Below are 64,682 nucleotides of genomic sequence, written 5' to 3' on the forward strand. Positions count from 1 at the left end.
ACCATAAGAACAAGGAAGAACCACCACTGCACACTCCCATTTCTGCTGATCCTCTCCTGTCTGTATCCTTCAGGCTACCCACTTGTTCCAAACAGGTCTCAATTGTACCAGTGTACTAACAGTGATGAAGTGTTTTGAAAGGCTGGTGTTGAAGCATATCAGCTCCTGTCTGATTGGTGACATGTATCCATTCCAATTTGTCCACTGTAGCAACAATTTGCCCATCAATTCCAAATACAAGGCAAAAAAAAAAAGATTAATGAATGCTTTCAAGTAATTGACTCTATTCCTTTGACAACATCGGCGGACTCCGCCATTCACATGCCCACTCAATTTGGCAGACTGGGACCCCACGCTCCAGGAAGGATTGTTTCAGCCAGAGAGGAGAAGGCGATGAATGCACATTATTTTTTTAAAAATCACAAAATGCTGGAGAAGCTCATGCAGCAAAGATAGAAATACTGGCAGTCTTGAGCCCTTTATGAGAGAATGGGTTACCTGCTGGGAGTCTGCGCCTGCGTGTTGGCCGGGGGGGGAAGGAGGTTGCCTGCTGGGAGTTTGCGCCTGCGCGTTGGCCGGGGACGGGGGAGGTTGCCTGCTGGGAGTCTGCGCCTGCGTATTGGCCGGTCTCTGACAAAGCTCCGGCATTCTGCAGAACCTGGCACATCGGAACCTCATCGACTGAACCACAAATGCCCGAGAGGAACATGAGAGAAATAAAACTATCACCAGGAAACCTGACAGCCGGGAGCAACAAACAAAAAAGAAAATCTCCTCCTGGGTAGCCCCCATAAAACGGGAGCAGGTTGCGATTCGGCTCCGGGTTTTGCGAGCGGCTCTCCCTTGCCGGCGGAGGAGTCGGAGACGAGCGCTGAGTGACGCCCAGCCCTTCCGCCGCGCCGGCCGGGGGGAGGGGCTGCCTCGTTCGCCCCTTCACCATTGCGGGCTGCAGCTGGACCTTCGTTCCATGCGCCATGGCTGTTCGTTCAGGGCTAGCATTTGTGCTCTTAATCAACACCGGAGTCGTCACGTGCCATCTGGAAGGAGAGGCTCCGAAAAAAATAGGTAACGTTTAATTGCAGAAGGTTTTGCATGGCCATCACATTGAATGAAACGCTGATGAGGCGTGTTGCATTTTTATTCTCGTAATTCCAAAGTTGTAAACATTGCCATCTCTATTCTTGGAAACGGGTGCAAGCACATTATTTGGAGGGGGTTGAATGGGTGCCTTGTTTTCCTGGTGTTCGGAAAGCTGCCCTTTGGCGTTGTCCCTCGGAGAATTAAATCTTCGTCCGCGAAGCCAAGCCAAAGAAAGAGCATGTGGTCAGATGATAGTGTCCTTCCAGCCCCCACCCTTCTCTTCAATTGAAGTTGTGCAATATAGTGATATGCTTCCTCCATTGTATCAGGTGGCCAAAATACCCCAATGCGGCTGTCGGGTGGCCACCTGAAAGTGGAGAGCTCGGCCAGGAGGAGCACTGACCTAACCCTCCTCCTGTCCGTATAATCTCCGGCTCGGAGAATCCCCCGTTGCACCTGGAAGCAGCAGCGGGACTCCGGCCGCAGTCCACAGGAGCCGGCGCTCGCTCGGACGTGGCTCTCCTTCGGGTGACGGAAAGGCGTCTTCTCCGCGGCCACCTGAACGTCCCAGCCGCTCTTCCCCCAGCCGCGTCTGCCGGCGCATTATCTGCTGGCCCTCCCACTGATGACTCGTACCCTATGACTCCTCCCCTGTGGTCCCGGGCCATAAAAGGTCGAGCCACCTCTCCCTTCCCGCCATTCCTATACCTGGATCCGAACCAGCAAGGTTCTTCTGGACTTTAAACCCTATCGTCCCCTCTGCTTAGTCTTTGTGGTTATCGGTCGTGCACTACAATAGGCAAAAAAAACTTGCCATTTGGGTCATGTGGACTTCAAGAAAGTTTTGATTTTTTTTTAATGGCGCTTCAGTGATTAAGTAATGTGCAAGATCTTTGGTAACAGCACCTGGTACAAAGGCTGGATTGGCTTGGTTTTGTTATTGTTGTTGCAAGTTTTTTTTTGGTGGGAAAGGGATCACCAAAAGAATAGTAAGTCTGAAAGTCACTGCCTGACGTGGTGGTGATGCAGAAGCCCTCATCTTATTTTTGATACTATGTGTGCACTTGGAGTTGGGAGCTGCAAATGCGATTCTAACAATCGTGAACTGAATTAGTTTTTAATCCAAGGCTACGTTGGAATCAAAGGCCAGCTCTAATTTGTGGCATTAAAGTCGGTAGAAGTTTAAAAGTAATTAAGGTCTTTTCTATCCTCGGATTTTTCCATCCACATGTCATTTATTTTTCAGTACTTGCTGTCAGAAATAAAACTTCTCACACATGAGTCTCTTTAAAACTGATGACACGACAAGCTTTATTTACAAGTCTGCAGAGTTGGACTCAACTGGTTTCTCACCAGTTAAGCCCCGATACATACAGTGCATTGATTTTTATACCTTTATTATTTTGCCCTTCCCCTTCTTATTAATACTGTTTTAATTGGTTAGTATTACAAAAACATTCTAAGTATAACTGCATTATTAATTATCACGTTCGTTACGTACGCTGTGAACTCTACATTCACTGAATTCTGTTTCTCACACTTCTTATCAATCCTTTGTCTCCTGCATGTCTCTCACTATGACCATGAAAAGATAGGTTTAAAAAAACATATTCAGCAGCTCCTTCTGTCCTTGACTGCTAGTAAACTCTCTGTCCGTTCTGGCTTCCCTGTTTCTGATTAATCATCACATTTTAACTTAAGTCTTTTTAACCTAAATTCTCTATATCACAATCCACCCCTTTCTCTCTTTAAAATGTGTTGAATATATGTATAGATATGAATGGGGATTCTAAGCTAGGGAAGAGAAATGTTTTATGATACATTAATCTCACGTTGAAATAAAAGTCTTACAGGGTCTCCCATCCCCCCTGGTTGCATAGCTTGAACCAAGTCTGAGGTTTAGGAAACCAAGTGAAAACACCAGGCGAAATGCGAATCCATACAGCCTTGCAGGGACTTTCTCCTACTGGGTATTTGCCGGCTCGTGAGAGACAATAAAAACCAGAGGGGACATTAGAGAGAGACCAGGTTTCTCTTGATCTCGTTCGGTTAGTTGTCCAAATGCGGGAAATCATGGTCAATGAATTGAGAGGTTCTCCCCACCAAGGCCATTGTTCTGACATCCGTGGACCCCCGCAGACCCAACAATTGGTTACATTAAAAGTTCCTGCAATTTTAGTTGCCAGATCTACAAAAAGGTTTTCTCCCCCAATTGCATTTCCGAAACTTACATGGTTATTTGGATGGACTCGAACTAAGTCTGGCTGTCTTAAAGGGACAGGCAATTTCAAGTGTGGAGTGTAACTTCTCATTGGAACAGTACGTTGGTGTATGCAAAACCAGAGTCCATCAGGGCATGGTGGGCTTGAGTCACCTTTCCAACCGTTAAGAGGGAAAGGAGTGGTATTAGGAATCTGTATATAATGACCCATATTATTTCCTTCTTTTTCCACACAAGGGGTATATGGATGTTGGGTGGTATTTTCTGCCCAACATTTTTCAGGAACTGAGGTATGGGAAATGAAATTACCTTCCTTTCTTCCCCAAATGTGGTCCTGAAACAGGACCACTGTATCTCTGCATTTCTTACATTTCACACCTGATAAAGACATAGGCAAACTAAGAAAAATCAAAGAACATAACAATAACATTGTGAATTAAGTCTTTTTGCAAAATCGTAAGGTAAGAGGTTTTTCTCCAGGAATACAAGTCCAATCTGAGTTCGTATCAGGGTCCTGTGGCGCCTCTACAGGTCCCTTAAATCTGGATGCGTGTGTCCACCCCTTCTCTCTTGTTCGTGCTGCAGCTTCTGTAGTTAAGAGAACTTGGTATGGACCTTCCCACTGGGGCTGGAGTTTTTCAGTCTTCCAGGTCTTGATAAGAATCCAGTCTCCTGGTTCCACTTTGTGTAAAGAAAAGTCTAGAGGCGGTGTTTGTGCCAATAGTCCTCTCTTTCGTAAATCTGTAAGAGAGCGTGACAGTGCCTGTAAATAGTTCCTAACAAATATATCCCCTTCCCCCAAGGTGGGACACCCCTCAACTGTACTCCAGAAGGGAAGCCCAAACATCATTTCATAAGGGGACAGCCCTACATCTTTTCGTGGGGCAGTACGAATTCTCAATAAGGCTAGGGGCAGACACTTTATCCAAGGCATTTTAGTTTCCACCATTAACTTTGTCAATTGGATTTTTAGTGTTCCATTCATACGTTCGACCTTCCCTGAGCTTTGTGGATGCCAAGGGGTATGTAATTTCCAAGAGACCTGTAATGCATCACAAATCAATTGCTGGATTTTTGAAGAAAAATGTGGACCCCTGTCTGAGTCTATAGAATCCATTATACCATATCTGGGGATTATCTGCTCTAGGAGGAGGCGAGCTACTGTAGAGGCTGTAGTATTTATTGTTGGGAAGGCTTCTACCCATCGGGTAAAGTGATCTATTATCACCAACAGATATTTCCATCTTTGAACTTGAGGTAACTCTGTGAAATCGATCTGGATACGTTGAAAAGGGCGTATGGCTAATGGTTGACCTCCCATGGTCCCTGTCCTCATTATCTTCTTATTAATTTTTGTGCATAGGTAACAATTTTGCACCTCTTGTTGGGCCAAGGTGTAGATTCCCTTACACACATAATCTCGAAGCACTGTGTCACATAAGGCTTGGGTGCCCCAGTGGCTCTGTTGATGCAGGTGTTTTAAAATATTGCGAGTTATTTCTTTATTTAGAACAATTCTTCCATCTGGTGTTTTCCATGTTCCATCAGGTAACTGGCTTGCGCCCAGCTGATCCATGTTCTTTTCTTCCTTAGCAGTGAAAATGGGAGCTGTCTTTATGCCTTGCCTTATTGGGATTAAAGTCAGCAAACGGACTTCTTGTTGCATGGCTGCTCTTTTGGCTTCTTCATCAGCCAGTCTGTTTCCAATTGCTGTCGGGTTATCTCCCCTTTGATGGCTTGGTATGTAGACCACTGCTATTTCTTGGGGTAATGTTAAGGCTTCTAGAGTCAGAGTAATCATCTGTTCGTGTGCCAATTCCTTTCCTCTTGATGTAATTAGACCACGCTCCTTCCAGATCTTACCAAAGGTATGCACTACTCCGTATGCGTATTTGGAATCTGTGTAAATCGTTCCAATTTTCTTTGCCAGTATTTTGAGGGCTCTCTGCAAGGCATATAGTTCACAGGATTGTGCTGACCAGCTTCCGGGTAGTCTCGTGGATTCTACTACTTTCCAAGTATTTCCTTCTATTATAGCATACCCATTTCTTCTCATTCCGTCAACACATCTGGCGGAGCCATCAATGTAGAATTCATATCCTTCTCCCAGCGGAGTATCGCAAAGGTCTTCTCGGGTCTTGGTCTGAAGATCTGTCAACTCGACACAGTCATGCTCCACCTCTTTCTCTGTTTCACTGCCGTATAAAAATTGAGCTGGATTGCAGCTATTAATTTTTGCAAACTGTAAATCTTCTCCAACCATTAAAATGGTTTCATACTTTAATATGCGAGAATCAGTCAGCCATCGATGGGCAGTTTGTGTTAATAAAACACTCACAGAATGGGAGGTGTACACAGTCATCTTTCCTCCAAAAGTAAGTTTACGTGCTTCCTCTACCAACAGAGCAGCAGCCGCTACTCCCTGGATACACGTCGGCCATCCGCGAGACACTGGGTCCATCATTTTGGAAAGGAAAGCTACTGGGTGTCGCTGACCGCCTTTTTCTTGTGTTAAAACTCCCACAGCTGTTCCTTGGTTATGAGTGACAAATAGCTGGAAGGGCTGTTTTAAAGAGGGCAGAGTGAGCACTGGGGCTCATGTTAGGCGATGTTTCAAGTCCTCGAACCATCCCTCCTCCTCCTGGGTCCATTTCAATGGATAGTCATTTTCATTTGTCAGTTTATCATACATAAACTTCACCAAAACTGAGTAGTCCTCTATCCATAACCTACAGTATCCTAAGAGTCCCAGGAATTGTCTTATTTCCTTCTTATTACGGGGTAAAGGCATTCTAGTGATTCCCGCAATTCGTTCAGGGGTAATCCGTTTCTGTCCTTTACTTATCTGGTGTCCCAGATATATCACAGTTTTCTCAACAAACTGTAACTTGTTTCTGGACACTCGTAGACCCTTTTTCCCCAGATAATTCAAGAGTCTAATGGTCTCTCTCCTCATTTCTTGTTCCTTGGGTCCTGATAATAGTAAATCATCCACATACTGCATTAGTTGGGAATCATCAGATTGTGGATAGTCCATCAGGATTTGTTCTAGCATTTGTCCAAACAGGTTTGGAGATTCAGTGAACCCTTGGGGCAATACAGTCCACCGAAACTGTCTCCGTCTACCTGTCCATGGATTTTCCCATTCAAATGCAAACATATCTCTACTTTCCTCTTCTAACGGACAAGTCCAGAAGGCATCCTTCAAGTCGATAACACTAAACCACTCATGGTCTGGGGGAATCCGACTCATAATAGTATAGGGATTAGGCACCACTGGGTGGCGGGTCTGAACAATAGCATTCAAACTTCTTAGATCCTGAACTAGGCGATAGGATCCATCTGACTTTTTTACTGGGAGTATAGGGGTGTTATAAGGTGACATGCATTCTTCTAATAGTCCGTCTCGTATTAAAGTCTCAATTACCGGCTGTAGCCCTTTTCTCCCTTCCAAAGAAATAGGATACTGACGTTTCCTTACCGGCTGATGACCTGGTATTAATGTGACATGTAAAGGTGGGATGTCCAGACCTCCTCGATTTCCCTCCTTATACCAGACTCTCTCGTCAATCTGCCGTTCATCCTCTTCCTTTAAAGCGCAGAGGTGGACTCGCACTTCTCCGTCCACAGGGAGAGCACCCAAACCTAGGAGAGCCTGTAAGTCCCTTCCTAGGAGGTTAAATCCAGCCGAAGGTAATAACAAGAGGTCTTGTACCCCTTCTCTTTCTTCCAGTTTCACTGTTACTTGGGGAATTATTGATACCATTCTGGGAGCTCCTTCTATCCCAGAAATTGTCAAATTACTTTTTATAGGCTCAGTTCCGATTGGCACAGTTATTACACTACTTCGTTCCGCTCCTGTGTCCACCATAAACACCACCTCTTCTCCCTTGGGACCAATTTTTAGTTTTACCAGGGGTTCCCTCTTATATTTGGTCCCTAACATTTGGAACCCCTGACACCCCTAATCTTCTTCCATAAGTTCGAGGGCACGCAATTCCCTCTTGTATCGGGGGCATTCCCTCTTAAAGTGTCCTTCCTCATTGCAGTAATAGCACTTAACGAATCTCCGGGGTCTTCCCTCTCTTGGATATTTTGGATTGTTTAGAGGAAGGTTTTGTTTTCTTTCCCCTCTGGATTCAGCATTCATCTGTCGGATAGTCTGTACCATAACCTTTGTCGCCTTCTTTTGATCTTCTTCTTCTCTCTGCACATATACTTTTTGTGCCTTTTTTAACAGTTCACTTAGGGGTTTTTCACTCCAGTCCTCCTCCTTTTCTAGTTTCTTTCTAATGTCTTGCCATGATTTGGAAACAAATTCAATTCGAATAAGCTGTTCACCCATTGGTGTACTAGGGTCCACACCAGCATACTGTTGGACATTCTTTCTCACCCTCTCCAAAAAATCAGTAGGGGACTCGTCTTTCCCCTGGTGGTTCCCAAATGCCTTGGTAAAATTGTGACCCTTTGGCACAGCCTCCCGTATCCCTTTAATTGTCCACTCTCTATATTGTCTCATACTTGCCAATCCCTCGGGTGTTCGTTTGTCCCACCTGGGTTCATTTAAGGGATATTTTTGTTCATGGGGTCTAGGGTCCCCAGGTTGTTCATATTCCCACATGAGGAGGGCAGCCCGTCGAATCATCTGCCTCTCCTGGGGTGAAAATAATGTTCCCATTATTGCCTGCATCTCTTCCCACGTATATGTGTTTGGTCCCAAGAATTGGTCAAGCTGTTCAGCCAGTCCTATAGGATCTTCCAATAACTTTTTCATTTCTTTCTTAAATCCCCGCACCTCTGTACTAGTTAGGGGAACATTCACATATCCCGTTCCCCCTCCCGGTCCTCCCATAGGAACTTCTCTCAGGGGATTTAGGTTTATTGAAAACTTTGATGGTCCTGGACCAGTCTGGGATCTTATCCAGGGTCGGTTTACCGGTGGAAGTTTAGGGTCCGACTCCCTTAATTCATCCTTTTTATCCCGGCCCCCTTGGGGGCAATCAGATTCATCACCTTTCCCCTCCGGTAATAAGCTTTCCTCGGGCGCAGTAGGCACCGGGGGAATATAAGGAGGGGGAAGGTTGTCCAGAGGTTCCCATTTCTTTTCTCCTGCCACTCTCAATTTAAAACATTCTGTTAAGGATCCTGGCCAGGGAACCCAACAAAATGCATATGCTGACTCTTCTTGATTCACCTTTGGTCTCGAATTTACATATATGTTTAATGCTTGTCTAACCCAATCCTCATCAGATCCAAATTTCGGCCACCAGACCGAGGAACCTTTAATAGGTTGTTTTGACCAAAGGAGACAATATTGGACCATCTTTTTCTTGTTTTTGTCCCGATATCTATTACTATCCCAATTTTCAAACATTCTCCCCAAAGGGCTGTCAAGAGGTACTCCCAGGAATTGTCCTGAATTTTCAGACGAGCCCTTAGATTTTGATCCTCCCATTTTCCCACCTAGATCTGTTTATTGTTGCTGAGGACCCTCTCGCTCTGGACCCTACTCCCTTCCTCTCAGACGCCTCGTCGGAGGTGCTGTCCCTCCTTCGGTTACCGCTGAGGTTTTCCTGGGGTTGACCCCTCTCTTCTCGGCACTTCGTCGGAGGTGCTGTCCCTCCTTCGGTTACCGCCGAGGTTTCCCTGGGGTCTATCCTAGAGTCCCGCGACAGGGTCCTCACACAACGACGAAAGATCTATACTTAATCTATTCCGTTAGGTTTTTATCCAAACAGGTGTATCCCGTTACACCTGTTACCCAATCCCCACACCACAATCGTAAGTCGTCACTTACCGGTGTCTTCCCGGGGATTGAACCGTCACCCTTCTCCTCTCCGTCTTGTCGTGTCACCCTGTCCGGATACCACTCGCTCAAGCCGCCCGAAGCGACGAGCAAGGGACTAGGAGCCGCTGAACTCAGCGGGGTGCACCGCCTCCGATGTCCCTCTTCTCGCCTCCCCTCACGGCCGGAGTGTAGATCCCGGACGAGCCCCCATTTGTCAGAAATAAAACTTCTCACACATGAGTCTCTTTAAAACTGATGACACGACAAGCTTTATTTACAAGTCTGCAGAGTTGGACTCAACTGGTTTCTCACCAGTTAAGCCCCGATACATACAGTGCATTGATTTTTATACCTTTATTATTTTGCCCTTCCCCTTCTTATTAATACTGTTTTAATTGGTTAGTATTACAAAAACATTCTAAGTATAACTGCATTATTAATTATCACGTTCGTTACGTACGCTGTGAACTCTACATTCACTGAATTCTGTTTCTCACACTTCTTATCAATCCTTTGTCTCCTGCATGTCTCTCACTATGACCATGAAAAGATAGGTTTAAAAAAACATATTCAGCAGCTCCTTCTGTCCTTGACTGCTAGTAAACTCTTTGTCCGTTCTGGCTTCCCTGTTTCTGATTAATCATCACATTTTAACTTAAGTCTTTTTAACCTAAATTCTCTATATCACACTTGCTTTGGAATCCAAAAATCTTAAACAAAAGATTATGAGTATTATTTTGACATCCTAAAGTTGTTGTAGTCTCTTGTTTGGGGCATTTAAAGAATTCAGTGACTGTCCTTTCTCTTGCTAATGAGAAACTTCCCCTTTCAGTGGAAGACGCCCACATCACTTTGGATTACAAAACTTTTGGTGACTTACATTTGGATACTCTGTTTAGTGTTGCTCAAATGACAATACCAACATTCATTCAACCCTCTCACACCAAAGTTTCTACTTCCAGAGAATTACAAGAAAATTGGCAGGATGCAAACTTAAGAATTTTTCAAGACAGCACAGAAACAGGCCCTTTCAGCCTTTCTATTATTCTGTGCCAAACATTTTTTTTGTTACCTAGCCCTACTGACCTTCACCCAATCCATAGGCATCCATACCTCTCCCATCCATGTACCTGTCCAAATTCTGCTTAAATGTTAAAAATAAGCCCTCATTCACCACTTCAGCGGGCAGCTCGTCCCACACTCCTACCACTCTCTGTGTGAAGAAGTTCCCCGTATGCTCCCTGTCAACTTCCTCCTTTTCACTCTTAACCCATGTCCTCTGGTTTGTATTTCACCTACCCTCAGTGTAAAAAGAGTATCTACATTTACTCTGTCTATTCCCCTCATAACTTTAAATGCCTCTATTAAATCTGTCCTCACTCTTCTACACTCCAGGGAATAAAGTCCTAACCTATTTAACCTTTTCCTCAGTTCCTGAAGTCCTGGCAGCATCCTAGTAAATCTTCTTTGCACTCTTTCTGTCTTACTGATAACTTTCCTGTAGTTAGGTGACCAAAACTACACACAATACTCCATATTTGGCCTCTCCAAAGTCTTGTACAAATTTACCATAACATCCCTTTGATTTATGAATTTTGATCTATGAAGGCCAATGTGCCAAAAGCTCTCATTATAACCCTATCCAGTTGTGATGCCACTTTCAGGGAATTTCCAGATCCCTCTGTTCTACCGCACTCCTCAGTGCCCTACCATTTACTACGTATGTCCTTTCCTGCTTTGTCCTTCCATTTTGCATTAAATTCTATCTGCTATCTTTTGACCCATTTTTTCTGGCTGATCCAAATTGCTCTGCAAGCTTTGAAAACTTTTGTCGCTATCCAAAACACCTTCAATCTTAGTATCATCTGCAAACTTGCTGATCCAAATTACCACATTATCATCCAGATCATTGATCTAGATGACACACAACAATTTTCCAAGCACCAATCCCTGAGGTACACCACCAGTCACAGGCCTCCAGTCTGAGAAGCAATTATCACCACACTCTCTGGCTTTTCCTGTATACTACTTCACCATGAATATCGTATGTCTGAACCTTCCTGACTAACATCCCATGTGGGATCTTGTCAAAGACCTTACTAAAGTCTATGTAGACAACATCCACATCCTTTCCTGGTAACTTGCTCGAAAAACTCTACAAGATTGGTTAAATATGACCTACCACACACAAAGCCATGTTGACTATCCCTAATCAGTTTCAGGCTATCCAGAAAAGTGTATATCTAATCTCTCAGAACACCCTCCAATAATTTACTTACTGCTAACATCAGGCTCACTGGCCAATAATTTCCAGGGTTACTTTTCAAGCCTTTTTTAAAAACAACAGAACAACGTGAGCTACCCTCCAATCCTCTGGCACCACACCCATGGCTGAGGACATTTTAAATATTTTTGCCCCTGGAATTTCTCCACTAGCCTCCCTCAAGGTTTGAGGGAATATCTTGTCAGGCCCTGCAGATTTATCCAACCTTATTTGCTTTGAGACAGCAAGCACGCCCTCCTCTTTAATCTGTATAGGTTCCATGACCTTGATGCTTGTTTTCCTTACTTCCTGAGTGAATACTGATGGAGTGGGGTGGGGGGGGGGGGAAACATTTAAGATCTCTACCATCTCTTTTGGCTCCTTACAAAGCTGATCACTGATCTTCAAATAATTTTTTCCCTTACTATCCTTTTGCTCTTAATATATCTGTAGAAATCCTTTCGGATTTTCCTTCACACTGTCTGCCAAAGCAATCTCGTGTCTTTTAGCCTTCCTGATTTCTTTCCTGAGGTTTTTATACTCCTCAAGTACCTCGTTTGCTCATGTTGCCTATACCTGCTGTACAACTCTCTTCTTCCAAACCAGATCCCCACTATCCCTTGAAAACCAAGGTTCCTTATGCCTGTTAATCTTGCCTTTAAACCTGACAGGAACATTCAAACTCTGCCTCTCAAATTTTCACTTTTGAAGGTCTTCCACTGACCTTGCACACCCTTGCCTGAAAATGATAGCTCCCAATCCACAGATTCTTGATCTTATCTCATTTCCTCAAAATTGACCTTTCTCCAATTTAGAATCTCAATCCGAGGCCCAGACCTATCCTTCTCCATAATTAACGAAAATAATGGCATTATTATCACTGCACCCAAACTGTTCCACAACACATACCTCTGTCACCTCTCCTGTCTCGTTCCCTAAAAGGAGATCCAGTATTGCACTCTCTCTAGTTGGTACCTCTAGATATTGGTTTAGAAAACTTTCTTGAACATATTTGACAAACTCCAAGCCATCCAGCCCTTTTACAGTATGGGAATCCCTGTCAATATGTGGAAAGGTAAAATCTACTATCACAACCTTATGTTTCCAGCAGCTGTCTGCTATCTTTTGTTGTGCTCCTCCAATTGCCATAGACTATTGGGTGGTCTATAATACAACCCCATGAGTGTGGACATGCCTTTCCTGTTCCTCAGCTCTACCCATATTGCCTCAGTAGACAAGCCCTCTGGTCTGTCCTGCCTGAGCACAGCTGTGATATTTTTCCTGACGAGCAATGCCACTCCTCCCCCTTTCATTCCACCCCTCCCCAATTCTATCGTGTCTGAAGCAACGAAAGCCCAGAACATTGAGCTGCCAGTCCTGCCCCTCCTGCAACTAATTTTCACTAATGACCACAATGTCATAATTCCATGTGTCAATTCTCACGCTAAGCTCATCTGCCTTTCCTGCAATACTCCTTGCATTGAAGTAGGCACCGGAGAACGTTTCCACCACAAACAACCTGTTGACTTCTAACAGGCATGCAATTTTCATATCATTTTTTCCCTCCTCCACTCCTCTATCTACACTGGCACTCTTAGAAACATGGAAAAATAGGTGCAGGATTAGGTCATTTGGACCTTCAAGCCTACACTGCCATTTAATATGATCATAGTTTGCGACCAGGTATGGTCTGACCTAGGAGGGGAGGCAGGCCCCTCCAGCCTGGGTAAGAAACCTGCATAGGAGAAGGCCACTCCAATATAAAACCTACGACCCAAGAACCTCGCTGCCACGTCCCAGCTTGCTTGGCCACGGCACACGAACCATGCATGTAAAGGGTGGGACCAGTACTGCACACACTGCACTCCACCAAAAAGCTCCTTTGCACAGGCCCGAGGACAGGTCCATGTCCTCCCCCTCCACGTCCTCCCCCTCAAAAGATGCTCACAAACTCAAGCTAGCATGCTGGAACATCAGAACCATGCTAGACAAGGCTGACAGCCACTGACCTGAACGTCGGTCTGCCCTCATCGCACATGAACTCCTCAGACTTGACATCGACATAGCCGCTCTCAGTGAAGTCTGCCTTGCAGATGTAGGCAGCCTCCAAGAACGCAGCACGGGTTACACACTCTACTGGTCTGGCAAGCCTATGGATGAACGACGCCTATCTGGTGAAGGCTTCATGGTCAAGAACTCCATTGCCTCCAAACTCGAAAACCTCCCGACAGGCCACTCGGACCGGATCATGTCCATGCGACTCCCCCTTCAAAATAAGCATCGCATCACCCTGATCAGTGTCTATGCTCCAACCCTCCAGGCGGAACCAGCAGAAAAGGACAAGTTTTACACTGATCTGCGCAACCTCATTCAACGCACTCCTACAGCCGACAAGGTTGTCATCCTTGGCGACTTCAAAGCTTGCGTCGGCAAAGACTCAGAAACCTGGCCAGGAATCCTGGGCAAGCATGGTGTCGGCAAGTGCAACGACAACGGGCGCTTCCTGTTGGAGCTCTGTGCAGAACAGCGGCTTGTCATTACAAACACCATTTTTCAGCAGAGGGACAGCCTGAAGACTACCTGGATGCATCCCCGATCCAAACACTGGCACCTCCTGGACTACATCCTGGTGCGAGAAAGAGACAAACGAGATGTGCTCCACACCAGGGTCATGCCCAGCGCGGAATGCCACACTGACCACCGGCTGGTTCGCTGCAAGCTCAACCTTCACTTCAAGCCAAAGTCCAGGAACAGTAAAGCCCCCAGAAAGAGGTTCAATGTTGGAAACTTGCAGTCAGACGAAGTGAGAGAAAACTTCCAGGCAAACCTCAAAGCAAAGCTCGAGGATGCAATCCGCCTCACGGACTCGTCCCCTGAAACCCTCTGGGATCAGCTGAAGACTACCATACTGCAATCCACTGAAGAGGTACTGGGCTTCTCCTCCAGGAAAAACAAGGACTGGTTCGACGAAAACAACCAGGAAATACAGGAGCTGCTGGCAAAGAAGTGAGCTGCCCACCAGGCTCACCTTGCAAAGCCGTCCTGGCCAGAGAAGAAGTGAGCCTTGCGTCGCGCATGCAGCCATCTTCAGCGCAAACTCCGGGAGAGCCAAAATGAGTGGTGGACTAGCCTCGCCAAATGAACCCAGCTCAGAGCAGACATTGGCGACTTCAGGGGTTTTTACGAGGCTCTAAAGGCTGTGTACGGCCCCTCATCCCAAGTCCAAAGCCCGCTGTGCAGCTCAGACAGCAAAGTCCTCCTCAGCGACAAGATCTCAATCCTCAACCGATGGTCAGAACACTTCCAATCTCTTTTCAGTGCCAACCGCTCAATCCAAGAATCCGCCCTGCTCCAGCTCCCTCAACAGCCCTTAAGGCTAGAGCTGGATGAGGTCCTCACCCGGGAAGAGACATATAAGGCAATTGAACAAGTGAAAAGTGGCAAAGCAGCAGGTATGGATGGAATCCCCCCCCAGAGGTCTGGAAGGCTGGCGGCAAAACTCTGCATGCCAAACTGCATGAGTTTTTCAAGCTCTGCTGGGATCAAGGAAAGCTGCATCAGGACCTTCGTGATGCCATCATCATCACCCTGTACAAAAACAAAGGCGAGAAATCAGACTGCTCAAACTACAGGGGAATCACGCTGCTCTCCATTGCAGGCAAAATCTTCGCTAGGATTCTCCTAAATAGAATAATACCTAGTGTAGCCGAAAATGTTCTCCCTGATTCACAGTGCGGCTTTCGCGCAAACAGAGGAACTACTGACATGGTCTTTGCCCTCAGACAGCTCCAAGAAAAGTGCAGAGAACAAAACAAAGGACTCTACATCACCTTTGTTGACGTCACCAAAGCCTTCGACACCGTGAGCAGGAAAGGGCTTTGGCAAATACTAGAGCGCCTCGGATGCCCCCCAAAGTTCCTCAACATGGTTATCCAACAGCACGAAAACCAACAAGGTCGGGTCAGATACAGCAATGAGCTCTCTGAACCCTTCTCCGTTAACAATGGCGTGAAGCAAGGCTGCGTTCTTGCACCAACCCTCTTTTCAATCTTCTTCAGCATGATGCTGAAACAAGCCATGAAAGACCTCAACAATGAAGACGCTGTTTACATCCGGTACCGCACGGATGGCAGTCTCTTCAATCTGAGGCGCCTGCAAGCTCACACCAAGACACAAGAGCAACTTGTCCGTGAACTACTCTTTGCAGACGATGCCGCTTTAGTTGCCCATTCAGAGCCAGCTCTTCAGCGCTTGACGTCCTGTTATGCGGAAACTGCCAAAATGTTTGGCCTGGAAGTCAGCCTGAAGAAAACTGAGGTCCTCCATCAGCCAGCTCCCCACCATGACTACCAGCCCCCCCACATCTCCATCGGGCACACAAAACTCAAAACGGTCAACCAGTTTACCTATCTCGGCTGCACCATTTCATCAGATGCAAGGATCGACAATGAGATAGACAACAGACTCGCCAAGGCAAATAGTGCCTTTGGAAGACTACACAAAAGAGTATGGAAAAACAACCAACTGAAAAACCTCACAAAGTATAGCGTATACAGAGCCGTTGTCATACCCACACTCTTGTTCAGCTCCGAATCATGGGTCCTCTACTGGCATCACCTACGGCTCCTAGAACGCTTCCACCAGTGTTGTCTCCGCTCCATCCTCAACATTCATTGGAGCGACTTCATCTCCAACATCGAAGTAATCGAGATGGCAGAGGCCGACAGCATCGAATCCACGCTGCTGAAGATCCAACTGCGCTGGGTAGGTCACGTCTCCAGAATGGAGGACCATCGCCTTCCCAAGATCGTGTTATATGGCGAGCTCTCCACTGGCCATCATGTCAGACCTGCACCAAAGAAGAGGTACAAGGACTGCCTAAAGAAATCTCTTGGTGCCTGCCACATTGACCACCGCCAGTGGGCTGATATCGCCTCAAACCGTGCATCTTGGCGCCTCACAGTTCGGCGGGGAGCAACCTCCTTTGAAGAAGACCGCAGAGCCCACCTCACTGACAAAAGACAAAGGAGGAAAAACCCAACACCCAACCCCAACCAACCAATTTTTGCTTGCAACCACTGCAACCGTGTCTGCCTGTCCCGCATCGGACTTGTCAGCCACAAACGAGCTTGCAGCTGATGTGGAAATTTACCCCTCCATAAATCTTCGTCCGCAAAGCCAAGCCAAAGAAGAAGCTGATCAGTACCCAGTTCCTGTCTTCTCCCCATACCCCTTGATCCCCTTAGCCACAGGTTCAAATCTAACCTCTTAAATATAGTCAAGGAACTGACCTCAATTACTTCCTGTGGCAAAGAACTCCACAGATCCACCACCCTCTGAGAGAAGAAATATTTCCTCATCTCAGTCCTAAAAAAACATCCCCCTTGTCCTTAAACTGTGACCCCGGTTCTGGTTTTTTTCCCATCCCCCTGCAAATCTAGTTTAAACCCCCGTAACAGCACTAGCAAGCCTTCCCACAAGGATATTAGTTCCCCTCCAGTTCAGGTGCAAACCATCCCATCAGAACAGGTCCCACCTTCCCTGGAAGAGAGCCCAATAATCCAGAAACCTGAAGCCCTCCCTCACGCACCATCTCTATAGCACGTGCTAAGCTGCATTATCCTTCCATTTATAACCTCACTAGCACGTGGCTTGGGTAGCAATCCTGAGATCACACCCCTGGAGGTCCTGTCCTTCAACCTAGCACCTAACTCACTGAGCTTTCTTTGCAGGACCTCTCACACTTCCTATCAATGTCGTTGATCCCTAAGGATCACAACATCTAGCTGCTCACCCTCCCTTCTGAGAAGGCTGTGAACTCTATCTGAGATATCTTAGACCCTGGCAGCAGGGAGGCAACATACCATCCTGGATACTTGATTTGCTCCTCTTTGTCACACACTGGAATCCCCTATCACTACAACTCGCCTCTTCTCCTCTCTTCCCTTCTTAGCCACAGGACCAGACTCTGTGCCAGAGACCTATCGTCATGCCTTGACTCTCGTAGGTCCCCCCTAACAGTATCCAAAATGGTATACTTGCTACTGAGGGGAACGGTCACAGGGTACCCTGCACTGCTTGCCTTTTCTCTTTCCTTCTCCTGATGTCACTCATTTACCCTCCTCCTGGCTTATAGGTGTGATAGTATCCCTGGAACTCCTGTCCGTCTCCCCCTCTGCCTTCCAAATGATCCGGATTTGTCCAATTCCACCTCCAACTCAGGAACTACAGCTGGTTCCAGTTCTTTCAGATGAAGTCCCCAGGGACCCTGCTGATTCACCTGCTGTAAGTCTATCCTATCCCGGGACACTGCAGGGCCAATTAACTTGAATGCCAGTGGAAAAGGGGCTTATGACTAGAGCAGTGGTTCTCAACCTTTTTCTTTCCACTCACATACCACTTTAAGTAATCCCTATGCCATAGGTGCTCTGTGATTAGTAAAGGATTGCTTAAGGTGGACTATGAGTGGGAAGGGAAGGCTGAGAACCACTGCTCTAGACCCAATTGTTACTAAAATATTTTGCTTGAGAAAAATTGTAATTGGTCTATTTCCTTTGGAATTATGAAACCTTGCACATAATGAGTTAATTAGGTACGATTGAAACAGTGGTTTTCAAACTTTCTTTCCACCCGTGTACCACCTTAAGCTATCCCTATGGCATAGGAGATATTTAAAGTGGTATGCGAGTGGAAAGAAAAAGGTTTAGGACCACTGAACTAGAGGGACCAAAATATGACATCGATAAATCCTGCCCTTACCTGTGTGTACCTGCTGAACCCTTTTTGTTTCTTGAATAGAGTGTCCCTTTCTTACGTCAACTACTATCTCTTGCCTGTTCTCACTGAAGCCTGTTGAGCCAAAGCCTTGCCTCTCTTCCTCAGCCCACTCTGATGATGACCGCTCCCTCTGACTCCGATGTTAATTCTTAGATTGGTCCCCAGATTTCAGATTTGGCAGATCTACTAAAATTTTTAGCCATGCCTTTCAACTAGTAGTCCATGCGGAACATAGCATTGAGGACTTGGATGCAAGTGATTATGTAAAATGGGAACCTGGGCAAGATTCTTTGGGGTGGGGAGGAGGAGTTGTTGGGTAATAGGATCGTAACCAATAACTAATCGGCATTCAAACAAGAAAAGTTAGTGAGTTAACAGTAATAAAATGAGGAATTATTTCAAATTGCACTTGTTATTTAATTGCACTGATTATAACTAAAAGATCATTTCGAAACACTTGAAGTAAACTTCATTGATCTGGAAGGTTGACCAATTTAGTAGAGAGATTCTGGGATAAGCCATCAGTGCAGCACGGTTGGTGTAGCAGTTAGCACAATGCCTTTACAGCGTTAGTGATCAGGACCTGGGTTCGAATCCCACGCTGTCTGTAGGGAGTTTGTGCGTTCTCCCCGTGTCTGCGTGGGTTTTCTCCAGGGGCTCTGGACAACATGCAGACATGTTTCCTTTTTACCAGAGTATAATTGAAATGGCTACCTCTGGATATTTTGTTAACAAAGAATTTTCAACAAGCAAACACTTGCTCTGATTTTAGTTGATGACTTGTTTAATTCTTAGCCATCTTTTTCCAAGTCATTTGGGACTGACCTCTGCAAGTATTGTTTTTGTGGTGTCACTATAATAAGTACCGCTGAATTATTAATATTGCTTTCCTTTCTTCTGCAGCTATAATAGGAGCAGGAATAGGCGGATCTTCAACTGCTTATTTCCTTAGACAGAAGTTTGGTCACAATGTTGGAATTGATGTCTACGAAAAGGGCACCATTGGTGGTCGGCTGGCTACAGTTACTGTGAATGGTCAAGAGTATGAAATTGGTGGCTCTGTCATTCACCCACTCAATCTGCATATGCAAGAATTTGTTAAGCAGTTGGGTAAGGCTGTGGTTACTAATTCTGTTTTCAATGTTTTAAGTTCCTTACACCTCTGCCCTCTAGCTTAGACAGCCCTGCCATGGGAGACAAACACTGTCATAATTTTCTATACATGTATTATGTCTCCTCTCAGCCTCTTTCACTCCAGGGAAAACAGACACTTATGTTTTTTTTCACAGCTGCTGTGGTCCAGGAAAATATTCCCATTTTCCTGGAACGCAAGCTGTGTAAAAAGCTCAGAATGGGAATGAGAGTGCCATTCCCATTCAGACTTTTTACCTCCTAGATCCCTTGTAAATTTATCAGAACGCCTGCAGTCTAAAGCGAACTACAGACATTCTGTGAACAACGGTCTAATAAATAGGTCGTATTGATGACGCGTAAAGCATACTCCTGGTATGCTGTCTAAACTCGCGTAAAGAAATGGAGATTTGGAGTTTTGGTTGTTCGTGTGTGTGCGACCAATGGCGAGATGTCAGACGTACTTCAGATTGGTAAAATCATCTTTTTTTTTAAGAAAAACATAATTGTCTATCCAATCTTTCCTGAGGACTCTAGCCCTTCAATCCAAGTATCATCTTTGTGAATTGTTTCTGCAAATGGTAAAGCTTTCTCATTATCCTGCCTACCTACATTCACATTTTCTGGGAATGATGTAATATGAGGTTTCTCTTTCAACAACACTCCCAGGACCCTTCCATTCACTGTGTTTACCTTGCCCTGTGCATATTATGGTCTTTGTCTCCCTTTTTCTTTGCTCCATATTCAGTTTGGTTCAGTCTAAATTTTTTTAATGCAGTCTCTCCAAACACTTGCCCAAAAGAATATTTTATAAAAAGATCAAGTGATATATTTTATTTGATGCTTTGGCTGGTAGAAATTTACCTGAACTGCAGGGTTGGGGGGTGAAAATTACATTTACATTGTAGTTATGATTATTGTTTCTAGTCAGAGGCCACAGAAACGTTTTTCCAAATATTAGAGTGCACCACACAAGTACATGCAACTTGACTTAATCAGAGCATGACTGCCTGCATTAAAAGGACTTTGCTTATCAGCCAAAAGCATTGCCTTGATTTCTCCCGATTGGTCTGTGTCTCCCTTGTGTAAGATGAGTCTTCAATTCATTCTGGTTGAGCAGCCCTAGCTACCAGGATCCCGTATTTGAAAATGCAACATGCCTTTGGTTTTCAGAGCCTTGGAATCATTGCCTGACAGTACACCAGGGCAAACACAGCTTCACCATTTTAAGCAATGACTTGGGAGTTCCTGGCATGGCCAGAAGTCACAATACAAAGTTCATGTTGCCCTGTCACAAGGCTCTTTTGTGGCTTTGTGTGAAGCTAGTGAATTTATCTTGGGTATAACATTAAAATCTGACTCAACCACAGCCAGTCCAAGCCAGGGCCACGACTGAATTTATGAATTTCTAATCCCTAATCCAACTGATTCCTTAAATCTTGGCATGATTTGTGCACCTCTACACCAAAACTTTGCTTTGATAAGTAGGAACTATATCCTGTGCAAACTTGCAGGCAGTCAGTCTCATCATGTGCCATGGTTCTGATGCTCAGTGTTCATGTACTGACGAAGATTAGATCTGATGTCACCCAAGGCAGAGAATTTTGTTAAATGGGAAAGTCTGCAGACTTGTGATTGTTGGGCGGGCAATACCTAAGTGCTGGAGAAACTCAGCAGCTTATGCAGCGTCTATTGGAAGCAAAGGGATAGAGAAGGTGGACTTTATTTCAGAATCATTATCTTAATTTGTTGTAAAGCACTGAAATGCTGGAGGCACTCGGCCATTCTTTCCAGGAGACAAAAATATATTGCTGACATTTCGGTCCTAAGCCCTCCTTCAAGGAATAAGGAGGAAATCTCAGAAAGTCTCAGAATCCAAACAAAGGGGAAGGAATCCAGACCTATAAAAGGTGTTAATTAGATAAGATAAGGGATGTGGAAATGGAGAGACTGCGATGGGGAAAGGCAATGGGGAAGGGGGAGGGTGCTGGTTTAACGAAAATCAGAGAAGTTAATAGTAATGACATCTGGTTGGAGGGTGACCAGTCGGAAGGTGAGGTCTTGTTCCTCCAATTTGCTCTGGCAATGCATGAGACGATGGACAGGCATGTCAGCCAGGGAATGGGATGGAAAATTGAAATGGGTGATCACTGGGATATCCACACCATTGTGGCGGACAGTGCCAAGGTGCTTAATGAAGCGATCTCCCAGTTTGCATCCAGTGTCTCCAATCTAGAGGAGATCACATCGGGAGCACTGGAGGCAGTAGGTGAGCCCTGGAAATTCACAAGTGAAATGTTGCTTCACTTGGATGGACTGTTTGGGGCCCTGAATGTTGATGAGGGAGGAGGTGTGGGCACAAGTGGAGTATCTCCTGTGGTCATAGGGGTACATCCTGAGGGGACAGTGAGTGGGAAGGGAAGAGTGGACAAGAGTGTCATGGAGTGAGCAGTCCCTGTGGAAGGCAGAGAGGGGAGGAGAGGGGAATATGTGTCTAGTGGTGGGATCATATTTTTTTTTCTTTGGCTTGGCTTCGCAGATGAAGATTTATGGAGGGGTAAATGTCCATGTCAGCTGCAGGCTTGTTTGTGGCTGACAAGTCCAATGCGGGACAGGCAGACACGGTTGCAGCGGTTGCAGGGGAAAATTTGTTGGTTGGGGTTGGGTGTTGGGTTTTTCCTCCTTTGTCTTTTGTCAGTGAGGTGGGCTCTGCGGTCTTCTTCAAAGGAGGTTGCTCCCCGCTGAACTGTGAGGCGCCAAGATGCACGGTTTGAGGCGATATCAACCCACTGGCGGTGGTCAATGGGGCAGGCACCAAGAGATTTCTTTAGGCAGTCCTTGTACCTCTTCTTTGGTGCAGGTCTGACACAATGGCCAGTGGAGAGCTCGCCATATAACACGATCTTGGGAAGGCGATGGTCCTCCATTCTGGAGACGTGACCTACCCAGCGCAGTTGGATCTTCAACAGCGTGGACTCGATGCTGTCGGCCTCTGCCATCTCGAGTACTTCGATGTTAGGGATGAAGTCGCTCCAATGAATGTTGAGGATGGAGCGGAGACAACGCTGGTGGAAGCGTTCTAGGAGCCATAGGTGATGCCGGTAGAGGACCCATGATTCGGAACCGAACAGGAGTGTGGGTATGACAACGGCTCTGTATACGCTTATCTTTGTGAGGTTTTTCAGTTGGTTGTTTTTCCAGACTCTTTTGTGTAGTCTTCCAAAGGCGCTATTTGCCTTGGCGAGTCTGTTGTCTAATTCGTTGTCGATCCTTGCATCTGATGAAATGGTGCAGCCGAGATAGGTAAACTGGTTGACCGTTTTGAGTTTTGTGTGCCCGATGGAGATGTGGGGGGGGCTGGTAGTCATGGTGGGGAACTGGCTGATGGAGGACCTCAGTTTTCTTCAGGCTGACTTCCAGGCCAAACATTTTGGCAGTTTCCGCAAAACAGGACGTCAAGCGCTGAAGAGCTGGCTCTGAATGGGCAACTAAAGCGGCATCGTCTGCAAAGAGTAGTTCACGGACAAGTTGCTCTTGTGTCTTGGTGTGAGCTTGCAGGCGCCTCAGATTGAAGAGACTGCCATCCGTGCGGTACCCGATGTAAACAGCGTCTTCATTGTTGAGGTCTTTCATGGCTTGTTTCAGCATCATGCTGAAGAAGATTGAGAAGAGGGTTGGTGCGAGAACGCAGCCTTGCTTCACGCCATTGTTAACGGAGAAGGGTTCAGAGAGCTCATTGCTGTATCTGACCCGACCTTGTGGCGGAAATGGAGGAGGAGGATGTTTTGGATGTGGAGGCTGATGGGATGATAGGTGAGGACAAGAGAAATCCTGTCTTTGTTGTGCGTAGGGGAGGAGGGGGCCAGGGCAGATGTTCAGGTGAGGGCTGAGTTGATGGAGGTTGTTTGAAGAAGGAGGACATCTCTGATGATCTGGCATGGAAGCCCTCATCCTGGGAACAGATGTGATGGAGATGGAAGAATTGAGAGAATGGAATGGAGCAGGCTGGGAAGAAGTGTAGTACTCAAGGTAGCTGTGGGAGTTGGTGTGTTTGTAGATGTCTGCCAAGAGTTTGTTTCCTGGAATGGTGACAGAGAGATCAGGAAAGGGAGAGTGTTGCTAGAGACTGTCCTAAGTAAATTTAAGGTTGGGGTTTTAATTAGCACCAAAGTGGATAAAGTCAATGAGCCCATCATGGCTACATGAGGCAGCACCAAAGTAGACATTGATGTAGTGGAAGAAGAGTTGAGCGGCCTTGCCTGTGTAGCTGTGTAGCATGGATTGCTCCATGTCGCCAACAAAAAGGCAGGCATTGTTGGGGCCCAGGCAGGTACCTATGACTACCGCTTTGACTCAGAAAAAGTGGGATGAGTCAAAGGAGAAATTATTGAGGGTGAGGATAAGTTCTTCCAGCCGGAGGAAGGTGGTGATGGAGGGGGACTGGTTCGTTCTTTTGACCAGAAAGAAATGAAGGGCTTTGAGGTTTCAAGTTGCAGGGGGAGAGGGATTGGATATCCATGGTAAACATGAGGCAATCAAGTTCGGGTAACTGGAAGTGATAGAAGGCCTTTGAAGTGTCCTGAATGTAGGTGGGAGGTACTGAAACAGAGTCAAGATAAGCGGAGATCAATTCAGTGGGGCAGGAGCTCGCGGATACGATGGGGCTGCCGGGATAAGTGAGTTTGTGCATCTTGGGAAGGAGGTAGAAAAGAATTGGAGAACAATAAGGTTGGAGACCGTGCCAGGGAGATGACCGGGAGTTCAGCGATGGTATGTGATACAGTGGTTTGATGAGTTTTGATGGGGTCCTATTGGAGGGGTAAGTTAGAGGAGATGTCTGAAAGTTTTTGTCTGGCTTCGGCCAAATAGAGATCAGTGCACCAGGCCATAAGTGCATCACCCTTGTCTGCAAGTTTGATGGTGAGGTTCAGATAGATGCAGACAGCATGGAGGACCAGGCATTCTGAGGGGGTGAGATTGGAATGAGTGAGGAGAGTAGAGAAGTCGATGTGGTTGATGTCATGGCAACAGTTGGAAATATAAAGGGCCAGAGCAGGCAAAAGATTGGAACGAGGTGTCCAGGAGGAGGAAGATGGTTCAAAGATCTGTCATGAGGGTTGGAGAGGAGGAAGCAGGTGAAGAGATCCGATGTGGGGAGTGGAGAGGAGGAAGCGGGTGAAGAGATCTGTCGGGAGGGTGGAGAATCATGGTTGTTGAAGTAGACATGGAGATAGAGTTGGCAGTAGAAGTGTTCAGCATCATAGAGTGCGTGGAACTTATTAAGGTGTGGGTGAAGGGGGAATGAAGGTGAGGCCTAGACTGAGGACAGATAGTTCAGTCTCCTGAAAATGATGCTGGAGAAATTATAATGGATAACAAAGAGATGGCAGAGGAACTAAATTAGTATTTTGCGTCAGTCTTCACTGAGGAAGACAATAGCAATATACCTGATAGTCAGAGGTCTCAGGGAATAGAATTAAGTACTGTCCGGATTACTAATGAGATGGTATTTAGTAAGCTGAATGGACTAAAGATGGACAAGTCTCCTAGACTGGATGAGGTGCACTCGCGGGTTCTGAAGGAGGTGGCTTTGGAGATTGTGGAGGCATTGGAAATAATTTTCCAGAAATCAATAACCTCTGCTATGGTTCAGAGAACTAGGAGATCGCAAATGTAGTTCTGCTGTTTAAGAAAGGAGGGAGTCAGAAACCAGGAAATTATAGGCCTATTATTCTGACATCAGTAGTTGAAAAGTTATTGGTGTTGATCCTCAAGGAAAAAGTTATGAAATACCTCGAGGTGTGTGACATGATAGATGGTTTCATGAAGGAGAGATCCTTCTTGACCAATCTATTGGAATTTTTTTGAAGAAATCTCAAGTAGGATGAACAAAGGAGTGGTTGTGATGTGTATTTGGATTTTCAAAAGGCCTTTGATAAGGTGCAGCATTAAGAGGCTGTTTAATAAGATGAGAGCCCATGGAAATACAAGAAAGATATTTGATTGGGTGGAGCATTGGTTGATAGGCAGCAAGCAAAGGGTGGGAATAAAGGGATCCTGTTGCCGGTTACTAGTACTGTTCCGCAGGGGTCAGTGTTGCAGCTGCTTCTTTTACAATGTACGTTGATGATTTAGATTATGGAGTGAATGGTTTTGTGCCCAGGATGCAGATGACACCAGGATAGGTGGTGGAGTATGAAGAGTTTAAGAAACTGAAATGTTGCAGAGAGACTTGGACAGCTTTGGAGAGTGGGCAATGAAATGGCAGATGAGATATAATGTTGAGAAATGTACAGATGTATATTTTGGAAGAGGAAATAAGCAGGTAGATTATTTGGATCGGGAGAAAATTCAAAATTTGGAAGTGCAAAGGGACTTGGGGGTCCTCGTATGGGATAACCTAAAGGTTAACCACCAGGTTGGATCGGCAGTAAAGAAAGCAAATGCTCTATTGGCTTTCATTTCAGGAAGAATAGTGTACAAGAATAAAGGTGTATTGATGGGGCTGTATGGGGCACTGGGGAGACCTCATTTGGAATAATGAATGCAGTTTTGGGCCCTTTAGAAGGGACGTAATAATGTTGGAGAGAGTACAGAGAGGGTTTACCAGGATGATTCCTGGAATACAAGGGATAACATATGAGGAACATTTAGTGACTCTTGGACTGTATTCATTGGAGTTTAGAAGAATGAGAGGGAATCTCATAGAAATTTTTTGTATGTTGAAAGGATTGGACAGTTGATGTGAATAAGATATTTCCCTTGGTGGGTGATAAGAGGGCACAGTCTTAGAATTAGAAGGTACCCATTTAAAACAGAGAGGGGAAATTTCTTTAGCCAGAGGGTTGTGGATTTGTGGAATATGTTGCCACATACAGCTGTGGAGGCTGGATCATTGGGGGAGATTAAGGAAGATATTGATAAGTTTCTAATTAGTCAGGGTATCAAGGGATGTGGGGAAAAGGCTGGAAATTGGAACAGTTTAGCTCAGGGTGGATTTGAGGAGCAGACTAAATGGGCCAAATAGCCTACCTCTGACCCTTTTAGCTTGTGAGAGGTGAAGGTTGGAGGGGATGGTGAAGACCAGACAGGGGTTAGGGGGAGGTTCAGTGGGGTGAAAGGTGTTGGCGCCAGGGTGGAGAGGGGCAGGGGGAAAGGAGGATGAATGTCACTTTCGATCATCAGTACAAATAGTCAGTTTCTTTTGGGTTTGACTCAGCTTAGTTGAGGTAGCCAGGTTCTATCACAAAACTCACTAGAACAGGACCCCTTCATCTCAATACTTTGCTGCACAAGAATTTATACCTTGCTGTGTTGTCCTTAATCAAAAGGGAAATTCTGAATGTGTTTGTTCGTGTCTGCTTGCTGTGAATTTGGCTTTGTATTCCAAACTGCATCAAGACCAGACTGATGGTATTTTAATGCTGATATATGATGGGCTATTTAACTCTGATAACTCTGACCTTTTATACCCAGATCAACAATTTATATTTTCTAGAAAGTTTTTTTATTCACTGTACAAAGAAACTCATTGAAATTTTGATTGTGTTGTATTTTTTCCCTTTTACTTACAAGCAGTATAGCGACCATAAGCTGGTTTTCTAAAGCAGCAATTGTGTATTGTTTGAGCTGTTTCTAAAATCCCATATTTAAAGTAAATAAATCATCATGACAGGTTAATATTTTGTTCATTTGATGTTCTTTGAAATATGGAGCCCAATTGATGTGCACGTGTGATGCACAAATGTGCTGGAAAAACTCTGGAACGAAGGACTCAGGCCTGAAATATTGCTTACCATGGATGCTGCATGACCTGCTGAGTTCCTCATTGCACCTGAACCCAGAACCTTGTTTAACTCTAAAATGCATGTTTCCTTATTGAAAAATGTTGAGGGTTGTGCTTTAAGAATTAGTTTACTTCCTCTGACTAAAATAAACTTATCAGCAATGAATCTTGGATACAATTCCAGAAGACTTAAAATCTGCCTTTATTTTTCTCTCTGCCAGTTTCTGGTCTTTCACACGTCCTATCTTGGCAACTTTGATTATTTAATCAAATCTAAGTGTCCATCAATGAGCACAGGCCCAGGTTGATATAACCTCTACACCAGTTTCAACTCTAATCCATGATGCCAAAGCCAACATTAGTCCCTCTGCTTTTTATTATTGAACTGTGTATTGTCATGCGAACAGTGAAAATCTTTGTTTTGCATGTTACCCAGGTAAGTCAACCCATAATTAAGAGTAGCGGAGATTGCAATAATAAAACAAGTCAAGGGACAGTGTTACACTAAGCCAAAGAAGTGCAGGGTATAGAGAAAAGTACAGTTAAACCATGCAAGGGCAACATCTTTTTTATCAAGGAGGGGGTTCTTTCAAGAGTTGGATAACAGCAGGATAGAATCTGTCTTTGAGCCATCCTTTCTTTGAGCTCACAATGTATTGGACCCAGATCTTTTTTTGTGCTTTCTTGTGCCTTGACTATTGCAGCAGTTTTAAAAAACTTTTTTTTTAAATTGTTAAATGTGCATGGATGAAGGCTTAAGAGTATCTTATATAACAAGGTTGTTTTAACTGACAGCTTCCTTCTTGACACTATGCCAATATGTTGTTTGCTAATCCTTCTTTTCTTCTCTCTTTCCAAGGACTAAAACACAGAAAAGGAGTTCCAGAGAAAGTAGCAATCTTCAATGGGGAGCATTTTGTGTTTGAAGAGACTGACTGGTATCTCCAGGATCTGTTTAAATTGTGGTGGCGGTATGGGTTTGGTTTACTGCGCCTGCAGATGTGGGTAGAGGAAATATTGGAAAAGTTTCTGAGGTATGGCTGTTATACTTGTATTACCAATTTGTAGCTTCAGAATTACAATATGTAAAATGTGTTTGCTTCCAATTAAAGGGTGCTTTTTAGTGATATTTTCCTCCACTTGCACCCATGTTGTTGAAATGTTTTCTATGATATCAAAATATCCAAAGTTCTTTTTGTGGTGTGGAGATTGGTGCACGGTAACAATGCCAACGACTTCTGCGAGTAAAGTCTATCATGCAAATAGCAATAAAGGGAATGCCAGGTGTTCATTATTTGGGTGGAAATGCTCAGCAGGTTGGGCAGCAACAGGGGCAAGGGAAGCAAAGTTAATTTTAAATTCTGAACTGGAAAGATGTTAGATTTTAATATGGTAGAGGAGAACCAACAAAAAGCAAGGTTTATGATGGAATAGACGAGGTTGAAGAACAAAAGAAAAATACAAACTGCTGGTGTGAGTCAGGAACTGGAAAGATGTTAGATTTTAATATGGTAGAGGAGAACCAACAAAAAGCAAGGTTTATGATGGAATAGACGAGGTTGAAGAACAAAAGAAAAATACAAACTGCTGGTGTGAGTCAGGAACTGGAAAGATGTTAGATTTTAATATGGTAGAGGAGAACCAACAAAAAGCAAGGTTTATGATGGAATAGACGAGGTTGAAGAACAAAAGAAAAATACAAACTGCTGGTGTGAGTCAGGAACTGGAAAGATGTTAGATTTTAATATGGTAGAGGAGAACCAACAAAAAGCAAGGTTTATGATGGAATAGACAAGGTTGAAGAACAAAAGAAACATACAAACTGCTGGTGTGAGTCAGGAAGCATCTGTGGAGGCAAAAGAGGATGGTGGATGTTTTGGGACAAGACACTATAGATTGACAATCCCTTTGCCTCCACAAATGCTCCACTGAAGAGTTCCTCCTGAAGTTTGCTTTTATTTGCTCCAGATTAAATTATCTCCGGTCTATTGGATCTCCTGTTGAAGAATTTTTTTTTTAAATGAGCAAGTCAGGCAGCATTGGTGGAAAGACAACTGTTATGAGCCCAGAGGACCCCAAAACCCAGTAGCAATAGATATTCACCAAGACAAATGGTTGCTTAAGCAAAAGTTGCTTTTAATTATCTTTAAACATGAAAACAGGATCAAACTTGTAACTTATTACTATTAACAACTAACCTAACTTAACCCCCTTCTAATTCTAAGCGCACGTGTATATAAGTTCAGAAAAGTTCTTTGATTCACAGTCCAATCTCACTTCTCATTCCTCCAAGTTTACTGGTTGTAAGCAATTCTTATACTGTGCACAGAATTGAACATTTATGAAGTTCATCAGGCTTTGGTGCTTGAAAGGCAAATGGTTACCACTCAGGAAGGTTCTTGTTGGTTTTCAGAGAGAGAATTGTTCACTGGACACCCATAACTGATTCCTTTTAATCAGCCACTTGAGTATCTTGCTAAAGAAACTTGCCCCATCAGGGTTTTCCAGATGATAACCTCTTTCTTTCTGGTCACCACAGAATTCCTTTTTGTTTCTCTTATTTCAAGTGCAACATTAGGCAGCCAGTCCTCTACTCTTGTATGGACCAAAAGGACTTTGACCAGGCTGAACGAAGCACTCACAACCCGTCTTCCAAATGGGGTTTTTCACAAGCTTTCCAGCTTGTCCTGTTCCAGTCCCTGCTGCTGCTGACTATAGTACTGCAGAACTGAATTATCTCTCTCTCTCTCACACACACTCTGACACACACACACACACACACACACACACACACACACACACAGATAAAAAAAACTGTTCAACTCTCTCTACTTGCAAAAACCACATGACCCTCTTAGAACAGCAAGTTCCACTCCAGACAGCCTGTGGCTCCAACGAGTTCTTTCATCTTTTTGTAAACCAGCAATCCGTTAGTTTCTTGGGCATTCTCCAAAGCACTTGCAAAGGCTCATGGTGCCAGCCTGTCTAGCATGAGCAGAGCTCCAGTATTTTAAATAAGATCTGTTTTGAAGTGTTTGTATGTGACCTACACTAAAAACCTGCCTCAATTTATCTCCCAAAAACCTATCTATTATCTGTCACACAATAGTCAGTGGTTTGGGCTTGCAATTCTTTGCCAGATTTAGGGCTGTCATGAAGACCAGAGGAACCACCAGTGTTCCAGTTTAAAACAACAACAAAGAACAAGGGAATGTTTTTTCAAGTACAAAATAAAGTTTAAATCTTACACGAGAGCTCGGTTGGATTCGAAATAGCGCTAACAGTGCATCAGAGTGCCACTTGAGTACGGCAGGTTAAAAAAAAGCATCTTTTTATCAACTTGTGACATCAGGTCCCTGCTGAAAATTTCTGCAGATAACTGAGAATTTCGGTAGTGGTTTTCTGATAATCGGAAACATACTGTTCACCATTTAAGTGAGCTCATTGCAATGGGGATTCAGATCAGTAGTATCCAATTTGTTCGTTGCAAATGCGAGTGTTGCAAAGGGACAACAGGAGGACGGGTCTAGCCATGTATCCACCAGCATCTGTCTTTGTTAGCTCAGTTTTATGGGGTGTTTCCCCCCCCCACCAACCCTCCACACTGGGAGCAGAGGGCCTGCTCTGTATTTTGCATTTCTCTGACTGCTTCTGTTTACCCATTGACCGAATGGATAATCCACCTCGCCAACCTCTTTACAGACTTGATCATGGTTCTCCATCTGATGAGCAGTTTCCGGCAGTTTTTGTTTCTGGACAGCCAATAATTTTTATGAACAAATTTAAAGGAATTGGTATTCAAATTGTTGATGTTAAAGTGATTTAAAGTCATGATATCATTTTGCAACAGGATCTACAAGTATCAGGCCCATGGGTATGCGTACAGTACAGTGGAGGAGATGATGCAATCACTGGGAGGGGAGCGTTTTATTAACCTAACACGCCGCTCTATGACAGAGACCCTGCAGGAACTTGGAATCTCTCAGCGGTTCATTGATGAAATAGTTACTGCTGTTACCAGAGTTAACTATGGGCAGTCAGCATCCATTCCTGCATTTGTTGGTATGTATCCATTTTGTATCTGATTTAATCATCATACAATAATTAAACAGGTAGAAATAGCTGAACAGTTGAAAACCATTAACATCGGATATTTATATGGTAATTTGAAGAATGAATATACTGGAGAGTATTGCTGTTGACAATTACGGTAGCATTCTCTAAAAAAATTTCTGTTCCTCTTTGGGAGTGTTGGAGTGGCATAGCAGAAACTGAATTATTGTTCATTTAATTATTTTAATTTGTGTGCATAGGAAAGCAAATTTATAGCATACAAGGTTTCTTAAGCAAAGAGTCCTGCGTTTTTTAAACAAACTCTGTGCAAAGACTGGTGATAGAATCATCGAGGGATGCAGCAGAATCTTAGAGGGATGCAGTGCAGAAATGACATTCGGCCCACTACGTCCATGCTAACTATCAATCATCCATTTACACAAATCTTGCAGTAGCTTCACTTTCTCAAAGGTGCCCCCCAGATTCAATAGCTCCTGTACACACTAGGAGCAGTTCTCAGTGACCAATTTACCTACCAACCCTCACACCTTAGGTGTTGGGTGGACGCCAGAGCACCCAGGGGAAACCCAGGCAGACATAGGAGAAACACGTAAGCGCCACATAGATGGCACCGGAGAGGAGAATTGAATTCAGGGCTATGGTGCTGTGAGACAGCAGCTTTACCTACTGTGCCAACAACCCGAGTGTGGTGGTGTAGATGTTTTTAAAATCTCCATGCCATCCTGCAAGATGTACTGTTTTATTTCCTCTATTTGTGCATGGGTTGACTTGCTAGATGGTGTGCTGAATAAACATTTTCACTGTATCCTGGTACTACCTACTTGAACAAACCTGAAGAGGGGAATTGGGTGTAAACGATGCTCCTTGGAAGCAGGTTTAGATTCTAGAATCTGATATGGTCAACAACATGCACTGCTGATAGCTGATTCATAAATCAGATTTTTTGGGAAAATGTTAGCAGTTTTTCAGTTAAGCAGGAAAGTCTGCAGACACTGACCAGTACCTGTTTGTTTTATAATATATAGGTCTAGGACAGGGTGGCTGAACTTGCTTAACATAAGGGCCACATATGATAAACTTCAGATGTTTATGAGCCACAGATCTGAAAAAAAAAACATATTTTTTACTTTTACATACTCATTTTGTCACAAAGATTATATATAAATTTGAAGAAATACGTAATAATATGTATTCACGTATGTAGTTTTAAACTTAATTTGTATTAATCAAATAATACACAACATATACTAGTGTCTTTGTCAAATTTTATTGATCAATTTTTAGGGTAAAATTTAGGGGTTTGATTATTACACACATAGAGCATTTGACCACATTAAGTACGAGTCAATCTAGCCATCAGGTGCTTGGATGGGCGGGCGGCCAGGGCATTGGGAGCTCGGATGGCCGGGACTGGGTGGTAAGTCCGTGGCCAGGGCGTCGGGCAGTAGAGCGGCCTGAATCACACTTGTTCTCCGCTAATTCCACTGCTCGCATCACAGCCATGCGCTACAATCATGTGTCACAAGCCACACCCACTAACGCTACATAGCCAACATTTCCGCGAGCTGCACACTCATGTCCAAGAGCCACATGTGGCTTGCAGGTTGTGGATTGCCCACCCCGGTTTAAGAAATTGCTCTTGTGACACTGGGGGAAAAAAACTAAATGTTGCAGTTGAAAATGGGTTTGATAAGGAGTAGAGAAGAAGTCTGCCCATCCCAGACCTGTTAATATGAGTTGGAAATTTGACTCCTGACTTTCCAGTATTAAATTTATCCCAATGATGTTAGAGGGAGATTTTAGGCTTTTGGTATCTTCCATCCTGGTTTATTGTCCAGTGTCTGCAACTGAAAAGCATACACTGTAGCAAGGCACAACTGCAGAATGAGAGAAGAACAACACACACACACGACACAAGAGTAAGTCAAGTCGAGACTGATTTATTGATCTCCCTCGCCCTGATTTTATAGAGTCAGCTTCCTGCCACTGGGCCTGGTATTCCCACTGCTGTGGGCAGATGAGACAACACCAGCGAGCTGGCCTTTGATCGGCCATGGTTCCCACCAAATAGGCTCCTGGGCAGTGAAGACCATTGGCGTGCGCTGGCTTTCCGCACGTGCCGCGTTAGTCCGCCATTTTGAGTGCCAGATCGCTTGCCAGGTAGTGAGTCACTACAATGCGATAATTCGTGCTTCTTGTGTGATGGCTGGATCAGGCTGGATAGACATTACCTCCTCATTGGATGTGAACTAACCTAGCACAAGTCCACCTTCCTGGATGTAGTGGGGGAGAGGGGGGAGTGAACAACACAAAGTGACCCTGCTGTCAATCCGGTTATTCTGCAGGTATTTTGGAAACTGAAATAAGTTGCAAATCTTGACAAGTTGGCAGATAAAGCAACTTCAGCGTTTAAATAACAGCAGTCTTCCTCTCATGAACATATGGTAAAACTCTTCTTCCATTTCTGAAGAGCTAATGGAAGTCAGAGGAGGTGTCCATATCAATTATTTTTGTCTCTGTGCAGGAGCAGTGGCGATTGCAGGTGTGCAGGCAGGTCTTTGGGCTGTGGAAGGAGGGAACAAGCTGGTTTGTTCACAGATGCTTGAATCAGCAAAAGTCAACGTCATCCATACCACGGTGACTTCCATCTCTCTGCAGCAATCAGGTAACAAAAACCATTTACACTCAGCAGGAATTCAGGTTGATTAGAAATTCTGTAAAAAAATAATTGTTTAAAAATCAAATAAGCTATTAACTATCAGAAGGTGCCAATTCCAACAGAGCTTAATATTGTTTGATTCTTCCCCCCCCCCCCCATACAAAAGAAATGATCGTCATATGCCCTGTTGCAATGCCTGCTAAACTTTGAACTGTCTAGCGTCATCAGTAAAGTGCTGCATGTTTCTCATGTCCTTTAGCTGATATTAGTTTGATCATTAATTCTTGGATGAAGGTTGACAAGTTGAATTTTGGTCTTTCATTCCAACTGTTTTCTGATGGGGAACAGAAAAGGATTAACATTGTGCTTATCAACCAGATGTAGGCCTGTGATAAAAGTACACCAAATTAATTTATAATAGATATTCTACATTTAAAAAAAACACCTTCTCTTTGTCAGTTTGGAGTGGCAGTTAATTTGATTATATTTGTTGCAACTCAATTTGAAAACAGCAAGACAAACCAGAATGTCTGCAAACTCTGACTAGTTCAATGCACAAATGTGCTGGAGAAACTCGGGTCATGCAATATTCCTTGTGTAGCAAAGAGATGTAATCATACAAAAATATATTAAAAATAAATGTGGAGTTTCTTAAGAAGGAAAGAGGCATAGATAGTGGAAAAAGTGCCTCAAATGTTCACCAGATTGGTTTCTGCTGTAGCTTCCATGTCATGAGAAGAAACTTATGTAGGCTGGCCTTGTTTGGAAGAATAAAAGGTGATCTTGTAGCGGCCCATTCCTTCATCCGGAGAATCTTTAGAATTATTCCCCAAGAGGGCTGTTGAAGCTGGATTATTCATTTCAGCGAATAAGATGTTTAAATGTTAAAGGAACTGAGGGATATGGAATTAGTGAAGTTGTGACCTTATTGAATGGCAGAGTAGGCTTGAGGTCCCAGATGCTGTGGGTCTGCTATTTGCTCGGTTCTTGTGCTCTTATTCAATCCATAAAGATGGGTATGTGTTCAACACTTACGACAGATTGGCTGTAAATTAAGCAGATCGTTTTGCAGCTAAAAGTAGCTATGATGAAAATCTATGCAGGATTTCAAAAAAATATTCAGTCAGAGCAAAAAATAATTTTACATACTAATCCAATGTAGTCATTTTGAATGCATGTAATTATAATAGACGTGAATTGATTCTAACTATATATAGTTCATTATTGAGATTACATTCTGTTTGCTGGACTCCAATACAGTTTGGATCATTTTGTTTCAATTGCTTTGATCGTAGAGTCTTCAGAGGAGGGCAATGGAGTTGATCTTAAATCTCATGATTCACAAATTGAGAAGCAAGATGTGCTGAAATAGTTACCTTTGACATTTTGTAAAATGTCAGGTTCTGCTCCCAAGAGGTCCAAATGATGTTAGACTAAATAGAACAAGAAAATGAAAGATATTCTGGATAGTAATAAAAGCCATTAAAACTGGCATGCAATATTGATAGGTGACTTGTCGTTTGAGCATGTAATTATAAATTTTAAAGTTTCATGACGTTGACTCAGAAATGCAGGAAATTATTTCCCTTGGAGTCATCTCATGAAAAGCTAGTTTAGGATTTGGGGAAATAACCAGAGTGTGATGCTCTGTGCAGGGCTTCCTAATGCACCATTCTCTAAGGGCGGCATCCAAGGAGGTGCTGCAGTTAAGTAGAAGTAAATTAGCCAGATCACATGCACAAAACAGAGGGGATTTTATTGAAGAAGAAATCATGATGATGTTCTTATAACATTGCTAACTAGGATTATAATGCAGGGTGATCATGTGTTCTAAAAGAATCTGTAATGTTCTGGAGTACAGTATATCATATTGAAAGGGCTTGAATAGGTCTGTCCAATCTCCTGGCCTGAAGTTGACTCTTTTGGCTGCACGGGAATATCACCACACTGTGATATTAGAAGCAGCGAACAGCAGTGTTCTCTCTAGTTTTTTGAGTCCGTGTGCACAAAAATCTTGTGTTGTGCAATTTTGCCCTGAATCCTTGTGCAAGTGTAAACTTGAAATTGTTTCAAGATGATTTTGGCACAGCTTGTTTCTCATGGCTAATAAAACTGTATAGGCATGTTTTAATATAAATATAAGTATGATTACCTTCTACGAAGTAATGTATTTAGTTAAGATTTTATTCTATCCTTCGAACTACATTATTTAAGGTAACTAACCTTTTGTGGCACTGGTCGCAAACGTGCACACACACAGCTTAGTGGGAAAGGTGATGAACAGGTTGAATTACTGAACCGTACCAGTAATTCATTCATTGCCTAAATAGAGAAGGCTGATTTGTTCTTTTATAGGACTGATTAAGGACCTTTTGTGTGAATATGATTTATTTCTACATTTAATTGTAGTATTTTCTTTCTGTAGGTAATAAACCTCTTTACCAAGTGAAGTATGAAAGTGAAAATGAAGGTGGATATGACTTCTATGATATTGTTATCATTGCAACTCCTTTGCATCATGAAACTACAAATATCACTTTTAATGATTTCACACCACCATTCACACCGTTTCCAGGTCATTACCAACGTATAATTGTTTCTGTAGTTCATGGTTACCTTAATTCCTCATATTTTGGATTCCCAGATCCTAAACTCTTCCCATTTGCAACAATTCTGACAGTAGAAAGTGCAAAGCTATTTATGCTTAGCACAGGGAGTATTTGTCCAGTGAATATCACCACCAACTACAGAAGAAAACAACCTCAAGAAGCAGCAGTGTGGAAAGTCTTCTCTCTCAAACCCCTTGCTAAAGAAGAACTGAAGACGCTCTTTCGCTCGTACTATTCTGTGCAGGTCACTGATTGGCTGGGATATCCTCAGTACCAGTCTGGTAAAGGAATCCCTCCCATAATTCTTCATGAAAACCTATACTATTTGAATGGTATAGAGTGGATAGCAAGTGCCATGGAAATGAGTGCTATTGCTGCCAAAAACATGGCTTTGTTGACATTCAATCGCTGGAATCAACATCTGGATATGATTGATCAGAAGGATTTGGTACACAAAATCAAAACTGAACTGTGAGCCAGGGCAAAGTTGATTTAAATCCGAATGAGCAAACAGTTTTTGTTGAATTTGAACCTGTGAAATTGAGCTTTGAATGCCACAGATTTAGCTTCTCTAAACTAATGGTAATTTAATGTAGAATTAAACCCTCTTAAAGTTTGCTAATTTAATAAATGAACTCAAGTTATGAGCTTCATAAATGGAAATGTGAGAGCCCAAACCTTGTGATTTGAGGAAAGGGAGACAATGATGAACAATAATATGAACTGCTGGTTTGACTACTGTTAGGTCTGCTTTGTTCATGAATGAGTGAGACAAACACCAGACTGAGTCGAAATCAGGGTTCTTTGTTCTTTATTACCGGATTGTAACACTTGCGACTAACAATGTTAGTCGGAGAATGCATTCTGCCGTTATCAGCAAAATGGTGATTTTTTATACCCTTGGATACGTGCTTAGAACATCATCATATCATTACTTGTCCAATGACTAAAACTGTTGCTATCCTTTCCCTGCTAGCTTCCTGCCTCTCAATCCATCAATGTCTCTCTTATCTTGTAAGTACAAGGATGCATTCACATCTTGTTACAGCCCTGCACAGGGTAACTCCTTACACATTCCCATCTCATGATGTTTTACCTAACAGGAGTACAAGGACACCTCCCCTTCTTGTTACAGCCCTGCACAGGGTAACTCCTTACACATTCCCATCTCATGATGTTTTACCTTACACTACTCCTAAGCTATCAAATTTCTTCAGCATCAACCTCGATGCAATTTTTAACCCATTGAGAAATGTGCAAAGGAGTATTACTTAAAACCTGTAAATGTTCATGCTGTGTTTACGTTTTAACTGAAATATTAGCAGTACCATTTAAAATTGCAGAGTCCTGGGAACACATTTCTATGTATTACAGTGGTACTTTGGATCATGTGTTTATATACAGGCAAGTCCCACTTCACGCATTTAATTTGTCCCAATTTGCACTCACCTAAGATGAATTCACGTGAAGCAATTAATAGAATCAATGGGAATAATTACAATGAATTGCTGTCCTTTCAAATCGTCCATCAAGACTTATAAAAATGTGTTTTAAAAACAACTCTTAGCTGCATATAATGCTAACACCGTTAATGTTAATAAAAATATTTAGATATTTCCATTTATTTCATAATTACATCATAACTAAACTATTTCTTAGGAAAATATTTGTCCAAAGTTGATTTTTTTTCCCTTCTCATTATACAATTTCCTACAACCAACCATCACTTTTTCTAAATTGCTGCAGACTTCCATCCTCCTTTCCAAGTGAGGATCGACGTTTAGATATAAATCCCTGATGGCTTCAAGTTCAAATCCTTCAAGTTCTTTTATATTGATTTCTTTAGCCGTATTTTCAACTGTTTCACCCTCTGTCTTCAACTTCAAATGTGCATTGCTTATCGAGTTGAAGATAATTTTTGCTTAATTCTTCAACGTGCAAATCAAGCAGTTCTCACATATTTTCTGTATCCAGGTTTCTTCCAATAGCAGTTATCGCTTCAGATGTTGCCATCCTTTTCCAGAATAAGCCCGTTTCATCAACATTAAATATTTGTCTATCATCGTAATTGCCTTCAACAGTTTAATTTCTGGAAATTTTGCAACAGCATTTTTATCAAAGCGCTAACAGCTTCCTCTGTAACTCTTACATTTTGTAATCCTGTTCGACGTTTAAAGCAGTCAAGCCAACTTAATATTGCAGCAAAACTTTCTGCGTCCCCTTGAAATTTGTTTTCTTTAAACATTGAAAAGATGTTTAAAGCTTTGGTATGAATGTTTTTGGTACAAAGTTGTATTCGCTTGTGTTTACGGTCTTCAATCCAAAGATGAAGTAGCCGTTCCATTTCAATCATGTTTTGAGTAATTTGCACTGAGAGAAACTGATGCAACTTTACCTTGTTCTTTAAATTCGTGTTTCGTATTTAAAATTATGCATTTTGTTGACTCGTAGCTCAGTTCATGTCCAATTTTTCACAATGCTGGCACCGTCTTCGTGTCGTTTAATAACTTCAAGATTTTCTTCTAAAGTAATTGCTTTTCTTTTCCTTTTTAATATCACTGTCCGATTCTTTTCAATTTTTTTTTTAACCATATTTAATAGGGGACACACACTGAGCCTGACTGTCATTTGCGCATATTTTATTTAGGACCGTTCACACGATCTACTCGAGCTTTCCAGATATTTCCAGAAAGATCTCGTATGTAATACACCACGTGTATTACAGTAAAATTACGACAATGGCAAAAAGCACAATTTGCAACTATAGTGATAGAAATCTGTCAGTTTAAATGTCAGTCAGGCCTCAAATGGTGTATTTGAGTTGGATGTCTGTTTAAACACCACATACAAGTGACTTGAACACAGACCACTCATTTAAGTGCTCCACTGAGGAAATGCAGAACTCCTAAAGATACTGTCTTTAGATGAAGAACTTGTGGCTTGCATTCTTCTTGTTGACCTGAGTTATAGTTATTTCTTCTCCCTATTCTTCTCCCTATTACCTCTCGCTGAAATGTGGAGAGTGGAAGGAAACTCCAAACTGTGATTGTAAAATAATCGGTGACTTTCTAAAGTCATGAAAGTTGCTGTGGATAAAATGCAAATTAAGTTTTTTTTTTCTTTTAAAAGGATACTGTACTACATCGGCTTTATTTACAGGTGTATGTTAAGGTAATGGGAGGCTCTTTTTATATCTGGATAGTCATTAAAGTGTTTCTCCATTAACGTTTGTTACACTGCTTGCAGATGGTGAGCTGAAACCATTTCGGTTGTATTTGGTGCCAAGTTGCATGACATCTGCCCCTCCTTGAGTGAAGTTGTACTGCTGCCATTCCTACTGTGAACAAGGCACTAACTAACACATTCCCAACAAGAACAGCAGAGAATAATTACAGCTGCCCTGTCTTTACTAATCTGTCAAACCTTTGAAAAATCCAGTCCTGAGGAGGAGTCACATGATGGAGTAGTGGCTGGTCGGGTGGAAACAGCCCTCCAGAGAAAAGAAAAAAAATTGTGAAAAAACAAAGCTCAATAAACATAAAATACAGGAAGAGAAAGATAAAGTTACAGAGAAGAGTCAGAAGATGGCACCCAAAAGAGAAAAAGTAAGAATAACAGAGAAAAGGGAAGAAGGAAAATCACTGGAGAAGAAAGCAGAAGGCCTTACCTGCACGTCGGAGTAGAGAGCCACTGTGGAGAGGAGTGCCAATCTCCAATGTTGGTGAGTCCCCAGAGGAGCAGTGTCCTCTCGACTGGCGGACTTCAAAAATGGCTCTCAGAGCCAAGAAGAGGTGCGCAACTGCGCATGTGTGAAGAGGGACTCAGCTGAGGAGCGGCCAGCTGAGAGACGTCCAGTATCGGGGCGTTCGATTGTGGGAAGTAAAGAAGAAAATAAAAGAATAGTGAGAAAGAGAACGAAGGGTGGGAAGAGGATGACGGCCTGCGGCGGGAGGCTCGGCAGGGAGGCGGCCTGCGGCGGGAGGCCCGGCAGGGGGGCGGCCTGTGGCGGGAGGCCCGGCAGGGGGGCGGCCTGCGGCGGGAGGCCCGGCAGGCGGGAGGCGGGATGCCCGGCAGGGGGGCGGCCTGCGGCGGGAGGCCCGGCGGGGGGCGGCCTGCGGCGGGGGGCGGCCTGCGGCAGGGGGCACGGCAGGGGGGTGGCCTGCGGCGGGAGGCCCGGCAGGGGGGCGGCCTGCGGCGGGAGGCCCGGCGGGGGGGGCGGCCTGCGGTGGGAGGCCCAGCAAGGATACAGAAGCAGCTCACCAGAGAAGGATGAAGATACAGAGAAGAGAAGAAGAGGACACAGACATAGATACAGACACAGAAGAAGCGGAGGAAGACGACCAAGAATTTCAAAGGAAAGAAGAAGGTAAAATAGAAGTACAAAGTTTAGATAAAGCCTTTTTTGCAGAACAAATGAGGTCATTAAAAGAATGGCTATCATTAGAATTTAGTTCAGTCAAAAGAAAAATGAAAAGAGCTGAAGACAGAATGCAAAGCTTAGAGTTGGTCATGACTGAAAAAGGGAAAAGAGTAGAAAATGTGGAGGAACGAGAAGCTGCTGTAAAAATGGAGATAAATGATTTAAGAGGGTAGTTGGAAGAGTGGAAAAAAAATAGAGACACAAGATTTATTGTCACAAAAAATTGACATATTGTAAAACTACAGTAGGTGATACAACATAAAAATAGTGGGCCTGAAAGAAGGCCAAGAAGGGTCAGATATGAAGGAATTTATAAAAGGATGGATCCCAAAGGTGCTGGGAATAACAGACTCACATGAAGAAATAGAAATCGAAAGGGCGCATAGAGCGCTAGTACCGAAACCGCCACCACATCAAAAACCGAAATCCATAGTGGTAAAATTTTTAAGATATACAAGAAAAAACACTGGAGCAGGCAAGAAAGAAGGTTAGAGAAGACAATACGCCGTTGGAATATAAGGAACAAAAAATATTTTTTTACCTGGACATAAGCTTTGAACTTTTAAAGAAGAGGAAAGAATTCAACATGGCGAAAACAATCTTATGGAAGAAAGAGTATAACTTTATATTAAGACATCCAGTGGTACTCAAAGTATTCATTCCTAGGGAACGGAATAGACTGTTCTCAGACCCAAAGAAAGCCCAAGAATCTGCTGAAGATTTGCAGGACAAGAAAAGAGAGGAAGAGTGAGAAGAAGGAAGACTGGCAAGAAAATATACAAAAATATTTAAAAATATAAAGTAAAGATAATGTATATATAAAGATTTAAAGATGGATAAGAGAAGGGGAAGAAGGAAAAAAAAAGCTTTGTTATAAGTATAGGAAAATAGTGTTCTCTGGGGATGGGAGAATAAGGGTCACTGCGAAATCTGTTGACACTTGCGAGTAAGTTCGCAAACCGAATGGAAAGGGGAGTTGTGGTTGCTGTCAAGGGACAGGGGGGAATCCAAGGAGGGGAGGTTCATTTGGGGTTAAAGGGTTATTGCTTGTGGGGATTGTTGGGGTATTTCATGTCTTAAATGCGTTGTCATATATTGAGATTAAAAAGAAAAACAAAATACAATAATGGAAAAAAGGGATGGAGGTGGTGAAGAGGTGGAAAAGAAGTGAAAATAAAGATATAAGATGGCCACATTGGACTAAATGACTATAAACATTAATGGAATATATAACAAAGTTTAAGTGTATCCCATTGGGAAAAAAAAATCACATATAATTTCAAAGACAAAGTTATAATGATTGGGGAGACCTGGGAACCATATATGGAACATGGCAGAAAGAGCAGGCCTAGTTCCTCCACCACCTAAAATCTTTTTTTCTTTGGCTTGGCTTCGCGGACGAAGATTTATGGAGGGGGTAAAAAAGTCCACGTCAGCTGCAGGCTCGTTTGTGGCTGACCAGTCCGATGCGGGACAGGCAGACACGATTGCAGCGGTTGCAAGGGAAAATTGGTTGGTTGGGGTTGGGTGTTGGGTTTTTCCTCCTTTGCCTTTTGTCAGTGAGGTGGGCTCTGCGGTCTTCTTCAAAGGAGGCTGCTGCCCGCCAAACTGTGAGGCGCCAAGATGCACGGTTTGAGGCGTTATCAGCCCACTGGCGGTGGTCAATGTGGCAGGCACCAAGAGATTTCTTTAGGCAGTCCTTGTACCTTTTCTTTGGTGCACCTCTGTCACGGTGGCCAGTGGAGAGCTCGCCATATAATACGATCTTGGGAAGGCGATGGTCCTCCATTCTGGAGACGTGACCCATCCAGCGCAGCTGGATCTTCAGCAGCGTGGACTCGATGCTGTCGACCTCTGCCATCTCGAGTACCTCGACGTTAGGGGTGTGAGCGCTCCAATGGATGTTGAGGATGGAGCGGAGACAACGCTGGTGGAAGCGTTCTAGGAGCCGTAGGTGGTGCCGGTAGAGGACCCATGATTCGGAGCCGAACAGGAGTGTGGGTATGACAACGGCTCTGTATACGCTTATCTTTGTGAGGTTTTTCAGTTGGTTGTTTTTCCAGACTCTTTTGTGTAGTCTTCCAAAGGCGCTATTTGCCTTGGCGAGTCTGTTGTCTATCTCATTGTCGATCCTTGCATCTGATGAAATGGTGCAGCCGAGATAGGTAAACTGGTTGACCGTTTTGAGTTTTGTGTGCCCGATGGAGATGTGGGGGGGCTGGTAGTCATGGTGGGGAGCTGGCTGATGGAGGACCTCAGTTTTCTTCAGGCTGACTTCCAGGCCAAACATTTTGGCAGTTTCCGCAAAGCAGGACGTCAAGCGCTGAAAAGCTGGCTCTGAATGGGCAACTAAAGCGGCATCATCTGCAAAGAGTAGTTCACGGACAAGTTTCTCTTGTGTCTTGGTGTGAGCTTGCAGGCGCCTCAGATTGAAGAGACTGCCATCCGTGCGGTACCGGATGTAAACAGCGTCTTCATTGTTGGGGTCTTTCATGGCTTGGTTCAGCATCATGCTGAAGAAGATTGAAAAGAGGGTTGGTGCCAGAACACAGCCTTGCTTCACGCCATTGTTAATGGAGAAGGGTTCAGAGAGCTCATTGCTGTATCTGACCCGACCTTGTTGGTTTTCGTGCAGTTGGATAATCATGTTGAGGAACTTTGGGGGACATCCGATGCGCTCTAGTATTTGCCAAAGCCCTTTCCTGCTCACGGTGTCGAAGGCTTTGGTGAGGTCAACAAAGGTGATGTAGAGTCCTTTGTTTTGTTCTCTGCACTTTTCTTGGAGCTGTCTGAGGGCAAAGACCATGTCAGTGGTTCCTCTGTTTGCGCGAAAGCCGCACTGTGATTCTGGGAGAATATTCTCAGCGACACTAGGTATTATTCTATTTAGTAGAATCCTAGCGAAGATTTTGCCTGCAATGGAGAGCAACGTGATTCCCCTGTAGTTTGAGCAGTCTGATTTCTCGCCTTTGTTTTTGTACAGGGTGATGATGGTGGCATCACGAAGATCCTGAGGCAGTTTACCTTGGTCCCAACAAAGCTTGAAAAACTCATGCAGTTTGGCATGCAGAGTTTTGCCGCCAGCCTTCCAGACTTCTGGGGGGATTCCATCTATACCTGCTGCTTTGCCACTTTTCAGTTGTTCGATTGCCTTATATGTCTCATCCAGGGTGGGAACCTCATCCAGCTCTAGCCTTAGGGGCTGTTGAGGGAGCTGGAGCTCCGATCAGATTTAATGTGAATAAGTAGATGATGCATCTTTTTTGTTTGTATCCCTTTTGTATATTGTTTTATTGTATTTTATATGTTCAACATTTACTGTTTTTGGAGGGGTTGGGAAGGGGGAAGGGAGGGATGGGGGAAAAAATAGAAAATGTCACTGTGAATATTTAAAGAGATGCATCTGTAAATATATTGGTTGATATGGCTCATAGTGCGATAAATAAAGAATTACAAAAAGAAAGTAAAGTCCAGTCCTGATGTCAGCTAGTATAAGAGGGAGTCATTTGGTCGATCACAGTTCTCTGTAATCCTATACCACTACTTTTTTCCCCTTTCCCCTATTTTCCACAAGCCATGCATCTACAGTACTGGTTAGTTGCATGAGCCAGCAATTTTATGGAATTTGGGAGGAAACCAGAGTACCTGGGGAGGGAAGAATGTGTAAACTTCACAGAGTGCAGTAGGTTGGGATCGAACCTGGGTTACTGGAGCAGGGCAGCATTACCTGTGGGAAAACTGACACAGAAATTCAATGTGATGTTCTGAAGTGCATCAAACAAAAAAACCGAGGAAATATGATCAGAAGAATAGCTAGAATTGTAGTTAATCAAATGTCAAAACTTCATTAAATGGAGCCCTTTTATTCATTGAGGATTTTAATGCTATTGTTTAGAGATTTTTGTGACTGTTATTCTTTGGACTTGGGATGTCAAATTTCAGTCAGTGGGAGATGAAGGGTGTTGTCCTGAACTTGTGACACTGTGGTTTATGGTCTTGCTACTGCATGAATCCCAACTAGAAGTCTCCAGTATAGTTTCGTGACAGTGGCATTCTGTAAAGAGTTTGTACGTTCTCCTTATATCTGCGAGGATTTTCCCCGGTTTCCTTCCACCTTTCAAAAAACATGCAGGGGTTGTTGTTCAACTAGGTATAATTGGGCAGCATGGGCTCATGGGTGGAAAGGGCCTGTTACTGTGCTGTATGTCTAAATTTAATAAATAAATGTTAAAATAAAAATTATCCTTCGTAAACTATTTACATAGAACACCACAGTACAGTACAGGCCCTTCAGCTCTCGATGTTGTGTCAACCCATATATTCCTTAAAAATATATTAAACCCACTCTTCCCCGTACCTCTCTATTTTTCTTCCATCCATGTACCTAAGAGTCTCTTAAATGCCCCAATGTTTCAGCCTCCACCACCATGCCTGGCAAGGCATTCCAGGCACCCACAGCTCTGTGCGTGTGTGTACAAATTTTTAAAAAAAACTTACCTGTGATGTCTGCCCTTAACTTTGTACACTGGTTTTTGCTATCCCCTCTGGGGATCCCCTCTGGTTTTTGCTATCACTATCCTGGGAAACAGGTGCTAGCTCTCCACCCTATTTATGTCTCATAAATCTTGTAGACTTCTATTATCTCCTCTCATTCTACCACACACCAAAGGGGGAAAAAAAAGTCCCAGCTAACCTTGCCTCATAAGACTTGACCTCCAATCTAGGTAACATCCTGGTAAATCTCTGCACCCTCTCCATAGATTCCATGTGCTTCCTATAATAAGGTGATGAGAACTGAACACAATACTCCTAAACAGTGTGGTCTTACCAGAGATTTGTAGAGTTGCAACATGACCTCCACTCTGGGTACTTTTCAATCTTGATGTTTTTAAGATCCAACATTTCCTTAATCTCCACATTGTCTAGCACACAGGCCTGTTCTCTTTCAACCTCACCATGATTAAAGTCCTTTTCTCGTGAATACTTAAGCAAAGTATTCAGTTAGGACCTCCACCACCTCCAGGCACGTTGCCTTCTTTACCCTTTAGAGGGCCCACCTTTATTCTCGTCATCCTTCTGTTCTTCACATACGCATAGAAGGCCTTAGGGTTCTCTTTAATCCTAAGTGCCAAGGCTTTCTCATGCCCCCTTTGAGCTCTCCTAAGTCCTTTCTTAAGCTACCGTGTATTTTCCATGAGCATGAAACACAAGCATACTGTTTCTTCCATTTGACTAGTTGCCTGCCCCCAACCCCCCACACCCTCACCAACCAGTGACCAGGAGCCAGTCCTGCGACGGTCGCCGAGACTCCAATGGCCGCTAGACCGTCTTAATCTGTAAATACTGTGTATATGATTTGTGACTTTACTGCAACTCCCCCCACCCCCCCCCCCCACCCCGGGTCAATTTTAAAGAAGGGGGTGAATGTGGTGGTACACCACTGGCCTATTGTAGGGGGAAACCTTAGGGATAGGGTTTACTCCCATTTTGAAAAGAATGGGCTCATTAAGGATAGTCAGCATGGCTTTATTCAGGGCTGGTCATGTCTTAAAAATGGCTGATTATTTTTGAGATGGTTAAGATGAAAATTGAGGGTAGGACAGTTGTCTGCATGGAATTCTGTAAGGCATTTGACAAGGTCCCTCTGACAGACTGATTCAGAAGACACATGGGATCCATGGTGATTTTCTAGACTGGATTCAACATTCTTTTTGCCATAGAAGGCAGAGGGATCGTGGTGCTACTGTCATAGATGTCTCAAGCCCGTGGGGTTCTGCAGGGATCAGGGCTGGAACATCTCCTTGTGATTTGGATAAAAATGTAGATGGGGTGATTAATAAGTTTGCAGATAATAAGTTTCCAGAAAAAAAAATCAATATTTTACATAACTGCAGAAATTGTCAACCTTTCAGACATGATGACTAATAATAAATGAAAAGTAAAATTTCAGTTTAGAAGCACTTTTGAGTCTAAAAGTGGAATGCTCATTCATGTTGTATTTTTGTTACACAAATTCATTCCGGTGCACTGGATGTTTTGGCTGCTCAAACATGCAGCCTTTTCTAATTTTAGGTTGTTCAGGATTGGTAAAGTATAATGTTTCTTGTTTAGACATATAGCATGGTATTAGGCCATTTTGTCCCACGAGCCCATACTGCCCAATTATACCTAATTGACCTACAACCCCTGGAATGTTTCGAATCGTGGGAGGAAACTCATACAGACACGGGGAGAATATGCAAACACCTTACAGACAGCGCGGGATTCGAACCATGGTCCTGATCGCTGGCGCTGTAACAGTGTTGCGCAAACCGTACTGCCCCTATGCTAACTGTGTTCTGTTGTAATGTTGGAATGCTACCCACTGTACTGAATAACATTTCACTGGCAAGGATAAGTGGACAAGAGAACAAGATCCAAGAAGAAATTCTCCACATTTGTGTTCGAAAAGATTAAATGAAATGTGCAAAAAATTTTCCATTAGTCCTGCTGCTGTGATAACAATTGGAGGCATAATTCCATGACATGTTTTTAAAAAAACTTTTGTTCAAAATGCAAAACCCCAAAGTATTTAAATTAAATTTCTGATGATCAAAATAGATTGTGGCAATAGATGTAAAACAAGGACTGTTAATAGAATTTCATTTTATGTTAATGACGGTATAGCTGAAAGTGTTAAAGCTTAGCTGAAAGCGTCAAAGATTTAGTTTCAATCTCCTGTGAATTATTTTGAGTTGTGGGGTATCCGGTTGTGGCTGCTTTTTTTTTTCCCCTATTTTGCTCTTGTATTAAAGCCTGTGAATGTGACCATATTTGTGGATCAGGGTTGCATTATCAAGAGAAATTGAGGTTTTTCTTTGAAGGTTTTGAATTTTGTGTTGAAAATTAATATTCAAATGAAGGTTAAAGATTGCAGAATGTTATGCTAATATTTCATTTTAGCAAAGAATAGTAAATTGATGGCCAACTCAGAAAGATCTGGACAAGGTAGTATTTGGCATTTCTTAGTGAGCAGTGGTGTTTACACTTTGCACCTTGACTTTCATGACATCTCAGATTAACACAGCCATACAGTATTTACATGTAATGCACTTGTGAATATCTGATGCTTTGTCCAAATATATTTGCGCCATCAGTCTTATTTCAGAACCTGTATTATTAAGAAGGAAAGATGACCAAAACAGGAATAAACATTCCCTAACATTATTAAGAAGGAAAGATGACCAAAACAGGAATAAACATTCCCTTATAAGTGGTTTATACCCACAACCTATAGGAGGATATCAGTTTTTAATTATCTCAGGCTTTTAACGAAATGTAATTTGTGACCCTTTTCAATGTATTTATGAAAACAGTTAAATTTACCTCTGGCTAAAGCTCCCCTGCTGTAAATGATCAATGATTTTTCCCATTAATTCCATGATGTAAAAACTGTTTGGTTCTTTTTTTTTTAATTAATTGTGACTACCTGGGCAATTGATCCAGAGCTGTCGACCTTGGTTCGCTGCGGCTGAAGAAGTGCAAAGGTTTACAAAATCGACACCTAGTTACAATTTTTGCATTTTATTCAGTGTAGGAACGCTCAAAGTCCATTGGAATTACTCTAACTGCAGAAAACATTGTGTTAAGTATATTAAAGAGACACAGCAGACTGCGGATGCTGTAATCTAGACCTTAAAAATAAATGCAAACACATTGGAGAAACTCAAGGCAGCATCTGTGAGGACAAACGGATACTTGACATTTTGGACCGTATCTAATTCTTCAACAATACTGCCTCAGGACTTTTATCTTTCATTTTGAGAACATTGTTAGTTAAGGAACAATGCTGAAGGAACAATAGTATTAATATGTATGTTTATTAATATTTTGGTTTGACAGTAATATAATTTGGTATTCTCCTGATTAGCTTTTTGTTTCAATTGACCATAAATCTTTTTTTTTTAATTTTTTTATTTTTCACACTACAAACCACATTGATCAAGATACATACATTTTCCTTCCCGAATATATACAGTGTCGTTTTCTCTACCCTTCTCTCCTCCCCTCCCTCCCTCCCTACCTCCCCTCCCATCTACCCAAAGCTCAGAAAACAAGATACATTAAACCCGTCAAACAATGCTGTCACTCAATAAAAATAAACAAGAAATTCCACTGAGTCAGTTCTTTTCATTCTCTTCTCCTTCTGTCATTTTAGGTGATAGAAGTCCCCGGTAGATTTTCTCTATTATGTTTCATGTATGGCTCCCATATTTGTTCAAATATTGTAATGTTATTTCTTAAATTAGGTTATTTTTTCTAATGGAATACATTTATTCAAACATTGTAATGTTATTTCTTAAATTAGGTTATTTTTTCTAATGGAATACATTTATTCATTTCTATATACCATTGTTGTATTCTCAAGTTATCTTCTAATTTCCAGGTTGACATAATACATTTTTTTGCTACAGCTAGGGCTATCATAACAAATCTTTTTTGTGCTACATCCAAATCAAGTCCAAATTCTTTGTTTTTTATGTTACTTAGGAGGAAGATCTCTGGTTTTTTGGTATATTGCTTTTTGTGATTTTATTTAATATCTGGTTTAGATCTTCCCAAATTTTTTTCACTTTCTCACATGTCCAAATTGCATGAATTGTTGTTTCCATTTCCTTTTTACAGCGAAAACGTCTGTCAGATACTGTTGGGTCCCATTTATTTAACTTTTGAGGTGTAATATATAGCCTGTGTATCCAGTTATATTGTATCATACGTAACCTCGTATTTATTGTATTTCTCATAGTTCCTGAGCATAACTTCTCCCATGTTTCCTTCTTTATCTTTATGTTTAGATCTTGTTCCCATTTTTGTTTAGTTTTACCATTTGTTTCCTCATTCTCCTTTTCTTGTAGTTTAATATACATGTTTGTTACAAATTTTTTGATTATCATTGTGTCTGTATTCACATATTCAAAATTACTTCCCTCTGGTAACCTCAGACTGCTTCCCAATTTGTCCTTCAGGTAGGATTTCAGTTGGTAGTATGCCAACACTGTATCGTGAGTTATATTTATCCTTCATTTGTTCAAAGGATAATAATTTATTTCCCGAAAAGCAATTTTCTATTCTTTTGATCCCTTTTTTCTCCCATTCTCTAAAGGAAAAGTTATCTATTGTAAAAGGGATTAGCTGATTTTGCGTCAGTATTAGTTTTGGTAGTTGGTAATTTGTTTTATTCCTTTCTACATGAATCTTCTTCCAAATATTGAGCAGATGATGTAATACTGGTGAGCTTTTATATTGTACCAGCTTTTCATCCCACTTATCCCCTATTTTATTTGTGTTTTATCAATCTGGTTGATTACTTCCAGGAGGGGAGGATTAATAAACCTTTAAATGTTTTATGGAATTCTATTGGGAATCCATCCTCTCCTGGTGTTTTATTTTTTGGTAGTTTTTTTATTATCTCTTGTATTTCTACTATTTTAAATGGTTCTTTTAATTTATTTTGTTCCTCTGTTTGTAGTTTCGGTAGTTCAATTTTAGTTAAAAATTCATCTATTTTGTCTTCTTTCCCTTCGTTTTCAGTTTGAAATAATTGTTTGTAGAATTCTCTGAAGTTTTCATTAATCTCCGTTGGATTATATGTGATTTGCTTGTCTTTTTTCCTTGATGCCAATACCATTCTCTTAGTTTGTTCTGTCTTAAGCTGCCATGCTAGAATTTTGTGCATTTTTTTCTCCTAGTTCATAATATTTCTGTTTTGTCTTCATTATGTTCTTCTCCACCTTATATGTTTGTAGTGTTTCATATTTTATTTTTTTATCTGCCAATTCTCTTCTTTTAGTTGTGTCTTCCTTCATTGCTAATTCTTTTTTCTATATTTGCTATTTCCCTTTTCAACTGCTCTGTTTCCCGATTATAGTCCTTCTTCATCTTGGTTACATAACTTATTATTTGCCCTCTGATGAACGCTTTCATTGCATCCCATAGTATAAACTTATCTTTCACTGATTCCATATTTATTTCAAAGTACATTTTAATTTGTCGTTCAATGAATTCTCTAAAATCCTGCCTTTTAAGTAGCATGGAGTTTAATCTCCATCTATACATTCTTGGAGGGATATCGTCTAACTCTATTGTCAATATCAGGGGTGAGTGGTCCGATAATAGTCTAGCTTTATATTCTGTTTTCCTAACTCTGTCTTGCATGCGAGCTGATAACAGGAATAGGTCTATTCTTGAGTATGTTTTATGTCTACCCGAATAATATGAATATTCCTTTTCCTTTGGGTGTGTTTCCTCCATATATCCAAAAGTTGCATTTCTTGCATCGATTTAATTATAAATTTGGTTACTTTGTTCTTTCTGTTAATTTTTTTCCAAGTTTTATCCATGTTTGAATCCAAATTAAGGTTGAAATCCCCTCCTATTAGTATGTCCCCTTGCGTGTCTGCTATCTTCAAAAAAATATCTTGCATAAATTTTTGATCTTCGTTAGGTGAATATACATTGAGTAAATTCCAAAACTCCGAATATATCTGACATTTTATCATTACATATCTCCCTGCTGGATCTATTATTTCCTCTTCTATTTTGATTGGTACATTTTTACTGATTAATACAGCTACTCCTCTAGCTTTTGAATTATATGACGCTGCTGTTACATGTCCTATCCATTCTCTCTTTAATTTCTTGTGCTCCACTTCAGTTAAGTGTGTTTCTTGTACGAATGCTATATCATTTTTTTCTTTTTTCAGTAAATTTAGCAGTTTCTTCCTTTTGATTTGGTTATGTATTCCATTAATATTTAAAGTCATATAGTTCAACATAGCCATTTCATACTTTGTTTATCTTTCCTTTCCGTTTCCTCATCATCACCTTTCCTTCTTATCCATTTCTGCTTTCTTTTTTTGAACACTTTATAAGACAACATTTTTAAAACATAAAACATTTCCCTTATTCTCCTATCTAAAATTCCTTTAACCCCACTATCCCCTCCCCTTCCTGAGTTGCCCTTTATCCCTTGTCGGGCAACCACATCTCCCCTCTCCATTTGGATTTGTGAATTCACTCGCAAGCGTCAACTGATTTCGCAGTGACCGTAACTCTTCCCCACCCAGCCCCCTTGAAAAGATTTTAATTTTCATATACAACAAAGGTCACTCTCTTAATTCCCTCCCATACTTCCTTTTTTCCCTTTCTTTCCCTTCTTAGTTCTTACCTATATTCTATTTTTATATTCTATTTTTTTTATATATATACATACACACATACACATACATATATATATATCTATATATATATATCTATATATATATAGATATATATAGATATATATATATATATATATATCTATATATATAGATATATATATCTATATATATATACCTACATACACACATACATATAGTTTGTGGTCATTTTTGTTCTCGTTACATATCTTCCTCTCTCTGTGTTTTGTAGTTGTTCTGCAAATTTTCTTGCTACCTCCGGATCCAAGAATAGTCTGTTTTGCTGCTCTGGAATAACTATTTTAAGTACCGCTGGATACTTTAGCATAAATTTATATCCTTTCTTTTCCATAGGATCGTTTTTGCTGTATTAAACTCCTTCCTCTTCTTCAGGAGTTCAAAACTTATATCTGGATAGAAAAAATTTTTTGACCTTTGTATTCCAGTGGTTTTTTGTCTTCTCTTATTTTCCTCATTGCTTTCTCCAATATATTTTCTCTTGTTGTATATCTTAAGAATTTTACTAGAATGGATCTTGGTTTTTGTTGTGGTTGTGGTTTAGGGGCTAATGTTCTGTGTGCCCTTTATATTTCCATTTCTTCCTGTAGTTCTGGTCTTCCTAGGAACCTGGGGATCCATTCTTTTATAAATTCTCTCATATTCTTGCCTTCTTCATCTTCCTAAAGACCCACTATCTTTATATTGTTTCTTCTATTATAATTTTCCATTATATCTATCTTCTGAGCTAACAGCTCCTGTGTCTCTTTAACTTTTTTATCAGATTCTTCTAATTTCTTTTTTAAATCCTCTACTTCCATTTCTATGGCTGTTTTCTCATTCTTCCACCTTGTCCACTCTTTTTCCTATATCTGACATGATCACCTCTAATCTTTTCATTTTTTCTTCTGTACTTTTTACTCTTCTTTTTATTTCACTGAAACCTTGTGACTGCCATTCTTTTACTGATTCCATATATTCTTTAAAAAAAATATATACATTGTCTTGCCCTTCCCTTCATCTTCCATTTCTCTGTGTTCTTCCTCTTCTTCTTCTGAGTCCACTCCACGATCTGTGTCATTTGCCTCTGTCTCTTCTGGTTTTCTTTTTGGTTTGTTTGTTTTATTTTGATTGGTAATTTTGGTCTTCTTATTTTTACTAGAAGTGTCTTGGTGCTGGTCTTCTTCCTCTGGGTTGGTCATCTGTTGTTTCTTTGATTTCTTTTTACTCTCTTCTTTCTTGCTCTCGTTATTTTCTGTGTTTTTCTCTTGCTGCTTTGTTGTGGCTGTCAATTTCAGCTGTGGAGATCGACTCCTCAGCTGGTCCCCACTCCTGTCAGTGTTATTTTTGTCATGCGCACTTTTTTTTGGCTCCGTGAGCCATTTTTGTAGTCCCGAGTTCGGGGCTTCAGCTGACCTTAGGGAGCGGGCTTCTCTCTCCGCGGCGGGCCTCCTTCGGACAGGTAAGGCCTTCACCTTCTTCTTCCGACGTCCTTTCTTCTTCTCTTCTTCCCGTTGCTTTTGGCTTTTCTTTTTTAGCTGCCATTTTCTCCACACCTTTATTTTCACTTTATTTTGGTTTTTGTGTTTGTGCCTTCGTTTTTTCACTGTCTTTTTTTAACTTTTCTGGAGAGGGCTCGAGTTCCCCGACTGGCCACTACTCCATCACGTGACTCCTCTCACCATAAATCTTAATTGAATTCAGAAGATGGTCCATGACCATGCACATTGGCCTTAGATTTTCTAAGAAAAATTGCTTGTGTCTTCAGTATCCAGTTATTTTTGATTTCTGGATGTATGTTCTGACTAAGCTTAGATAATGTCAGAGGATTGGGCCACTTTGATTTATCTGTGCAGCTTCCACTCATATATTCATCTGCATGTTCTATCTCAGCATTAACAATTTTGATAGATGCCAATTTAAATTTCTAATTTCTTCAAGTTTTGCATTTCCTTTCCAAACTATTGCAGGGAGGGTTGGGTACTAAAAGCAGGAAATGCATTTGTTACAGTGCGTTTGACTGACACAGGATTCAATGGCTGATCAGATTTTTGGCCTCAGTACCCTGGTCCTGCTAATATCTTTGCACCCTGATTTCATCTTTGATCCAAATTCTGAGCTTTCAATGAACCTAATGACTTAGAATCCACAAACCTATGGGATAAAGAATTTCAAAGATTCACAACTTTCCCCAGATCTCAGTCTTAAATGATTCAAAACTCTGACCCAAGTTCCAGCAGGATAATCTGCATATTTTATCACCATCCACTTTCCAAATATACAGGCCATCAGCCAGTTTAATTGGTTGTCAGTAGGACTATGCAGGAACTCCTCATTTCCACATACAACTGGTATTGCTCCCAGCATGTCCTCCTGTTTGAACAAGTGGTGATCCACGGGCTTGATATTAATGGCAGAATAAGGGATATTGTCCATAGATTACACATTGTGATAGGGTACATTTCTGTTGCTGCTGCCCAGTATCACCTTGCAGATGGTTAGTTTTGAACTACCAATCAGTCCCGAGTCTATCCCATTTACTATGTTTGAGTTAATATGAAGAAAGGACTTTGTATCTGCAAGGGCTGTGTAGGGGTCGTGTCTACCAAAACTAATATAGATGGATGCACCTGCTATAGGTAAATTGGTAATAATGAAGGGAATTAGGATTATTTGAATGTTAGTTTTCTCACTTTCAACCTGCTTAGATAGTGGTGGTGCTATGGAGCCCCTCTTGGCGAAGGACAATAAAATTCTGTGTCCTTTCTAGCTGAGGATATCATTATGTCACGTTGGGTTGAATTAAACCTAATAGAGTAAGTATGCCGTGGGATGGCAGTGCAGTCAAGGCATTCCTCCTTGGTAACCAGGCCATGGAAAGCTAAATTAAGGGAAGCAGAAATTGTTAGTCAAGCACAGCAGGTTGGACAGCATTTGAGGAAAGAAGCAGAAGGCCCTTTCACACTGGCACTTTAACCCAGTAATTAACCAACAATCTACTGGTTCGCCTGTCAGCGTGAATGTTCCAGAACTGGGGGGTGGCTAAATCGCTCTGGGGATGAATCATTGCTGATCCAGTTTGAATCGGCAAACAGGATTGCCCATTGTGAATGGAACACCTGCTATGCTGGTGTGGCGGCCTCTCGCAGCCCCCTCGGGATGCTTCGCGAAATGAAGGACAAACGCGATGATCCAGCAGGCTGCACAAGGCCCGCAGCGCAGCCCTCCAATTGGCTACAACTAAAGGAGCCTAACTGGCCTATCAAGGAAAGTGGATCGCAAATGCACCAATCAGCGCTGAGGGGGTTTTGACCACGCCCCTCAGCTTGAAAATAAAAGCAGGGCTGTGAGCCCAATAAAGCTGTGTTAACTACACTCAACTGGGGCTTGTGTCGTTCTTTCTCGGAACAGCTGAGCTAACTTGCATACAGCTATAATGTTTCCTGCACCATAGGCTCCACAGAGCCATAACTTGTAGCAGCCAGCTACAGTGGACAAATTAGAGACACATTGATAACATTCTTGCATGTGTGCGGGAACATGAAGGAAACAAGATATTCTTTCAAATAACAACACTGATTTAAAAAGAAGGTATAAACATTGTATTCAATTTACTAAATTCACAATCCTGATCAATGTATTATGATCTTGTATTTAAACAAAATTATTCCTGCTTAATTAAAACATAATTAAGCATTATGTACAGCCCTTCAGCCCATGATGTTTTGCCAACCTATATAAACCTACTCCAGTATCGGAAAATCATAGCACGAATAAAGCACACATGAATAAGAGTGTGGGAAAATACACAATTTAATAAAATGTATGTTCACAATTTATAATGGACCATGGAAAAGTGGTAGTGGGAATAAAACACAACGCACAATTTATAGGAAGCGTGGGAAAGACGCAGCAGGAATGAAACACGCACACACAACGAAGTGAGTACATACAGAATCAAGGATTCATAGATATATATGTGAGAGACAGGGAAGGGAGCGAGAGAGAGAGAGAGAGGAGGTTACTGCATTGCACATGGGCACCACCATATGAACATTTGCAACCATGTTGCAAAATGTGGATCCTTTTCCTATTGGATGAAGACTTTGCTCTCAAGTTTTTGTGGAAGGTAGTGTGCAATGGCTATGTTACATTGAAAGAAACTGCACTTTAAATTTGAAAAAAAAATCCTTTAAAGCCTCTGTGTCCCAGTGTGCTTTGGGACAATGAAAAGACTGTATGCATGGAGCACTTTGGGAGGGGTTTCTTTGCCACACGGAATTCTGGGAGGACAGGTCCACCATCGCTCATTGGTAATAAGGGCACCACAGAAGACAAAGGCTCATTGAAAGTGTGAGAGACTCCCCCTCCCACAGGAAGAATCCACCTCCACTGGCCAGGAAATTACATGCTGGACTCAACAAGCAGCCCATGGAGCACTCAGGGATGGCAATCAACTGAAGGTACTCCAGAGACTTTCTAGGGGGAGGATGAGGATTTATGCTGAGCTGCAGATTGCAGAGAGCGAGCAACCAGGAGTGAGGTTGGCAAGCTTGCAGAATAGAGGGCAATCAGAAATCAGTGGTGGCTCTGAAGAAGGCTGGGAGTAGGTCAAAGGGCCTGTAGACATAGTGTGGGTGGGTGAGACTGATGAATGGGAGAATCATGAGGGAAGGAAGGGAGTGAGCAGATGGGAAGAGGAAGTGGGAAGATTCACAAGTCAAATAGAGGAGGGGGACAGAGAATGAGCAAAGGAAGACTGAATTAGGTTGGTGATCAGGATTGGTGTTTATGAAAGAGGGAGCTATGGCAATGGAGCAAAGAAGATTAAGAGGAAATCACATTCCACCTTAAGCAATCCCTAATTCCTTAAGTGCTCTGTGATTGGTAAGGGATTGCTTAAGTGGGAAGGGATGGTTGAGAACTACTGCTCTAGACCTAATTGCTATTGAAATATTTTGCTTGAGAAAAATTGTCATTGGCCCATTTCCTTTGGAGCCATGGAACTGTGCACATAATGAGTCAATTAGGTCCGATTAAAGCAGTGGTTTTCAAACTTTTTCTTTCCACCCACATCCCACCTTAACCAATCCCTTACTGATCACAGAGCACTTATGGTATAGGGAATACTCAAAGTGAGATTAGTGGGGGGCAGTTTGAAAACCACTGTGATAGAGTGACTTGAGGAAAACTTATTTATTCATCAATTGACAGTGGTTCAATAATGGGAATGGATAGTGGTTGTATCATTGATTTTAGAATCTTAGAGGAAAGAATGCCTTTATTTTGAGGGTCATAAAGTTTCAAGTGTTTTATGCTAGATGTCCTGGGAAATTATCTTGGATTTGATATGAATTTGATCTAACAATTTAATTTAAAAAAACTGATTCCAGTGTTTCTATTGCTTTCTCTCTGCCAGCTGTGCCAATTAGTGATTTGTGCACTATTGCTTTTAAGTAGGCACTACAACAGCTACCTCATTATTTGCTGAAAGTCCCAAAGCAGGAGGAGTAAATGCTATTCTCAGAATTGTGGTGAGCTTACTAACAGTTGTGTTTCTGTGCAGTAGTTTTTGACAGAAGTTGTAGTTAAACCATAGAGTCTTAAAGCATTGTTTTTTTTTAAAAAAAGATACTTGATGACAATGCAAGCTGTCTTGAAAAGAACTATGTGCAGTTAATGGCTGTTTCTGTTTGGCACTGGCAACCAAAGGCACACTTTTCTTCCATCATCCTTTGCAAAGTTGCAATGTGTTTTATGTTTTGTCAATGGGGATGCAGAAACCAGTAACTTTTGTAGGAAGTGGTGAAGTTACAATTTGGAATTTTAATTTTTAGTGCTTGAAAATTCTGTTGGGTCTTTTGGAATTTCTCCCAGTTGGTATTGTTGGAATGCTTCTAGATTTGTCCCTGCATTGTCACTATGTAAATGAACATTATTACTGTTGTGCTTGCAGTCTCTGGGCTGAAATGATCTGGGGATCTGCTAAATGTAAACATTCCCAAATATAAGGAAGGAGCATTTGAGACTGAGAACATAACTCTTTCAATGATTGGGGTGGGGGGGGGGGGTGTGGAACCCCCCCAAAATTGGAAGTAATTTGCCACTGTACAGATTAAAAGCAGAGTAATGGGATTTTATTTGTGAGAATTACGTATCAAAACTGGCTGATTTCAAAGAATGTTAAGTAACACTGAAAGAGGCTATTCAGCCCACCAAGTCTGTGGTAGACACATCTTGAAAATTATTTGACTCCCTTCTCTTGCTCTTGGTGCCCTGCACATGATTTTCTACCAAGAGCAGGAGTAGGCCACTTGATTCCTCTATGTGTTGTCCATTCTGCATGATCAGTCTATTCCAGGTTTCAATTCCTTCTCTTGCCAGGTCCTCTAGATCTTAATAACCCCAAACGATTCCAATTTCCTTTTAAAAGCTTTGATTGATACTGTTTCCATTATCATTGCAGGCAGTTATTCCAGCTCATAACCTCTCCTGCTAAGGAAGGCTTTGTTCTTCTTTCCTGTAACTTACCTACCTACTACTGCTGTTTTATTTAACCCACCATTTTGAAAATATCTCTCCTAGTTCTCAATCCATTCACTGTTGGAGTAAATCATCATCACCTTGAGAACCTCAGTCAAATTTACTTTACTGGAAGGAGAACTGTCCCAACATATTCATTCTATCTTGCAGCTGAAATCCCATGTCCTGGGTAATAACTGAATTTCTTCTGTAATCTCTCTGTGACCATTAGGGTGGTACGGTTGGCATAGTGGCTTTACAGCGCCAGAAATTAGGACCAAGGATTGAATCCCACAATGGCTGTAAGGAGTTTGTACATTTTCCCCTTCTGCATGGGTTTTCCTTGGGGACTCCGGTTTCCTCCAACCGTTTGAAATAATGTAGGTTAATTGGATATAAATTGGGCGGCATGGACTCGTGGGCTGAAATGGTCTGTCTAAATTTTTAAAATTTATATATATTTTTAAAAAATGACCAGAATTTAATGTTATAGAACATCAGTTTATAATTTATAAAGGTCAAAGCTTCCTTGTTCAATGCTTCTATTTATAAGTCCTACTTATTTTATTAACTGCACTGTGTGATGTTTCCAAATATCTTGTTCTTGCTAGGTTTTTTATGTATTTTTCTTGCTTCATGGGCTTGCATTAGTCTTTATTTTCACATAATTCTTCAACTTTAGGCCTTTAGTAAACTTACCTGTTCATTTTTTTAGCCATTGAACTGATTTCTCAGAGTGGTTTGCAAGGTCAAGCTCCTGATTTTTGTGGACTTGTCAATGAACATTTCTGGGACGTGATGAGCAACTGGAAGGATTTGATTTTAAAAAAACCAATTGAAGTTTCACTGTATCGTGGCTAACAAACGCTAGCCTCCCTTAGCTCAACTTCTGCCTTTTTAAGCGAGGAAAGAAAGGGGAAAGATGTTTCAACCCTCCCCACATCTTCACTATGGAATGCTTCTCTGCTCATAGCACGAAAAGCACTATTTGAGTGATTTATTTGAGATACTTGCAGATATTTAACCCACTCCTATATTTTGAGTTGATATTCACACAAATCATCCCTATCAATTAATCATGGTTAGACCACCTTTTCCTACACTGAGGTTCTTTTAGCATTCCTATTTTATCCTCCTCAGTGATCAGCTGATGTTAAACTGATGGATTCTTCGAAGCACTGATGTGTTTTGAGGGAAACTGTAGCCCATTTAGCATTAACGATGATGCCTCCCATATCCATCTTCCCGACACCTGTCAGTGGTGATGATGTATTTTTCAGATTATGATCAACACACAGTTTGCTGGAGGAACTCAGTGGGTTGGGCAGTATCAGTGAGAGGAGAAAAAATGGTCAACATTGTGGAAGCTTTCAACAGGACTGAGTGGAGGAGCGAGAGCTGGTATAATGAGGATTGATCAGGTTAACTTTTCTCCCCTTGATTCTGCTCGACCTGCTGAGTTCTTCCAGCAGATTGTGCATTGTTGCAGATTCCTGCATCTGCAGACTCTTGCCTGTCCCCAGTCATTATGATGCAGTTTTATTCACAGTGTGTCCTGTGCTGGCAGACATTGTCACTGTTTGGGAGTGGTATACTTCAGCATCAAATCTATTGTGATCATTGGTCAATTTACCTAAAATTAAAAACAAAACCAAGATCACTGTACACCATCAATTCTGGTGCTCTGGAACAGGGATACAAACAGAAGATATTGGAGATACGATGGCAATGTTTAAGAGATATTCAGGCAGGAACACGAACAGGCAGCAAATGGAAAGATGTGAACCATATGCAGACAGAAGTGATTAGTTTAAAATAGCATTATGGTCAGCGCAAATATTGTGGGCCAAATGGCCTGTTGCTGTTTTGTTCTATGGGACAGAGGCTTTATTTTTGTTTTGGACTTCTAGCATTTGTAATTGCTGTAGTTTCATATGTTTTTGAAACACCAATAAAGTTGCAGTCTTCAAATTGCTATTATTGATGTACGTAATCCTCTAGATGCATCTTCCTCCTCCTTGACATGAGGCAAAGTCAAAGGTTTTCTCGACTCTCCTTGCTTTGAGAGCTTGAATGCCCTTTTATAGTACAACCTTGAGTAGCAGCCTATGAGAAGTCACAAGGCATCACGACCTTGTTAGAGTAATCTCGTCTTGTTTTCTAAGTGATCACACTGAGTGTGGTCTTGGTGAAGTATGGCCTATGGAGACATTTCTTGTTACGTTGAAGGCCAACAGCAATAGAAATTTACTAAGGCAGTCTTGGTGTTTTTCTTTAAAAGCACTATTTTTAATTAATAACTTGTAGCATCTGCTAATGGCAGCACTACCGAAATGAGAGACGTCCACACAGCAAGAGGTGAACCAGTAACTGAACTTAATTTTGAATTCCTCGCGCTGCTTGAGACCACCCACTTCCTGTGAGGAGCACGCTGACCTTGGAAAGTGACATCAGCGCGTCATGGCGTCACTCCCCCGTTCAGCGGCACGCAACACTGAAGCGGCGCAGTCCCCTGGGCAATGTGTCGCCAACCGCGGGCTTCTCCTTGGAAGGGAGGGGGGCCCGCGCCATCTTGTGTTGGACGACGAGGGCAGCGACTCGGCCCAGCTAACCATGCAGTCGCTCGGCCCACTACAAACTAGTAATATAACACATTAGTCAAATCAATCTCGACTATGCACTAATGTGTGTGTTGCTATGTCTTGAACTATGTCTTCAATTCAAAAAGGTTAAATTTAAACTCTATATTTACTAATGACTATTAACAATAGAATGTCTTAACACAATTAACCCCACTATAAGATTCTATAGCAAATATACAGATGTCATAAATGTATAAAGTGTCAATGTGAAAAACCGAGACCATTACAGTCTGTGTCCAATATTCTAAAAGGAAAAATCCCCCAAAGCCCAGTCAAGTCAGTCAGTCCATGGAATTCAATCTCCAAGTTCAGTTCTTTAACTGATAACCAAGGACGTCGTATTGAATGTGGAGAGAGAAATGACTGATGTTGCTTTGCAGTAAACTTACGAATCCTCACTTATGAGGCATATGCATTTCACACAGCTCTCCAGCTGCCCTCTGCCTCTCCAACTGCATGAAATCAAAGTTTTCCTTTAGAGAAACAGGGAAAGTGAGGACAAACATCTTTATGAAAAGAATGGTAATGATGAACCTGTTGCTTGTGTGGATGGTGGTAAGGAAGAGATTTTAGAGATTGGAGAAATAAACTTGTACGGTTATTTCGTCAGTGAAGGAATGGAACTAACAGGACTGCTTTACACAGAACTGTCAGGGAGTTGATGGGACTAGTTTGATTGTACTCTGCTCCACCTAGTGTTTGCAGACTTAACAAACCAGTTTCTACTTTAAGATCACAGGGAATAAATTATTTGTGGTTGAAGTCATGAAACTGTTTTACAGCTAATAACAAAGCTCGTTTCAAAACTTGAAATGATACAGACACCCTCTCAGTATGCACTCAGGCAGCGAGTTTCACCTTCCAACCATCCCGAGTGGGCGAAAACATTCTTCCTCTGATCCACACAATCTCCTACCCCTCATAAAACCTATTCTTTCTAAGTTTGGGATACCTGTAGTTTCAGATGTAGAAAGGGGTTTCCTACCATCTGCCCCATCTGTGACCTTAATGAATTATAAAACATGTCAAGTTTTTCTCCCTGCAGTTTTTCCACCCCCACCCCCCCAATCATTCGCCATTCCAATGATAACATACCTATTCAGTCTCTTGTAAGGGAGAGCTCCACCCCAAGCAATATGCCGGTCAATCTCCTCTATAACCTAGTGACCTGGTGTATACACATTTTCCAGCTGTGGATTAACCACTGTTTTATAAAGTTGTACCATGAATGACACTCTAGTTAATGAAGGCAAGTATCCCATCTGTTTTATTCACCATTTTCTTGTGCTTAAAAATAAAAATACAGAAATGCTAGAGGATCTCAGCAGGTCGCACACTATCTCTGGGAGGTAAAGATGTTTTGGGCCCGAGCCCTTCTTTAAGATGTGTGTAATAAGCAGGCAGGTGCCTGAATTTTTTTTTTAAAAGGGGGAAGAGGAATTAATTGGGAGAGAGGAGGGGAAGGGGAGTTGGCACTGAATGCAGAGCTGGGATAAGGGGGACAGAGGGAAAAGGGAAGAGAGAAGCCCCTTTCACACTGCCAAATAACATAGGCTGAACAGGGCAATTTATTGGGTCACCTGGTATTGTGAATGTTCCCAGCTGGGTGGGGTGGGGGTTTAAAATCAACTGAGTTCTGATACTTGATGGGGGTTGTATCAAAGCCCAGCCGAATTGACTCGGCTGTAGTGTGAATGGCCAACCCGCTCAACTGGGCATCATTAGTGACGTCAGTGCATGTGTCACTCTGGTAGTTGTAGTATCAGTGCAGTTATATTTTACAGGGCGGTGGTGGTGATGACAGTACGTACCTATGCTTTAAATCATCTCAAGATTACTTATAATACCTAATACAATATAAATGTTATGGAAATAGTTGTTTCACTCTATTAGGGCAGTGGTTCTCAACCTTTTTCTTTCCACTCATACACTTTAAGTATTCCCTATACAGAGCTCCCTATAGGTGCTCTGTGATTAGTAAGGGATGGCTTAAGGTGGTATGTGGGTGGAAAGAAAAAGGTTTGAAAACCACTGTTTTAATCATAACTAATTGACTCGTTATTGCACGGTTTCCTAATGCCAAAGGAAATGGGCCAATGACCATTTTTCTCAAGCAATATATTTCAGTAACATTTGGGTCTAGAGCAGTGATTCTCAACCTTCCCACATACCACCTTAAGCCATCCCTTACTAATCACAGAGCACTGATGGCATAGGGATTCCTTAAGGTGGAATGAAAATGGTTGAGAACCACTGGTTTAGGGAATAATGACAAGCAGGTTTGTGGGTTTGTCCGAAGTTTGAACAGCCCACTGCAGTAGATTTTCGCAGTCTATTATACATTGTGCAAGTATGTGCTTCATTAAGCAAGCTATGATTTCACTGCCCTGCGAGTATGTAATATGTCACTTGGGATGTCACCACTGGAGGTTGGGGCCTCCTTAGATCCACATGAACCAGGGAATTCATGGTACAGTGTGAACGGCTCACCTGGTACTGCAAAAAGGGTCATTTACTCATCTAATTAGTGGGTTGCCAGTATTTTAGAGAGACAGAGCAAGGGGAAAGGAGATCCAAGGAAAGAAGGGGGGGGGGGTGGAGGGAGGCACTAACGGAAACCTGGTTGATGTGAATGCCATTCGGTTGGTGAGTGCTCTTCCTCTGTGACTCCCTCTTCCACCTTTCCCACCAATTGCCCCCTTGGCACCTACCCTAGTCATGGCAGAAAGAGCTCCACTTGCACCAACATCTCCTCTCACCACACTTTGGGGCCTCAAACAGTCCTTCGAAGTGGAGCAACACTTCACTTGTGAATCTGCAGGGATCATCTATTGCACCTGGTGCTCCCTTTGTAGTCTCTTCTACATAGGAGAGACTGGATGTAGACTGGGAGATCGTTTAGTTGAGCATCAATGTATTGGTGATAATTTGTTGTTAGACACCCAGCAATAAGCAGTAACTTAGTTTAACTTCTAAAAGGCTTTTTAAGATGATGAATCCTCACTGATTTGTGGCCTGTGCGACATAGACGTGGATCCAATAGTAGATAGAGATGCTAAGACCAAGATTAGAGTTTGGAACAAATTGTGTTGAAGGTGGGACTATAATCAATGAATAGTCATCTGATGTAAATGTTCTTGTTGTCCAGATCTTCCTGGGTTGAATGGAGGGGCAGGTGGAGTGTATTTGTTATGGACCTTTTATAGCTGGTATGTGAATTGGAGTGGGTTGAGGGTGGCTTGTAAGCCGGAGTTACTGAGAGCTATGACCAACCTCTCAAAGCACTTCGCTATGGTGTATGTTCGAGTCACTAGCTGGCAGTCGTTTGGGCCTGTCGCACTTTGATGGGTGATGCTGTTAGTCACTTAGTCGAGATGACCACCAGTTGCATGTCTAAGATTTCTGTTCCTGATATTACAGTACATTATCTAGCATAAACAATGCATCCTAACTTTCCTAATTTTTTTTTGGGGGGGGGGGGGAATCCAAAACTAATT

The 64,682-nt window shown here is 42.3% G+C and overlaps 1 protein-coding gene across 1 annotated transcript; it reads left to right on the top strand.

Moving 5' to 3' along the window:
• The first annotated feature begins 663 nt into the window (after window positions 1-663).
• LOC138743434 (prenylcysteine oxidase-like) lies at window positions 664-38,456 on the top strand. Its single transcript, XM_069898823.1, has 6 exons — window positions 664-1,065; window positions 19,033-19,239; window positions 27,906-28,080; window positions 30,897-31,108; window positions 33,645-33,785; window positions 36,205-38,456. Exons 1-6 carry the CDS (start codon window positions 975-977, stop codon window positions 36,861-36,863), a joined length of 1,485 nt encoding a protein of 494 aa, XP_069754924.1. The 5' UTR covers window positions 664-974; the 3' UTR covers window positions 36,864-38,456.
• Window positions 38,457-64,682: the final 26,226 nt, after the last annotated feature.

Source organism: Narcine bancroftii, chromosome 9 (genome assembly GCF_036971445.1).
Source record: "Narcine bancroftii isolate sNarBan1 chromosome 9, sNarBan1.hap1, whole genome shotgun sequence".
Taxonomy (NCBI): Eukaryota; Metazoa; Chordata; class Chondrichthyes; order Torpediniformes; family Narcinidae; genus Narcine; species Narcine bancroftii.

Excerpts from the sequence above, each read along its gene's own strand:
- LOC138743434 (XM_069898823.1), top strand. The coding sequence starts at position 975 with ATGGCTGTTCGTTCAGGGCTAGCATTTGTGCTCTTAATCAACACCGGA. Across the intron at positions 28,081-30,896 it reads ATATTGGAAAAGTTTCTGAG|GATCTACAAGTATCAGGCCC; the intron begins GTATGGCTGTTA and ends ATTTTGCAACAG. Across the intron at positions 33,786-36,204 it reads CATCTCTCTGCAGCAATCAG|GTAATAAACCTCTTTACCAA; the intron begins GTAACAAAAACC and ends TTCTTTCTGTAG.